Source organism: Molothrus ater, chromosome 10, assembly GCF_012460135.2.
Source record: "Molothrus ater isolate BHLD 08-10-18 breed brown headed cowbird chromosome 10, BPBGC_Mater_1.1, whole genome shotgun sequence".
NCBI lineage: Eukaryota > Metazoa > Chordata > Aves > Passeriformes > Icteridae > Molothrus > Molothrus ater.
The window spans coordinates 10,022,150-10,079,857 of record NC_050487.2 but is presented as its reverse complement, the minus strand read 5'-3'; the positions used below and the strand labels follow the sequence as shown (position 1 = coordinate 10,079,857).

Genomic DNA, 57,708 nt, shown 5'->3' with positions numbered 1-57,708 from the left:
GCTCCCGGGGCCCTGCCCGGCCCACAGCAATCACCGCCCCGTTACCGTCACAGAGCGTTTGTCACCAAAGGCGGGTGACAGCCGTACCTTTCGTGCCCCGCTGACACCCAGCGCACACACCAGCTCTGCCCAGCAGAGCTAAAACCTTCCAAGGGCACCAGTAGCTGACCCTTCCTGATTATCAGAGAGCCCAGGAGCAGCTGCTGCTTCATGGCATAACTCAATTTTTCAACTCCAGACAGGAAAATACAATGAAAGAGGCGTTATGTTTGTGAGGTACTTTTTAAAAAGAAAAAAGCAGGCTCAGAGCTTTCCCTACTTTGGATTTATGATTACAATTGTAGTGGTTCCACCACATAAGCATGCATTGATCTAGGCTTGCAATTTGCTAATTCAGCTCTTCACAGATACTAACAGCACTGTTTTACATAGGCAAGTGGTCAGAAATGTGATCTCCTACTAAATAAATTTTGTCTAACATTGAGAATGATACAGTAGTTGCCTTAAGATCTTACATTTGCTCTTATATTTAGCTGCCTTGAAATATGAGCTGTGCCCCAAGCACATCTTACCAGGCAATCCTCATCATTGTGTATGTGGAGTCCTCAATTTTACCTCTTCTTTAACATTTTATAAATTATCAAAAGGATTTAATCTTTAAAATAAAAACAAACAAGAAAATCCCAAAGCAATTATTGTCTGAAAACTTGTTCATCAATCACAGTAGAAATATGGCTCCTCTCCTGTGATTCCCCATATGTAATTTTATGTTGAGATCAGTTTTGTGACTGTGTTTGTTCCATTGAATATATGACTGTTGTTAATAAATTCAGTGGTCACAGACAAGTCACTTGAGTCATTCTGAGTGTCAGGAAATCCTCCAGAAAAGCTCTGGTGGGGATTTCTAGTGTAGTATCACATGATAAATTACCATTAGAGGGTCACGACTGCCCTTTCCCCCTTGTCTTCCGTCCCAGCCCAAAAAGAATTGTATCAGGCTGTATCCCTTCCCCTCTCAGGACGTTCTTTCCATTTTTTGCATTGTGTACAGGTTTTTGCACAAGTAACTTTCTTTGATAGTTTGAAGATTTTCAGATCAGGGATTTAAAAGGCCATCCTTAAGCATGTTGCATACAACACAGTTCTGCTGGTTTGTCTTATTTTAATGCTGAACTCTTGATAATAATTTTAGGTGGTGCCTTTTTCTTTCTGCACACTCTGATTGTACCAAGCACCACACAGCCACTCACTCTGCACATCCCACCTCACCATGGGATGGGAGGAGAATCAAGAAAATGAAATAGAACTCATGTTGAGGTAACAATGGTTTTATAATTGAAACAAAATAGTAACAATAATGATACTACTACTACTAAATGTAATAAAAAGGAGGAGAGAAGGATGTAAAACCCAGGTAAGACAAATGATGACAATACAATTGCTGCCCAATGCCAAGCTGGTCCCTGATCCACCATCAGCCTCCTCTTTGCAGGTAATTTCCCCAGTCCATATACTGGCATGATGGTCTATGGCATGGAATTGCCAGTTCAGGGCACCTGTCCCAGCCATGCTTCCTCCCACCTTTCTGTGCTTCTCCTCACTGAAATGTCCTTGACTTAGAGTAAACACTACTGAGAACAATCTAACCATCAGCCTGTTTGCAATATAAAATATCAGTTAGCAATGTAAATTCTCCTACTGAATCCAGAACAGCCCTGAAACAGCTGATGAGAAGAAAAACCCCAGCTTACCACAGCATCCTATGTAGGAAGAAAGCTGGTATGCACAGACCCAGCTTGGGTATTTACATTCAAGTCCTAAACTTGAAGTGTGGTCCAGGTCAGAGGGAGCGAGTATCTTTCTTAAGACAAACTCTACCCCCTATGTTTTAATCAGATAGCCCTTTTTTTTGGTATGCCCAGGTAGTGGACAAGAGCATTAGTACTGGAAAAGGGGAAAAAGAAGCCAACATGGAAATGGGTCCTTTATTTAGTCAAAATATCTTTATTTGGCTGTATTAAGCAGAATACAGCCTCCATTATTTGCTCTTTATTCCCAATTTCTCATGTGTCCATTCTTTCAGTACAATATATTAACAGCTTGCACCTCATCAGCGCTTTCCAGTTAAGGCTCCCAAAGCATTTACAGACAGCAGTTAACTAATCCTCACAACAACCATTAGCAGTAGGGAAGGAAAATGATCTGCAGCTGCAGTGAGAAGTTAACATCAACTTCTCCCAAGTTTTTCTTTGATTTCCAGTGTCTAGCTTGTATTATGCCAGGCTTGACAAACATGTGTCCCTGCAGTTGTACTTCATGCTTTTGAAAGAGAGTCATTTTGAGCACTCAAAATCTAGAGCTATTTATCAACATCTTTCTTCAGTAACTTTTGAAGGCCACAAAAAAAGTGAGCAGCAGAATCCAAAACTAGGAACAAGGCATAACTTCCAGTTATATGCTATACTAAGAGACATAATTCTCTGTAACTTACCTTTGGACTTCAAAGCCACAATTCATTCCCTTCTCCTTACACGTTATTCTCTACTGGACACATTTCCAGCAGACTTCAGCCTCAGGTACTCACATTTGCATTTTACCAGCTAGTTTTATGTGGAAGTCTCCACAGTCATCAATTGTATGTTTGGATGACTGCAATGAGCATTAATGAAAAAAAAAAACCAAAAAACACCAGCACCCCAACAACCTACCAAGCAACAGGGGTGGTCTTTGAGTTTTTAAAGCAAACTTCAGAGTTTATGGAAAAGTCTAGTATGTGATTGTTTTAAGGAAGATAATCTCAACCCCAGGCTTGATTCAAATGAAAGACTAAATATTAATTTGACATTAATACCTTCTTACCAGTAGTGCATCTGCAAAGAGATTCTTCATTAAACCTTGTAAATTCACAATTGTACCTTGCAAACAGAATTACTATGACTGTTCAAGCAAACAATAATTTTAAAATATCCATTCAGTTCATATAAATGGTATCTTCATGTTAGCTCCATCATAAGAAACAGGCATGGAACACAGACAAAACCTTTTCTTAGTTAGGTTAACACTGAAAATTCAAACAGTCTGACAAACATGTTGCAAGTACTTGAACAGAAACAATATAAAATTTCACTGGCTTAAAAAAACATCTAAATGAGAAATCCATTATTTCACTGAATCACTAAACCCTACATTTAAAATGGTGCATTTACAGAACTACTCAGATGAATTAGGCTTCTTCACTAAATACTGAAATTCTGATAAATTGTGCAAGTATTAAAAAATATTAACATTTTAAATGTCAACATTACAATTTTAAATAGCCTTGCAAGTGCAATGTTATAAATATTAAAAAAAAACCTCAGAGCTACAATTTAATATAATTTATATGAGCAAATGAAAGTGCTTTTCAAGTATTTATGTTCATTTATAGTTGGATTCTCTTGTATGTAAGTCAGTGCTTAGATGGTACAATTTAAATATCAGTCTTTTTAGAAATTCTGGATGCATACATTTATCTGGATGGAATAAATGGTTTCATTTGCAGATATGTGTGCTAAATATTTAAATACAGAATACAATTTGTGATAAATATTTAAATATGAAATACTGTAAAATTGAAGTATTATAGATTTTGTTAGGAATCACATCCTGATGGGTGTGTAATAACCTGACAATGCCATGGGAGCCCTTGAGCCATACAGTATCTGTCATTTCTAACAAAATCCCAAATTACATGGTAAATAGTTTTTTCTTCAGGAGAGACAAAAGCATGTGACCATAATAGAGGCCCAATCCTGCCAAATTTGAAGAACTCAAAGATCGCATGATCAATGTCCAAGGCCATGGAATCTAAAGAAAACTTCCCAACACTTTCTTCAGTCAGCTCTTCGCCACAGTCACTCTGGAGCACACAGCCAGTGCTGTCACCACTGTCCTGCCTGCCCAGTGCCTGCTGTCACTCCCTCTCTGGCCAGTCAAGCACCATTATCATCACAGTGATACAAAAACCTTTGTATTCCTGTTTGCCAGCCAGAGGAAGGGTGAGGTACGTGGGGAGATACTTGTTTATTAGACAAGAAAACCAAACCAAAACAACTCTTAATGAATCATTATATAGTTAAAAGTGCACTGAAAATATTTCCTATTGAACCCTATCTCTCGTAAGTGCCAGACTGGCATCTTAAATGATATCCACTTGAAACACTGAACATACGTAAGCTGATACAGGAGCATTTAGATTGTCTTGCTGTTTGAAAAGCACATTAACACAAGGCAGCATTGACATCTTTCATTAAGGATCTGGTGATGCTGTAGTTTTATGGTGAAGATGCAGCTCAGAAATGACAAGGTTCAGCAGATGCCCCTGCAGATGCCATTATAAGATTCCTCCAACAAAGTGCTTTGTCATTTGCCATAGACAAAAGTCAAACTGTTGCCCTACCTCGCCACAGTGCTGCACTGGCAATTTATAATTTTCTTTCCAGATGCAGCAGGACTTCAATAAATTATAGCTCTTCAGAGTTAGGCAATTCTTTGTAATAAATCAGTTTCATGTTCTGTGAAGAGTGGCCACTGTTTAGATTGGTCTCTTCATGCAGACCTGACAACGACTGATGATATTCTCTAGTTGTCCTGCTTTCAAAGTCTGTGGCACAGGTCTCCTAGAAGAAAAACCCAAACATTCAACTTTTTTCTTTAAAAAACAGGGAAAGACAATGTGACTTTGGATATAGAATTACTGACAAGAACCTTGAAATTCTTGGCTCAAACATCTATGTGCTACAAAATGACTCTGCACCTAACAAACAAGGGTGCCTAACCTGAAGGGAATTACAAAGGAAGCCCCCACAGTTTTTGCAGGCATTTGTGTCCTTGGGCATTGGGATGAAGGGAAGTACAGTTTACCTGAACATTCTTCTTGGATTTAAGGATGCCAACCAGAAACTGTAGGAATTTGTGTAGTAGTTGCATGTCCCTCTGCCATGGCACTCTATGAATGGGACGGCCCGAAATTCTTCCAGACAAGATCCAGGAGATGCCAATGCTTGGCCAGAAGCTTCTGAGCCAGCACTTGTGTACTACAACCACCAAAACATTTTGATGAGAACTTGTCCATCAGCTTTTAGTAAACTGCAAGCAAAAAAGCCCCCCCCCCCGCTTTCTAAAACATACCATTGTTCTGTGGTATATCTTGGACAAAATAAAATGAATGCAGATTCATTTGATGAAACTTACAATGAAGGACAGAAGCCTTCTGAAAATTCAAGCAGTTATGGCATTTCTTAAGTTATTAAAATCCATATAAAATTCAAGCAGTTATGGCATTTCCCTGCAAAGGCCTTTTTCAGGTGGATGAAATACATGAAACTAACCAGTACAAAGCCTAGAGAGCTGGCTTCTGTCCAGTTGAGTACAACAGTAAGTACATTACAAATAAACAAAACTGGTGGGGGTGTGTTTTCATATTTTTTATTGCACTGATCACTTCTCCCAACACAAAAAGCAGAAAAAGCATTTTCCTTATCTGATGTTGGTAAATGCTTGTAGAAGTAGCTCTATAATAATTTGCAATGGTTTAAAATTGGCTAGAAAATACCATCTAACTTTGCTGATATTGGGAATAAGTAAATTGTTTTAACCAAATGCTAAAAAGTTCTCTCACTTTTTTCCAAGTTTATTATTATTACTTCTTAGGGCTAAATTGCAGGAGAAACAAAAACTTCACCCGAGACCTAAAAGGACTTTACATTATGGAAAAAAGAGGGGTTTAAAATTCTTCTACCTTCATTTTTCAATCCCTATGACATCCCACAAACATGGGTAACACAGATGCAATGCTACATCCCCTATTATAAATACACTGTTAGTCCCACAAGCAGTTCTCAATTTGCACTTCCATTATGAACTTTCTTCACTCATATCTAATTATGGCATCAAAATTGCTGAGGCAGTCTGCTGTAGACGTTGTTCTGCATTTATTTTTATTTTAGCTTTCAGTGCACTTCAGGCTCAAATCTGATTTTTAAAAGAAATTTCTGGCATAGAATTTGGTCACTTATTTCTATGTTTTTGTGTTCCAAACCATTTTAACCACTCTACTCCCAAACCTGTTTCCTAGATCTTAGCATAACATGTGAAAGTGAATGCATGCAGTTATTTTTGACAGACTAAAGTCCTTTAGTACTTCTCTCATCTTTTCTGCTTTTCCTCCTGCCACCTATTTTTGTGAACAGATCAGAATAGCAGTTTCTATGCTTTTGGAATTGAATAAGAATTAATAGACTTATTTTCTACTTCTTGGCAGAGGCAAAAAAAATTAAAAGGATTTAACAGTTATTAAGAAACAAATAAGCTATGAACAGCTGAAAACACCAATGAAAATGAGAGGACATAAAATGAATAATTCAAGTTGTTATATCCTTACCATAACAAAAGAAAAACCCTTCCAGAGAGACATCCAGCCATCTGGACATGCAGGAACCACAGTTGTTTGGCTATGAACTGCTATTACCATTGCAGCTCCTTCACAGACAACACACCTGTGAAGGAAAGCACACACATTCAGTGCAGACATGAGAGAAAACATGAAAGCAGAGCAAACTTATGCCTTCTAGGATGGTAGCTACCTCATGGCATAGCATACCTTGCTATAAATGCTACTACTCACACAGGTTTTGTGTGTTTAATGAGGAGTAAGTAAATTAAACCCTTATACCTTACCTTGCAATTGCTTTGCAATCTCTGCTAGTAACACCAGACTAAAACTGTTCTAAGATGGGAAGCAATTCCAGAACATTTGAACTTAATTTTGCCTTTAACGAAGTAACGAGCAGTAAGTTACCTTTTTCACATGCTCACTATTTTATGTTGTTCTGGTTTAGTTCAAAGTTCTGTACTTCTGTACCTTTATTTGTGATTAGAAAAAATAATCTTTATTTCCTAAATGAGGAAACTGAAGCTGAGCTACTGGATTGCAACAACAGGGTAGGGCAGGACAGAAGATAAGAGTGCAATGCCTGCTTTCCCGCCTTGGATTTTGCTGCTCTAGGTCTTTCATGCTTTTAGAACTTTTCTCTTACGTGGTTCTCCATCCTTCTCAGCTATTCCAAGCAACTAGAAAGGGCCAAGCTTGCAGAACAGTGTTTCATAGCTGAGAACCTTCAGCTCAGTTTACAATGTTCTTCACCAGCTACAGTAAATACATCATCCATAACTGAAAACAGAACTTGATTTGTGCTATAATTCTATATTAAAAAGTTGTCTTTATTTAATTTTAGTCTGTCTGTAATATCCATAATGATAGGGTCTAAAGAAAACAATCCCTGCAATCAGTAGGACAGTGTGCCATTTTCTTATGCTGGCTCTGCAGCAATAGGCCCTGTGGTGGGACCCTAGCTTTATTCCAACTTTTGTTGAGAGTATCACTGAGTATTTGACATAATTAGGTGAGTAATCAAAAACCAGGCAGATGAAGTCAGTGCTTGTACTGGCTGAGACAGGCAGGTCTTGCCTAAGATTTGCCACTTAAAACAATTTGTGATGCCTCTATGGTTCCAGGGCAGAAGAGCTAAAATTCTTATCCTTTTACCTGCTTATCTGGGGCTCTAGTGCCCTGCCAGAAATGGGTGCCATGTCTGGTGGCATCACCACTGCAGTGGACAGCCAGTAGGAGTAGTCATTGCGAGAAGCAAAGCTACAAACATCATTGGGGCTGCAGAACAAGAATGGCATTGTGCTGAACCTCTGCAAGCAGCTACCAGCTGTTCCTGGAAGGCAAAAGAGGAGAGGTTTGTGGCAGGACATTAAATTTAGTGCAGTGACCAGAAAAGACACACGATGGCACCCAATCCACTATAGGGACAATTAAAACAGTTGTTAACTATAAGAAGAGTCTGTTCAGTAAAATTATCTGAAAGAAAAATGCTTCTGGCTTATACAAAAATATCTATATAATAAACCAGGGCTAAGAACAAAATCTGTCAAAATAATACAATCTTCTTGAATGGTATCAGCCCTTGACACAGTAGCGGGGATTCAGCTACTTAAACAAGTTTCTGGTGACATTATTCACAGCCTAAAGTATCCCACTTAGGCTCCAAAACCCACAAGATTCTCCTTCACATCCTGTGGTGTTACTGTCAGCCCTGTGCAAATGTTGTGAAGGTTTATACTAGACATCTGTCCATAAGTAACTGAATTCCTCCTCAAAAAACTCTAGGGATATCAACGAGGGAATATAGGAGTGCAGGAAAGAAACCATGATTCCTGAATTGACTCCAGGCCCCTCTGGAGAGAGATGGTTGAAACCAATGTTTATCTCAGACACTTACTGTAAATTTGGTTTCAGGACAACTTAGCATTACTGCACTCTAAGAAAAAAAGTCTAAATTTTTTTACCAATACAGTACCAAGATCTTGTCCATGTGCTCGTTCATTTCCTTGTACAAAAAGCAGAGAATAGCCAACATAGATCTGGGATGTCCCATGTGGGCAGGAAGGAATCTTTGTTGTCTGACTATGCCGGGTAAAGATGAATCCTTTTCTTGTTGGACCAGCAGTGATAGTACCTGGTGATCCAGGTAACCCCTGCAGACCTGGAAAGCCAATCAATCCAGGTTGTCCTGTGAATAAGAAATAAATATGTCTGCAAGTATTATAATTTTGTTTAAATTTTCATTTCTTTTAAATTTGTGAAACTGCTTGAAAACTAACCAAAAAAAATGCCAATAACAAGATACAACTTAAAAACTGGGAGTATTTCCAGATGGTAGTTCCAGATGTAGGAATTCCTTCAGACTTAGCTCCAGCAGCTCCATGGTATAGTGAGGTATTTTAAAGTACCAATGCCATTTTTACCAAAAAAAGCTTCAAATACAAATATTTTGTGATGCCTAAATAAAAATATTTCATTCTATTTTAATGTAATATAAAGGCACCCTGGTACCTACAGATTTCAAGTGACTAAATAGAAGTGATTAATAACAGAAGAGCATATGTCCCTAAAGTTACTGTAAATGTTCTGTAAATTACAGAATCTCAATACATGTAAGAGGAAGGACTTACAGAAATCAGCAGTACAATTTATCTGTAAATTCAGTTAGTACCAGTCAAACAGAGATTCTGCTTTCCTGTACCTCTCTGGCCTGGAAATCCCCTGTCTCCTTTTGGACCAGGCAATCCTGGATGTCCTGGGTGACCAAAACGTCCTGGTAGACCTTTTACTCCTTTGGGTCCTAAATTGCAATCAAGAAAAAATTCCCCAGAGGCATATGGTGAAGATTTTAGACTTCTGTGCAGAAGTTTTTTCCACCAAACCAAAATGGTGGAAAAGCATTCTAAGCAGCACACACAGACACATGCATAGAGATAAAAATATAAATCACCTTGTAGTCCAGGAATCCCTTGAATTCCTTGATCACCTGGTGTTCCTGGGACTCCTGGCAGTCCTGCAGGACCCTTGCTTCCTGGGATAGAGAATATTTTTCCAGGGAATCCAGGTGGGCCTAGCAGCAAAAATATAATGAATATCTATTGCTTTACAATGAGAGAAAGCAAACAAACTAAAAAACAAACCAAATAAATCAACCTAAGTCAGCTGCTATTGGAAGGAGAAGGGTTGGTTACCTTGCTGGCCCTTTGGTCCCCTTGGCCCTTCTGCACCTTGTGGTCCTGGGGGTCCTTGATTACCCTTTTCTCCTAAAAGAGAAGATTGAAGATAAATCTGTCTGGTTTAAAATGTCAACACAACTGTCAAAGTTTCAGAGGCTTGTTGAAGAGTCCTGCATAATCCATGCTAAGTTCCCAAAGGGTAACACAGCCTATAGACTGTTTTAAAATGTGAAAGTGAGTTTCTTCACCTCTGCTGCAACTGTATCATTTATAGATCAAGTGCATTTAATTTATAAGATGATACTGTCATCCCTATCTATATGAAGGTTGGTCCATAAACCTAGTTTAAATTCTCAACTTTAGATTATATCCTTTCTATCTTACATGGTTTTGTCACTGGATTTGCAGCCTTCAAGTGGAGTTCAGCTCCCTTTAACCCTACTTTCAGTTATGCTGAAGGCTTTAAGAGAGTTGCAGTGTTTTTGTTGAGAAATTTGATAAGTGATTCTTTTCACTGAGCACAATATGAGGTTACATTCAGACCATGCTCCACAGTTCTGCTTGAAACAAAAGAATTAATTAGAAGTATTTTTAATACCACATTGGGATATTTGACATGTGTGAAATGAAAGTTTTTGGTTAAAGAAAGTAAGATTACTCTGTGTGGTGACTTTGCCAACTAGAACAAATTTAAAATGCACAATAGTTAGCATGGATCACTAAGAGGTAGGTTAGACAGGGACTGTAAATCATGCAATTGAAAATGAGAATACTGGAGTAATGCAGGCCTACATCATATTTAAATCACTAGAAAATTGTCTAAATTAAAAAGATTTTTAGCTAGCTACTGATTCAATTTACCCTCAAGAATATGAAATTGATGAAGCCAATACATTTAGCAGTTCATCTGCTGATGAACTGTAAGTGAGATTTTAATTGGAACTATTCTCACAGCAAACAACAGATCCAGTGCTGTAAGTATGATTAAATGTGCCTGAGTTCTATAGCTAAGAGACTGTCAAAAAGTCACATTTTCTAGCAGCGGTGGAATATTTCCAATTGGCAGACTCAGTGCCAAAGTCCTTACAGCTCATCGCTCACTCAGGACAAACTTGTTTTGAATTTGCCTGAAATGGAGGTTGTTGATGTGTCAGCCCTTCCTCACCCTAGCCTAAGTTAGGACCCAGCCAGAGCATGTACCTCAGTGAAAACTCTTAGTGAATGCTTTTATTTAGACCTGACTTAACCCTGACTTTCATGGCAAAACCTTGTGTCTCTAGAACCCCTCATACATAAATACAATTATAACTCAACATGTAAATGATTGTATTTGGCACACAGGAGTGTACATAAAAAAATACATTAATACCTTTTACACCTGGGAATCCAAGAAATCCAGGGTCCCCTCTAGCACCAGGATAGCCTGATCGACCTTCTATTCCCTGCAAAACAGAGAACATCAGTGATAAACAGGAGCAGCATCTTCATACAAGCAAATATACTTTATTTTTGTTCAGAATATTCAAGGCATTATGTTCACAGAATATGCTGTAACTAGAACTATCTGCTCCACTTTTAAGCATGTTAGAAATTGTCATATTATTGTTCAGATTATCCTGTAATACAGACCAGCCAAGGAAATGACATGCCAGGAATTAGAAAAACAATTCTTATTGACCCACTTAAGTCCATAAAACTGGCTTCTCATATCCATTTTATTTCCTTTATAACAAGGTGTTTTTGTGAAAATGGGTGGGAGGGGACACTTGTTTGGGCTTGTTGTTTATTTAGAGATTTTGGAGGGTTTTTTAATGGGTATTATTATCTTTTCATTGTAAGAGCAGACTACCAGTGCAGTAAGAAAGAAGCACTGTTCCTTTCACTGACTTTGGGACCAGGAGGGCCAATGTCACCAGCTGGGCCCCTTGGCCCTGGAATTCCATCCGCCCCTCGGACACCTTTGCTTCCTTTCACGCTGAGAGTGGAAAGGCCAGGAAGGCCTGGAAAACCAGGAGCACCTGTACAGAAACATCAGAGTAAGGGAAAACTGCTGCCAACAGCTTTTCACCTAGACTACACACAACACAGTGCAACATCCAATGGCTCCATAATGATACTCATGTTTATCACCTCAGTGATTTCCAAGGAAATATATACACTTTAAAAAAAAAATCAAATTTTTCCTAGCCTGCTAATTTAGTCTAAGATCAGAATTTATAGTACTCTTTAACACTACAGGCTTTTGAATATCCTCCAGTTGTAGTTAAGTCTGGAATCACAGAATCATTTACATTGGAAAAGACCTTTAAGATCATTAAGTCCAATTGAAAACCTAACACTAAGCCGTGTTGTCACTTAGCATGAGTGGCATTTAGGGACATGGTTTAGTGACAACATGGCTTAGGTTTAGGTGTTAGGCTATCTCACTTTGTTAAAGTTAGATCTCAGCTGCCTCACAAACCACGTGGGAGGAAAGCAAGATAATGCAATCTGGTGAACTCAAAAGCTTAGAGTTATTTTAATTTAAATGTCACTGCATAGATCATGTTGTTTGCAATGGTAATATTGCATTAGCTACTAAAGGACTTGTTTAATTATGAAACTCTCTTGGGGGAATACCCCTTTCAATCTTGAATTCTGGATAGGCTGACTTCTACTTTGAATTATCAGTATATCCTTTCAGACAAATAAGGAGTTCCAACAACACACCTGGTCTTCCACGTGCACCAGGAGTACCTCTGTTCCCTTTCTGACCAATGATTGCCACGCCTGTGGTGCCTTGAAATCCAGGTAACCCCACTAAGCCAGGAGGTCCAATGGGTCCTTGATCTCCCTGACGACCTTTCACACCTGGAGGCCCAGGAAAACCAGGCAGTCCCATGTCCCCTTTGATTCCTGCAAAGTGTGGATATCACATGTGGAGAAGGCTGTCAAGACACTGAGGTGAGGTGACAACTCCAAAAATGCATTTCCTATATGGCAAAGGTGGAATTCAGCCCTTGTCTTTAGTACAGAGAAGTCCCCAAAGCCAGCTTGCTACCCTAAAGCAAAATAGTTCTGAGAAGACAGGACTCACAGCAAGGTACACACAATTTTTTCTTAAAATAAAAAACCCCACAAATAAAATAAAAAAAAAAACTCACTCCATTTCAGAGATTGCTCATCCCAAGGAATAAACTTGAGAGGAGGATAAACAGACCAGAGAAGGGAATATTTATTGATGAATAAGTAGAAAAATGCTTCTTTGTTCGGAACTAAGAAATCCTTTTAAACTGGATCAATATGAATGCAAAAAAATAAGAGACTATTCCATAAGGATATTGTTCTGAAGTCAATCTTGGAGTGCTTTTAATTTTACTTTTTTAAAGTAAAGAAAATCAGTGGATTTCTACCAGCACTAGAAATACAATGTCAAACCTAAAAAATGGGAAGAGTCCCTCTTCTGTTTATCGATATCAAAGGGAAGATCAACAAAATTAAAATGCAACTACTGCAGCTTTCTCAAAATGTGCTTATTATTCAGAAAGATCTTGTTTTGATAAGAACCTACTCTGGTAATCCAATTATATATCACAATAACATTTCAAAAGCTCTAGAATGTGTATATCACTTTCACAAGACCACAGAAGTCAGCTTCCTTATTTGCCTTTTACAACAATCTAAACTTTGCAAGCAACAACCCTTGACATTTAATATATAGGATCAAACCATTGATCTAAAGCACAGAATCACTCTTGATTTCCTCTGACACTTAGTGCCATTTCTAGCACCTGAAAGCAGGAGGGGACTTGATGATGTTTCTGGGATTTCAAAATTAAGCTGTTGCTTTTCAAAAAGGCAACTCACCTCTACGCCCAGGAATACCTGGAAAACCAGGGATCCCTCTCCCTGGTGGTCCTGTAAAATATTAGGTCACATTACACTCAAAGTCTGAAATAATTTTTTGAAAACATCAGTTTTCAAATATTTCATACATTTTTTCAGAGATCATGGAATCAAAAGGTAGAGTTCAGATGTATGTAAAGTAAAATGTATTATATCCACTTCTTCTATACAAAACCACAAATTAAATTTTTACTTTAATTTTAACTCTTATTGGTCAATCTTATTTGAGGTACATTCTACAAGAAGAAGCTATTTCTTTCTTTTCAGAGAAAAAAACAGAAAAACCCCTGCACTTAATTTAGTTCAGAAAAATAGAAAAAAAATGTAAACCTATAAAAGAAAATACATTAACAGTGATTACTTCAACATGAGAATACTTTCTAAATACTGTGGATGCCTTCTAAGTATCTTCTTGATACCAGGATGCAAAGAAAATTTTTTCACTGCAAAATTCTGTCAGAATTCAGTGTAGGACTAAATCTATCTGAACACTGATAACATCAGGAGTGACTTCTAAATGAAAGGTTTCACAACCCAAGGTGTAGGTCATGGAAGCTTTCACTATTCATGCAGGAAAACACTGTGATCCCTTTCATTTTATATTCACATAAAACAGAAGATTGCTTTGAAAGGATTTTGGTTCTTTTAAACTCTGAGATTAAACCCATAAAAGCTGTTAATCAGCAGTACTTTGACTCTTGCAGACATGAACATTTTTAGGTGACATTACAACACATGTAGAATAGAGCATTTGTAATGCACTTGGGTTGTTGACAGCATGTACAAAAATTATATAGAAAACCACTTACAACCTTCTACTTCTAAACTTAGCTTTGGCTCCACATAAGCTCCTTAGTAATCCTTCCAAATCATCCTTGTCACTATAATTACAGAAAAAAACCCAATTGTAAAAGAGAATGAAAATATTTCACTGCTGTTACCTGGTTCTCCCTTTACTCCTGGGGGACCAGGCATACCATCCTGACCTTGAGAACCCCTTTCACCAACAAGTCCAGGTTTTCCAGGGACTCCAACGGCACCTGTGAATTACAATGGACCACAATATCATTTTTACTTCTGTAACTTTGCAGTGAGAAGATTTGACTCCCCTTTATTAAAATTTAATTAGCTCAGCTACTTCAAAGATAGGGGTAGCTGTGTTGGTCTAGAGCAGCATATAGCTTGTATGGAGCTCACTGGACTTCAGTGGATTTAACACCCCCACTATTTTCACAGACATAATAAAGTCTTCAATGCATGCCTCTCTGTTGCTACATACACACACTGCCCCTGAGGTATATTTTAATTCTGTTTTAGCTCTGTTGCTTTAGCAGACAGCTACAGCTCTTTGTTACTCCAGTTAGTTTTCTTCTCTTCATCTACCTATATCTTAGTTTATTAGTGTTTTTTAGGAGGTAGAACCTAAAGAACCTAAGCCTTTCTTATAATTGTGTGGCTATCACACCTTGAGACCCTTGGATATGTACTCAATTTTAAAAAGGCTAAAACCTTTCCAGTAGTGAAGCAAAATTAAAACTTTTTGCCTCAGCTGAACAGTTAATATTGAAATGGGCTGTTAAAAGGAGGCAAACAAAGACTCAAACTGAAATGAAATCCCAAACCCAGGGCAGTGATTTAGGAGAGAAGCTATATACCATACCAGGAGGGCCTGGGACTCCCTGCTGTCCTTGGCGGCCCTGGCATCCTTTAACACCAGGATCTCCAGGGGGTCCATACTGCCCTGTAAGAAGAAAGAGTGTGGCAGAGGGGAAGTGGCATCACCTCTAGATCCAGACTCAGTTTAGAGCTTTGCTGTTGTTTCTGCTTTGGCCAGCTGCAAAAGTTCTCCAGGTGACCCCAGCTGGCCTGGCTGCTGTGACCACAGAGGAGCTGTTGAGGTTTGCAGCAGGCAGTGTAAGTCACTGTGCCACCCCCAGGCACCCGTGCAGTTGAGGAATTATCTTCTACAGCGTGTCACCAGCTCAGCAGCCTCCAAAAGCACCCCATACCTGGGATTCCTGCACCTCCAGTTTCCCCTCTGATCCCATGTGGTCCTGGTACTCCGGTAAGCCCCGGATGGCCCTCAGAGCCCTTTTCTCCTTTGCTGCCAAAAGCTCCCGGGGGACCTGGATCTCCCTAACAAACAGTTGCACACACACAGGTAAAGAATCACAGTGTAGAATAGAAAAATCACGTGAAATTTTAAGGCTTAAGCTCATGTAATCACATTTCATTAGTATTTTCAGACAAAAACCAAAGCAGACTAAATACAAGGTTAAGATCTATTTTAACCTTTATAAACCAAGTTGGTTTTAGATTTTTCCCGAGCACAGATTTCCCTTCAGTTTTATTCTACCAGCTGTTCTTTTGATCCAAACATTCATTCCTTAGGTAGTATGCAGCTATACAAAATACTGAATTGCATTTTTTTCCTTGAATTCCTACTGACTTTTTTCACAGAAGTTTCACTGGGGCTACCCAGCTCATACTGAAAATAAACGAATCATTTAGACAAATTACAGGATTTATACAGGAATTTATAGCCTCAGCCACACATTTCAGATAATCTCATAGGTAAAAAGACTTCCAGTTATTCAACAACCAGAACATGTGGAGTTAAACTATCCAACTAAACTAACTTAAAAATACTGCTTTGTTCTTAGCAATGTATATATGACCAAACAGCATACACTGGATATAATACACATTACTAAGGAAAAAAAAAATCTTGTGCAAGGATATTACCAGACTATCCAAACTAAACAGTACAAGTTTATAATATAAACTTTTGCATTTGCTAAGATGAGTTTTTAATGTACTTTTTAACATCCTTATTCTTAATGAGTTAGAACTTTTACAGAAAGCAAGTTACTTCAAGATATTTCATCTTTATAAATAAGAAATTCTTGCACAAATGAAGTGAAATACAATGGAAAAAACTCCTGAGTAATGACAATAGAATTTTCATATTTCTTACCACTAATAAATCAACTATTTCTGCAAACTCTGCAGCTCTTGCTTACATGTTCTGTTTCTATAGTCAAAGGCTCTGCCTAACAGGAAAGTTTTTCCCCTGCCTTTATACCTTTGGACCAGGTTCTCCTGGAGGCCCAGCAGATGGGTACCCAGGATCTCCTTTGTCACCTGGAAAGCCACCATAGCCTGGTGGACCAGGGTCACCTGATGGTCCTGGAAAGCCTGGAGATCCTTTCTGGCCTTTTGGACCTGGAAAAATACCAATACTGATACCATTCTTAAAAGGATCATAATTGCATTTCACACTCCTTGTTTTGTGAGCTATTGCTTATATATACAGATATTAATTCTTCATTAAAGTAATTTAAACTGTGATTTTATTTCTAAAAGGAGGTTCTTCAATGTAACAATATATAAATTAAAGAATTTGGATAGAGAGGGAGAATTGCATTCTGCCAGTCAAGCAAATACTGGGGTGAAGATAAGTCTATGGATACTAAAGAATAAATCCCAGTATAAGAATTGTGTGGTGTGCTGACAGTAACAGCTCAGACCTGTGCAAATGCTTCTAGAGAGCTATATGAGTTTGTAATATGTCTTGAAAGAAAATGACCTGGAATTCCCATGTCCCCTTTGTCTCCAAGTGCACCAGGGAATCCTTGTCCTCCAGGAATCCCTGGAAGACCCATAAATCCCTTGGCTCCTGCAAGATGAAGAAATAAATGTCATGTTAGAACTGTTATGGATACAAAATTCTCTACCACACACCTTCTTTTAGTGTATTACTATTTTATAGATAATCAACATGGAGCCTTTTGCCCCAGACATAGATAAAATTATCATTATTGTTTTCATAAAGCCAAGGAAATTACAAATACCTTATGTATCAATGTTAAAATTAAGGTTTGTGACCACAGCACTAAGGGGCAGCCACTGCAATATATTTTAGCTGAATTTGATCAAGATCATGAATTTGTATTTATGTACTGGACTCTCCTTTCATTGCACTGCAGTTCAGTTTAGTTTTGTGCATGGAACAATCACATTATTACTTACTCATGACAGATTTCTCATGACTAGGATATAGTAAAAACTGAGCGTGACCTAAGCAATTTTCCCCTCACTCACTTAGCTTGAGATTCATTTAGCTAAATTAGCACTCAGTTTAATGACTAGAATATCCAGATTATCTAGAATGTTCTGTGAACATTCTTTCTAAATGCCAGTCTGCCAATGCCTGACATTTTTAAAGCTGCTTTTCACTAGAAAACTGTTAACTTTTGAAATACAAGTCAAATATATAAGTTTTGAAAAGGGAAATATAATTAATCTGAAATTCAAAAAAACCCCTAAAATATTTTCGTGTAAAATTGTAACATTTTAGAATTAATTTTTTAATAATATTGCAAATTCAGACTTCTTTTTCCTTTTTAGAAATATTAATTTTTATTCATTCGTTTCCTTGGCTTTTTGACTTTTTTTGTTATTCAGGATTTAATATTATTTTCTATTTGTCATCCTAAACAATGGTATATACTTGAAAGAAAACAAAGAATGATTTGGTGATAGCTGCTATGACTTTCAAACTGCAGCTTTTGAAATTGCCCAGTTTCAGAATTCTCAGGAAAGCCTGAGAGTTAATAGAGAATGTAGTGCTGCTTCTGGAGCCAAGCTGGTGTGCACTGGAGCAGCAGTGCCTCCCTGGCCACATGGCACAGGGATTTTCAATTTACATATTCCATACCTGGTAGACCAGGCATTCCTTCAGACCCATCAACACCTGGTGGACCTTGCACACCAACGTCTCCTTTTTCTCCTCTCACACCCATTTGGCCTTGAACTCCTGAAATGAAGATTCATTTAAAAGATATTACAAAACATCATCTTAGAATATACCTTTTGTACAAAGTTTAACATTCTATAACTCTTTAAGCTAACGAAACAGAAGTGGAACATGGGATTTTCACTCTGAACACACATAAGCAAAATACAATCTCAAATTCAACACCTTCTGTATTTTTCATGTGGAGGCAATAGGAAGTTCCTGAAAGCTTCCATAGGAAAATACCAATAGAAAAAGCCAGATAGCATTAGTTAAGCATCTACAGCTCATATAGAGAGTCTACATTAATATTGCAAAGGAGTTTTTCTGGCAGTCAGGTACTTCTGAGCAGATTTCATGTCTTTGCAATCCAGCCTCTGGTTGGTAGGTGCAGCCATTTCTGTGCTCACAGGATAATATAAATGTAAAAACATAAATGTATAGCATATATGTATAGAAGCCTCCTGGTACTACTGATATATTATTTAGCATTAAAATAAGAGCTTTTTAAATGAATTAAGAATTACTAAAATTGAACTGAATATTCAATGTAATATCTAACTATTCCATAAATAAGAAGGCAGTTCTAGTGTTTAGCAATAATTATTTCAAAACAATGTGAGTACTCTCAGCAGTAGTGTCAGTTTATTCCATATTTTAGAGTCCACTGAAACTGCCAAACAGATGACAACCCTGGCTAGTTTTAATGACAGAACAATGAATATGCTGTACCTTTTAAACCTCGTTCTCCTTTGTCCCCAATACCAACCAAGGTCTCAGATGGTCCAGGAAAACCTTTATCACCTGGTTCACCTTTTTCTCCAAGAAATCCTTTTCTTCCCTTTATTCCTGGGAAGCCAGGAGAACCTGCAAGAAAATAGAGTGAAACATTCAGGAGACCTGACTAGATGATATAATAAAGCAAAGCAGATAATGCCAATCTTCAAGAGCAATTGTATTTTACCTATGTAAATATACATTGCAAAACAACCTAAACTAGCTTCTTAACTGCTCCAATCATCAATAAAACACCTACAAGTACAGATTACTTGTAGCAAGTAATGCTTGTCTTTCCAGCAAGACATAGAAATTATTTCTTATAGTGAATAAACACAATCTTGTGCCTGTTAAATAAATGTAATAATGGTATCCACACAGTGGGGGAAAAAACAGCAAAAAGGCTCTCTGCTCTTTATTGAGCAAATCACCAGCCACTTAAAAAATGAAAAAGTTGGCAAGTCAAAACTGCTAAAAAATATGATATTATTCAGTCTGCAGACAGCACATATACAGAAAACAGATTTACCAAGACTCAAAGAAATTCCAGTACAACATCTGTACTCAGGAGTGATAATACACACAAAAATGGATCACAAGAGTAACTTGAGCATTGAAATTCCTGTATTCTAAGTGACAAGGAAGGCAGATAAAGTGCTCACTCACCTTGGATACCAGGGTTGCCTGGTCTTCCAACCATGCCAGGGGGTCCAGGAATTCCTAACAGTCCCATTACACCTGGATCTCCCCTTGCACCTGTGGAGTTGAAGCAATAGGAACATATTTGTTAGGATTAAATTAGTTAAATAGAACATTGCTTTAGAAAACTACACACACCTGTCATTTCAGTGTTTAATTGCTTATTTTATTTTTTCTCCATTTCTGTAACTGTCCAAGTCAGTTTTCCCATCTTTAACTACAGGATCAGGACTTATAACCCCCAAATTACCTAAGTTAGTAGCTGCAACAGCTCCTATCAATGAATTAAATAACTAACAGTAAGGATAATGCATCTGAGATACCCACACAGGGATGAGATAGCAGTCATGAGATGTGTGGGAATGACATTCCTTTCAGGCTCAGGAGTCAAAGACCAGCTGGGAAATAACAACTCCCTCAAATGCCACCAGAAGTCTATGTTTGCATAACTGAGTCAAGTCCTACATGTTTATCAAAAGCTTTACAGATTCTCAATATAAAAAGGCATGTACCATCTCCTTCCCACAGTGTAATGATTTGATATTAAAGAAAAATCTTTGTTAGAAATAAGAAAGATTATATGACTGATATATTTTATTCTTCAAAACAAATTTCTACAGATTTCTGAAAGAAAAAACCAAACCAACCCTACAGGGACCACTTAGCTTACTTAAAGTTAGCTCTGGTTAGTGACAGAGCTTGATCTGACTCAACTCTATCTGACTCTAGATATGAGCTTATAAGAAAAAGAAGCTAGCATTACAAAGTATTTGAAAAGGGATGCTAAACACTTTGCAATTCCATTGTGCTGGGGGAGTTGCTTTGATTATTAAATATTTCATGTCCTACTGCAAGGACATTCCTTTACAAAAACTAGATAAAACACTGTTCTCAGAAGACTATTATAAAAAATTCCACACTGTCAAGAGAGCTTCAAGATATGCTCATCCTTTAAGGAAGAATGATTTATTAGTTTTTCATAAAAATCTCAAAGATAAATTAAAGGTGTTGATGGAAAAATATTGCAGCATCTTCAGTCTGGAAAAACATGACCTTTTTTGCAAAACACCTTTCTGCAAAGACTCAATTGCTAATCAAAACAAATACTTGGGGAAACCTTACCTGGCAAACCAGAGATTCCCGGCCTTCCAGATTGTCCCTTGGGACCAGGTAATCCTGTTTTTCCTTGAAGACCTATTAATCCAGGTTCCCCAGGCTTTCCATAGGTTCCTGGGATACTCAAGCCAGGAGCACCTAGGTTTCCTTTTGAACCTTGTAAACCTCTTCCTCCTAAGAAAAGTACAGGACAGTGTAGTATGGTAGATCTGTCTGAATAACAAACCTTCATCTCTATCTTTACATCATAAGCATGAAACTCTCCTTGAACTCTGCCTGTTTGAGGCTAAACGTGAGATCTGTAAGGCAACAAATACATTCAGAAAATCTTGTAAGGGCTGTAGGGTGGGATTTTTGAAAAGAATTTTAAAAAACTGAGAGTAGACAAATCTGTTCTTTCCCAGAAAAAGAAGAAAAACTCAAATATGAAAACCCCATCAACTTTGCATTCATTCCTTATAAAATTTTATTTTTTAAAATCCTTTTGAGATCATATATAGGAGAAGGAATGTGTTATATATCTCAGTTTTGTTTTTTTTAAAAGAAAAACATATGCAGTACAGGCAGGTACTTTTGGGCACCCTAAATTCTTTTCCTACCTAGTTGAGCTCTTCCTTTCACTTATTTCTTTATCAATCCCATTGCACCACAGGATCTAAGTTCAGTCCCACAGGGGAGATGTGTCTGAAATATCTATCCCTTTTCCTAGGAATTTGGAACAGTTTGTGATTACTTATACTGTCCAATGGCATCTGGATCTTAATCCCTCTTCATCAGTGCATGTGCTTCCTCCCATCTACAGAAAGAGCATCTTTTAAATGAATTCATATTTTCTTGCATAGTATTCCATAACCAATATCCAGAAACAACTTCAGCTCCCTAGGGCCATTGGAAGGCAGAAACAAAGCCCAGACTCACCCAGTCAAATGGCATTTTTGGGTCAGAAAGTCCTACCTGGTGGGCCTATAGCTCCCTGGCCACCTGGCAAACCTGGCAGGCCAATAAGACATTCAGCAGGTCTCCCTGGAAAACCCGGGTCTCCAGGAGCTCCAGGTGAGCCACGATCTCCTAAAAGACATGAGAGTGGGTTCACAGCCAAATTAAGTTTTAGGCTTTCAGTGAACCTTGTTTGACTTGATTTTCCTTAAAATAACATGCTGTGCTCCCTGAGCTTCTCTGGCAATATTACCTCTTAGGCCATCATCACCATTATGCCCAGGATGCCCTGGTAGGCCTGGGAGTCCTGGAAGTCCAACTTCACCTTTTGAGCCAGGACTGCCGAGACCTCCTGGTGAACCCATTCTTCCTGGCTCTCCAGGAATAATCATGCCTGGCTCACCCTGCAACACAGAGAGAAATATAAACATTGAGATGCCTTCTGCAGCTGTGAATGGCTTTGAACATCTATCTGATAGTGGGGGTGAAGTTTGTGCAAATATAACTATTCCTTTATTTTTATATAATAAAAATTATATTTATATCAAATTATTTATTTGAATGATCAAGGTTGGCACCCAGATATGCCTCAGGACACTCAATCAGTTGTTGGGGTTTTTTCAAATCATTCTTCTGAACATTGTTGCCCATGAAGACTGCTTTTATCACAAATGTCCCAAGCGCATTCCCTGACTGGAAACTTTGAATTAGTAGGTTTTTTCAGCTGACTGAACTGCTGGTTGTTTTGAGTACCAGCAAATCAATATGTTCATAAAGCAGATCCGTAGATATGAGCTTATACCAATCACTAATGATATACTTAGACCACAGAGGCCACTTCACATCCAGATGTTCTGTTGCATCAAGTACAGATTAAAAAAAAAAAAAAATTCACAACCTCAACTGCCTTCCTTTGTCATGTCAGAAAAACACACAAAAGAATGACATACTGGTACAAACAGACAAAGAAATGCCATATGTTCAAATAATTTAGATGTGAATATTTTGTTCAAAACTTGAATTCTAATTACAGATTAGTCAAGAATCAGTAGATTAGCTTCTGTTAATCAGCAAGAATGGGTGCAGTATTACCTCCAACCTTCTTTCTTCATGCTTCAATTTAACAGAGCATTTGTTTAAATGAGATACATACTTGCTTGTCAATTACCTCCATCAAATATATGCTTAATTGGATTTCTGAACAGGCATCTTTTCTGCAGCTGTGGCCTTAATTTTTTTGCTTTAAGCAATGCAATATCCTCCTTGTGGTCTGAAAGCTGAAGTAGGAAAACATCCCAAACACTTGGAATTCTGAAATCTTGTATTTGGATCAAAAATTTTGGCTTGAGCCTCTTTTTATAGAAAGAATTTAATTTCATAGTTTGTGCATGATTAGTCAAAACTGAAGGAATTCCCCTATTCCTTACAATTGCTAATTTATTTCCTCAGTATAAAATTGAATGAATGGGACCTATGGAAAAGCTTGTGCTGTATTTCTAACCAAACCTTTTGTCCTGGTTGTCCTAGGTTTCCAGCTCGGCCCGGATCTCCAATCTTTCCTTCACAACCTGGTGGCCCTCTGCCTCCTGCAAGTCCTTTATCTCCTGCAAAAGGAATTAAATGGCAGTACAGATGCTTTATTTTACAAAAGAGTCCTTGCATGTGTGCAGTTATGAGCCTCTGACACTAATGCAGCTTACATGAGCTGAAGGGAGGATCTTGATTTCAGCGCTAATGTGACACATGACATCTTGTTCCTTACATAGTCACTCAAAATTGACTGAAACACTGCTTGTTAATTCACTGACTTGAAGCATGTCACCATTTTTTTTTCCAAGTGAAGGCATTCTGATGTTAGTTCCCTGCTTTTCTCTTTAGCAAGCAGCTTGGTACAAGTTTAAGTATCTGAGCTTTTTTTGTTAACTCATGTCCTTACAGGATTATGAGAATTTCCCAGTATTTCTAAGGTTCAAGGAGAGTTATAACTATCCATGAGGAATGGCTAAATTTAAAGTATTGAAAATGCTTTATATTACCTGCATATTAGGCCAGATATTGCATTGTACATAACCAAAATTGATTAAAAATAAAGTATTTTGGAACTTATACACCTCTGTCTCTGTAACACATATCCAGGTAAAGAGAATCCATTTGAATAAAGTATAGCACTCAGATGAGATAGCTGCACCTGTTTGGACAATATTCCAGCAAGCATCAATGTCTTTAAAAGTATTTCCCTACTGTCAGCTTTAATACTTCATACTCTGAAATACCTCAAAATATTTCAAACTTGCCATTTCTAAGACTTAAGGCAGTAAATTACAAGACTGCTAAAAAGACATATCTGTTTGTTAATTGATTTTCTTTTTTTAACTTGCTAATTATTTTAAAGTGTACTTAAAAAAAAAAAAAAATTAAGATCGAAAAGAGTATTTTACCTTTCGGACCTGGGTTCCCAGGAAACCCAAGCCCTGGAAAGCCTGTGTCACCTGTTGGTCCTGAATGTCCTGGATCACCTGGCTGACCTCTTGCTCCAACCCTACCTGCCCAAAGAAAAGATAATTCACAGTTTATTTATTACCAGAGAACATCAACTTGTGTGTGTTATGTGTGTTATAATTTACCATTATTAATAAGGACACAGCTGTAGATTATATTAGAATTTAGACACTATTTCTCCACTGCAGGTTTTCACAGTTCAAGTGCTCATTGCATTCACAGTGTCAAAGCATTTGAGTCTGTGAGTTAAGTTTTAATGCAATCTGGCCAAATTCCAGACTTCTAGAGACAGCTACATGCAGACATGAATCTTCCACTCTTGAAAGGTTCCAAACACACTTTATAGGGGTGAAACTTGAAACAGAAGCAACTATAAAAACAAACTACCATAAAACTGTAAAAAAACTTCCTGTGCTGTTCAGGACAGTTTTAAGGACTATTGTTCTACAAAACCCAAGCAAAGATGCCTTACAGTTAACCAGTCTCTGGTTTTAATTGTTTCACTGATTTAGTGCTGCACTCACCAGGCACTCCTGGGGGTCCAGGTAAACCATGTGGTCCTTGAGGTCCTGGCAATGCAGGTAATGGAGCTGCCCTACTGGTCTCTCCTTTCAGACCTTCAGCAAATACATTATAAAATATTACAAATGCATATAGTTTGGTAATCCCAAGCATTTAAAAATATGAGTGATCCATCTACTCAGCTAAAAATGTAGTTGCCTACAGTTGCCATATTTCTGAAACTCCAATGGATTTTTGAAAAGCCTTCACATGCTGACTTCATTAAGTAAAATCTTTTTATTGACACCTGCAGGCTTCCTCTCAGCCCTCCTGCAGTCTAGGGGAGATGCAGAAAAAGAAGCACAAAGCCACCAGGAAAGCGATACAACTGACAAGTGCTTAAATATTCAACTCCATGTCATAAAGGCTCAATGGGCATTATCTTTAAGCAAACTCAGCCACTCAGCTGAGTTCTTCCACTGGTAAGTTTTCAGCACTCAAAAATTATTATGCCCTTCACATTTAACCTGCTGACTTAGATTACACTAATGGTGAGGACTGTCTGGATACATCATTAGTTATTGTTTCCTCAGAGAGGTCAGTCAAGCACTAGAACACATTGCCTACAGATAAAGTGCTGTCTCTGCCCTTTGAGGTTTTCAAGGACTAACTGGATAATGCCTTCAGTAAATTGGTCTGATCTCAGAGCTGTCCCTTTGCTGAGGTGAAGTTCAGACTGAACAAAGTCCTTCAAACCTAAATTATCTTATCATCCCAAGACTTTTCTACCATCTTCAGTGGAGCCCAAAGTGGGGACAGTGTTCTAGAAGTCCCATGGCAAGGAGCGGTTTCCCATGATTCACATTCAAAGCAGCCTTGGGTGAGGGCTGGTTCCAAGGAAGAAACTGTGGAGCAAGCCATGTCTTGGCAGTTTTGTGTTCCCCTTGGGATGCCTTTCACAGCTGCAGTGTGCCTGGAGCTCTGGACTTTGTGGTTTTTGGAATGCTAACCCTAGGTATAAGCCTAATCCTAGGTAAGGGAGTAAAAGGCATATGGTGGTGAGGCTGGTGGCAAGTTGAAATGGGGAGGGAGCCATGTTGTGGCTGGTCTTTGCTCCCCTTGGTATGTGTTTTTAGCTGCAGTGTCTGGAGCTCTGGGTTTTTGTAGCTGTGTTCCCAAATTAGTAAATAATTTCTTTGATTTCAATCTATCTCTCCAATTTTAATCTAGTACTCCCTAACATAGGTAAAATGCAGTAAAATAGCAAAGTTACTAACCTGCTTCTCCAGGTAATCCAGGTGGTCCAGGTATTCCTTTAGAGCCTTTAAAACCTCTTACTCCTTGTGGTCCATAACCTGCCAGTCCAGGAAGCCCCATTTCTCCAGGAAGCCCAATTCCACCAGGCAATCCAGGTAGTCCTCTATCTCCTTTTGATCCAGCCAATCCCTAATGGTTAGACATGTATACCAAGAATTACTTGCTTTCCACACCAGCTTTCTTAACAAAATTCCTATTTTTCTGACTATAATCTTGTATTATTTTACTAACAGTGTCACTCTGATAATTTCAGAAAAAAAAATCCTCTCATTTACTTGTGATTAAACGAATATAATTTTGAATATCAATGGTTACAAGAGAGATGGCTAATAAGAGTGAAATACTACAAATAAATACAATTGCCTGACTTTTTTCCAATCACTGTGTTGTTGCACCGTACACTTTTCTTCTGTTCTAAAACACATTTAGCAAAAATCCAAACCCACATCAGCTCTGCTTCTCCTTGAATTCTGTGGATTCACATTTAGAGACATTTATATCTGAATCATGTTAACAGTTTCTCAGCCAACATAACACAACAATAATTATTAGGGTTTTTTCTGCTGAACTCTTTCCTAACAATTCTAGTTTTATGGTCAGTTCTCACTGAGGATTAATCCATAAAGACTGAACAGGAAATACTTGAATTATTAAGCATTATAAGTAGTCAGGAAAATGCTTTTTAGAAAGATTTTATCCATCATTGAAATCCAACAAAATGCTCAAATATCAATATCCAAACTAAAATCTCACTAGACTGCTGAGGTTTTTCAGCAATTTGTACCTATACCGGCCTCATCTCTCTCTGGTATTACATCAGAATATTTCCTCTCATTCTTTCATATATTGGTATTTTTCATATATTGGTATATTTATATTGGTTGTTAGAGTTGAGGACAGTACCCTCAGTCAGGTAGGGGATATTCAGCTGGAATAAACAGATTGTCATACAAAATAAAATACAGACTTAGGTTTCCATGACTTCCATATTAATTGCAAAAAGTGCATACCCACCTCTTCACCTTTAGAACCTTTGGATCCTTTAGAGCCAGGTCTTCCCAGAAATCCACTTGAACCTCTTCTTCCTTTTTCTCCCCTGGCTCCTGGATCTCCTTGCTCACCTTTTGGCCCTTCCGGATGTACATATCTTGGTTCACCTTTTGATCCTTTACGACCTTGATCTCCTCTAAAACCTGGAGGGCCCTAGGATGGAGTTGTCAAAAGAATTTCAGTGCTAGATGTATGACATCTGTTTTCAAGTTTTCTTTTTTTTTCTAGAATTAAATACCTCAGAGGGGTTCTCCCAATTCTAGTTTTTATGCTCTGTGATAGCATACTTCAATAAATAGGGTTTTGGGGGTTCTTGTCTTTTCTTTTTCTCCTGCTTTTACTTCTTTTGACAAGACTACCATTTCATTTATGCTACTACAAACAGGAATAATGTAGTATAATTGAATGAGTAAAACCACAGCACAAAAAGGACTTTAGTGCTGCACTCACTAGAGATTTCTCTTCCACATTGGAATATTTCCCCAGGGACACTCTGAATGTCATAGTTGCCTCTGCTCATAGTTAACTTCCCTCTCTTCCTTCTCTCCCCCACAGGTTACAAAGTGGGTACACTATCCCAGCTGAAAGCACACTGGGCTCAAGTGATCTTGGGCTCATGAGCTCTGAGGGGGTTTCTGGCAAAGCATGCTAGCAGACTCATTCTGCATCTGTACAGCAACCACCACAATGAATACTTGTGCATGATTTTTTTTCTTGGACAGCACTGGCTGTACTTTCCCATAAATAATTACTACTATAGGCACAAGTTAGCACAACCAAATGACGTGTGCGGCAGCAAGTGGCAGACTTCCCTCTTCATAACCCTTCCCTGAAGGGAGTGTCTTTTGCACCCCTGAAGAGGGTATGATGAGAAGCAAGTTTCTCTGCACAGCTGGGGCTTTAGCAACTCCTGAGTATGCAGAAAACAAGAGAAGTAAGAAGTCTGACAAAGATGACAGCACACAAAAATCCATATATGCTTTACAGCCACTGCCATGACTATTGAATTACATAAAGGAATAGAAAGTAACTATAGACTACCCATACCAGACAGAACAAGCAGCCTCAGCACCATGAAATGCAGCACAGGTTAATTACACAGGTATTTATTTACCTGCCTCACTGCCTGGGCTAACTTGCTGCACTGAGCAACCAGGCTCATATAAAGCTGTGTGAGCCATACATCACATTCTCAGCCTTGCCTCCCATGCTGACACATTCATTACTACAGGAAAAAAACCTGTTGAGATCACCCAGTATGACACTGCACATAGCACTAGCCATGAGGTTTCTCTGAAATAATTATTGTGGGATCTGAATGTTAATCTGAAAAGCCAGTCTTACTTGAGCCCCTGGAAGCCCTGGTGTTCCTGGAGAACCTGGAGAACCTTTCGGACCTGTTGTTCCTTCTCTACCTGCAAAAGAATCAGTATATTTTGTAAAGAAAAATGAAAACAAGGACATGGATTTTGACAAGCTCCAATAACTGCACCCACTATTCAATGTTTCTATTGTTACATTGACTACTCATCATAGACTGAACTGGCTTGAGGCTGCACCTAAAGCCTATCAGCACTTTGAGTTCCCATCTTTTAGGGCTTGTGCTCATGTCAGCAGAGCGAGCTGCCCCAGGATCTCACACTCACCACCACCTCAGGGTTAGTTCAAGGACTGCAGGCTGCAGACATGCCCACACCTGATTCTCATGTTAAAAACAAAATCATTTGTACTCCTACTATCCTGTTAGGAACAAGATAATTTACCAGGCATGCCATCCTGACCACGAGGCCCAGGAGAACCAGGAAGACCAGGCATTCCCGGAATGTAGCTACAATCAGTACACACACGAGCATCATCACCTAGAATGAAAATAAATCATTAGTTGCTCCACAGCAAATAATTTTCAAGGTTAACTTATGTGCTACTTACTTTGTTATAGCTAACACTTCTTGGCCAGGAGTGGTAGAATCATGGCCTTAATTTTGTTGGAAGATCACTTCTAACACAGTACTAAATTACCTGTGGTCAGAAAGTCAATCAGAACTGACCGCAATTAATTCAAGGGACAAACATTTGGTTTAAATTTCTTGATTTTTTCAAGTCAAATTTTAGCAAACAATTTGGATATAGTCACTTTACTCATAAGCCAGATTCTAAGAGTATGGAAAGGACATATGCTTCCAAGTAACAGAGCTCTGCAACACTCAGGGTCATTCTAATGACAAGCAAAGGGCAAAGAGATTCAGCAGCTCCTGTGGGTGGAAGTTGCAGCATCTTTCAGAGATGAAATGTCAGCAAGAACATAACAAAGCTCTACCAGTCTGTAGTAACTGCTTCCAGTGAAGACAGTTCTGTACAACTGTGCAGCACTGGCACATCACTGCTCTTTCAGTTGATGTAAGGGGAGGAAGACATCTCACTATCCCTAATGAATGATCTTAAAACTCTGAAGTCAGAAAATTATTTGAAAGGTAAATTAAATTTTAAAAAAATCTAATGAGAATCCATGAGGATTACTAGATTGTACCTACTTCTACTTCTGAGTGACAGTTATCTGAAACTGACCTCTCATGCCAGTATCTCCTGGAGGTCCTGGAGGTCCTGTACACCCTGGCTCTCCAGGAAGTCCTGGCAGGCCAGTTCCAAATGTTACTCTACCTGTTAATGAAATGAGCATGGCACCATTACATCACAGATTATTCAAGACAATTCTCTACTTGCTAAGGGAGAAAAAAGTTGCAGAGATGAGCTCGAAACAGTATTCTGATCCCTATGGGTCCCTTCCAACTTGAGATACTCAACAATTCATTTAAAAGAGAGAGCTACCTGGAAAAAACACCTGCAATTAGAAGTACCTGGTTCTCCTGGAGGACCTGGCAATCCAACAGAACCAGGCCTGCCAGTAATACCAGGCAGTCCTGGAGGGCCTACTATACACAAGCCAGTCTGTCCTCTCTCTCCTTTTGTTCCTTTTGGCCCAGGAAATCCTGGGGGACCTCTCATACCAGGTCTTGACACACCTAACCAAAGGGGAAAAAATAAAAAAAACAGAGTTAAAGAAGAAATGGCAGTTTAAAGCAAAGTACTCTATAGAATGAGTGACAGACAAACACACCAAGTTCGTGTTACAAATATTTTTTATCTTGAAATATATTAATTCAAGTGAGAATCTACAAACATTTTAAAATTATCTTTACCTGACTACTTGACCCACCAAAGCTCTTGGATGACAATTTTTTAGCACTTAGAAATATTTTTAAAGTCACCTGAAATTAACATTTGACAAAGCTGATTCAGTGTAACAGAGAGGAATAACAATGTATTTTATTATTGCAAATACCTGGTCTTCCAGCAGCTCCAGGAGGACCCTGTGGCCCTGCAAAAGCAAGGTATTAAAAACTTGAGTTAAACCACTCTATCCTTTACAAAGTCACTGTTCAATAGCATTGAATACAAACTTTTATCCTTTGCATTTTAAGCTTAAAATTTAAAATAAGAATCTGGTTTTGCTTGAGTAGGCATCTACCACTCATGCAACTATTGCATACTGGCAATTATTTTTAAGGGTAAATAATGTTAAAAATCAGTCTCAGGATACATTTCAAGTCAGCAATTACATGTGAGTCTAGGAAATATTCTTGTAAAGGCAGAAGGGCTGCTGAAGATGTAGTCTGCAATAAGCTCTTTGAGTAGACTGTTTTTACTAGAAAATTGTAATCTTGATATCCCACTCACCAGGCATGCCACGTTGACCTTTTGGTCCTGGAGGTCCAGGGGGTCCCTCATCCCCTTTTTCACCAACCACATAATCATAATACTCCGTCTCAAGAGAAAGGTGGCAAGAAAAGAAAGAGTTGCAGGAATTAAGAGAGAAGCACAGTACCTCAAACTGAACACTTGATTAAAGCAATGTTTTGATCTCATTCTAATTTTGATGTTCTGACACCACAAGATCTTACTGATTACAACCAACCAGAAACAAAATCAAAATTGTTATTACCAGCAGTGTTTTTTTAGTACTCTGTCAATATCACAAACACTTCAGCTTTTTATAAAGCTATTTCTCCTGAACAATTTAGGCAGAAGGTTTCTATTAGGTGCACATGGGGCCTTTAGGAAAGCCAGCAGGGAGACAGCATGACTAGACAGGGAAACAGTACTCCTACCAACTTGCTTTCTTGAAAAAGTGTTCTAAGGATTTTAACTTTAAGGCCCCCTGTTCTGGAAGTGGTTAGAAATTAGAGCATCACAGGACATCCATTATTGCCTCATGCAAACAATTTGGATTTTTCTTATTATAAGGTTTTAGAAAAATGATATATGAAGGTAATTTATACTTACTTGACCACAAGCTCCAGGTGGACCAGGGTTTCCTTTCATCCCCTTCATCAGAGAACAGAGATAGGGTTTTTTTATTAAAAACAATATATGGAATAACATTTACCCACTGTTACTTCAGTACATTGCTCAAAACTTTAAAGAAAAACAACTGTTCCTGACCAGTCTGTCACCACCCTGTCTCTGTTCCTTACAAAGCTATTCAGCTGCATACACCAAAACCTACAGGACTCATCAGCAGACAGATGGACACCAGTTCAAACACATGGTTTGTTACAGCTGATCCATTCCCTATTCCATGATACCCTTACTTGTCATCCCTTAGGCCAAGTGAGACATATTATATACACAGTGATAAATAATAACCTCCAAACATACCCTAACTATTGCATCCTCAAAAGCAATAACAAAACAATTGGACAATACCTTGGCTCCTTGCCTTCCAGCCAGTCCTGGCTTGCCCTGTTCACCCTTTTGTCCCTGCAGGTGATAGTACACAATTTTATAAGGATATAATCTTATCATTTTATAATCTTTTAGCACTGACAACAGGAAGATGTAAAATGTAAAGCTTTCATCTTTCATGGTGATGGCAAAGTGAGTGCAATTTGCTCAGGAGAAGAAACTGCAGTGAAAGACCCAGTTTGAGGTACAGCTCCACGTCTGTAGGAAAAGCTGCAAGTGCCCCATCCAAACCTGCATTTATTACAGCACACTAACAGTCCCAAGGGAAGCTGCTCTGCATGGCACAAGTGTAGGAGTCTCTGATCTGTTCTCCCTTTGCAAATTATTTCTGAAGGGGAAAAACTGAGCACAATGCAAGACTCCCACTCTATACCCTCCCCCCAGAACTCGCTCAGTCTGTGGGATGGTGCTGACCTCAAGAGGTATCAGCAGCACCAGGAGGGACAACAGTGCAGACTAAGGCTCTCTGCAAGTGAATAAAGGCAAGGGAGAGGGACTTCTTGGAGACTCGTGCAGTTGAATGAACTACTAGTGAGTAAAGCTGAAATGGGAACAGAGCAATGCCACAATTTTCTTTTTGTTAGCTGAGGCAGTAGAGCTTTGTGGTCTGTCATTCAGTATTCTTTGTCAGACTGGAATGTGTTTAGACTTCCTGTGAAGGTCATTTTAGCATGACAAAGATGATGTTATAGTAAGATACATGTGCAATGGACTATTCTGGCAGTAAGAATTTTGATAAGATATTTAAAAGGTCACTGCAACTCTTATGATGTTGTGAAAGTAGAGCTGAAGTAAAAAAGAACGGATACTTTACCAATTGAATACAGTATTTCAAACACATTTGAACAATTCTAACTTTTAAATTACTACACAAATTAGACTATATTGCTTCTAAAATGGCATATTTTAAGAATTATATGTTGACAAAATTACAGTCTAATAGCTATCAGTCATCTTGTTCCAGGCCAACACAGCCACGACCCTGACAATAACTTTTCTTTGTAAAACAATGTCTTTGATCTTAGTGATTAAAAACTATTCATTTCTCTTCTCAATTTATGTTAAAGGGAAGGTATAACTCTTGCAAAAATTTCAATGTGACTAACCAGAAAAAACTTGGTAAAATTTTGGTTAACTTGGAGTGTGTTTCAAACTCATTAGACAGTCAGCAGCAAGCAACAGGTCTTTTTATTTGACATAGAAGCAACGACATCTATGAACAGAGCCTCTTTCTCCTGCACATAAATCTGTGAGGACATGGTGTGCTCCAAGGCCAGCTGCATGAAGGACATGTTTCAGTGTATGCAAATCCACATTTTGAAACACATTCCACAATGAGAGAAAAGCTGTGACAGGAAGACAGAATTGTTATAAATAGATGACTATCGCTTAGAAAACATTTAGAAAACTTCCTTCATTACCGGTAAGCCAGGTGGACCTGGGGGACCTTCTTTTCCAGGCTTCCCCTACAAAGGAAAAATGTAAAATAAACAATTTAAAGTGAGGATATTACATTCAAAGAGCATAGCAACTCGATACTGTGCACATAACTGTAAAAAGCCATTAAGGTTATTTTAAAGTGTTCATTGATCATAACTAAAGTTCATAAAACTCTACAAAACAGGTTCTCCTGTGGAGGATTATTTGTGCCAGACTCCAGCAGTACAAAGTGCCAGGCAAGTACAGAAAGCTTGGTGCAAAATCAGGTTCTTGCAGAAACAAGGCAAATGATAAAAGAAATAGAGCAGCAGGCAGCCCTTCCCCCATGGTGAGCTTGAAAGGACACTGAAGGAAAACTCTCTGAACCCCATTTCCTATATGGGACAACTTGAGGAGAAATTACTTAATGAAAAGGAATAGGGACTTCAAAGGTATCTGAAGCAGGGCAGTAGATGGAAAAGTGAAAACAGAAGGAGGCAGCATGCCAGAGGTATCTGCTGCTTTCCATGGCCCATTTGGGAGTGTCTGCTGGGGTCCTGTATCTTGTGTGGCAACAAGAAACAATTGCTTGAGCAATTCATAACAAAATAAGGAGACAAAGGGAAGGGAGGCAAAATACTACATGGCAGGACAAGGCTTTTGCAAGCAGAAGAATGTGAAAGAAACACAGAAGATGGAGGATTAATAACACATATTGGATAGCAAGAACTTCTAGAACTTTACACTAGTAACACAAATGGAAATTTTCATTGTGTATAGGAATAATAAAAATAACACTCAAGTTTCTCTCTAACACCATCATTGTTATAGCACCATACAACTGAAGAAAGAACAATCCTTAGGTAGTACCAGGGTCTTGTCTTGCTATCTTTTCTTGTGGAAGAAAATGTATTGCAACCACAAAAAGTAGGAGAAAAGTTTCAAAAAAGTTGTGGACTGAATGAAATATTTAATTTGAAAATTATTTTTCTTATTATTGCTTTCATAATGTATTCAAAATCTGTATTCAGAAACTGTTGCAAAGCATTTTGATTTTTTTTTTTACTATTTTAGGGCTCTCCCCTGATTATTTATCATTAAGTTGATATGAATTAGTAGTTTTAGTTACTAAGACCCTGTTTTTGTCATTGATTATTTTTTATCTCAAAGTTTGAAAAGCATTTGAATGAAGGTAATAGCTTTCCTTTAACTATCTTCCAAAAAAAGATAAAATCAGGTAAATTGTATTTAATATGAATGTTTTTTAAATAAATATTTTTTCATATACTATGCTGTTAAGGAAGTAACTCTTAGGCAACTTCCTTCATATCTCCACACAGCTGCTGTTTGAACAATACTAATTTAAGTCTGCTGCCTTAAGTAAACATGGTGCTTTCTCTTCTACTTATACCTTTGTATTACAAAGCCAGTACATGTCTAGCAGAGCACTCTTTTACTAAGTTTTAACAGCAGAACCTTTATACCAAAAAAAAAAAAAGAAGCAGACTCACAATTAACTGACCCTCAGTCCAAGTACTCCTGTAAGTACAGTCACTTGACTTCCAGCTCTTGTCTAGTTTACTGCAGGAAAGAGCTTTTGAATCTAAGCAAATTTGCTCTGAGTAGCAGCAAGACAAAAACTGGACAGCAACAGTAGTTCAAAACTGTTTTCCACAAAGGACTAACACAAATGTATTCAATGTTTGCACACACCTGTGCTCCTGGCTCTCCTCGGTCACCCTTTTCGCTTTGGGAATCACCAACCGGCCCCTGGAACAAAACTACACTGAGGATACTCATGTTCTGAAATTCACATTTTCTAAGTTAAATAGATATTTTATAATTTTTATACAGTTGGAATGCTATTAATAGGTATTTTATTCTATTCATTAGTTCTATTCTTGTCACTAAAGGTGGAAATAATTAGTGTAAATACTGCCCTGTAAAGAATAGCATTTACTAGGTGATGCTGCCTGAACATCTGGATTTAAGGGATTTACTTTTGTTCACTTACTGTAAACCCCATTGGCCCTGGGAGTCCTCTTGATCCTTTTTCTCCTTTTTCTCCTTTCAAGTCCTATTACACAGAAAAGAAGAGCTTACTGTGGTGCCTTGGATTTTTCCATGCTTACCATTTCAGTCTGGTTCTACAAATAGGAAATCCTTCTGTCACCAGCAAGATTCTTTGAGCAGAGATGGTTCTACTCAAATGAATAAGCAGAAACTTCATATGAATGCTCCTCCCTAAGTCTGTGATGTTTGAAAAAGAAACTGTTTCTGCACATTTCAGAATAGAGCTAGGAAAAACAACCTACCTGTGATTGCATGCAAAAGAACTACAGTAAATATTCCCACAAATGGCAACAAGAAACAAACTCAAATAAACCTTAGTTGCTTCACTGGAGCTAGAGTTACTTCCAGACATAGTTGTAGTGGCTACCTACAGCATCCTTGTCTCTGTGGGTGCAAGATTAGATTATACTACAGTGTAGCACCACTGGGCCACATCCTAAAGTCACTGTCAAGCCAAATTTCATTGTTTAACTATTACCTCCTTAGATTCATGTGCCAAACTATTTATGGAAGGAGTTTTGAGAAGTTTCTAAACAATAATGCCCAATGTTGCTGAAAACTTGCCATTACCTCATGATAAGCCACCACAGCTGTGACTGGAAAGTGCTCCAGGTGCTCTGTATTTGATCTAAACAGGGAGAGCTGGTGTGCCTAAAAGCTGAACCTTGCTTCTGAATCTTTCTTTTCCCTCCTCAATTCAGTCTTGATGTAAACCTCACTTTTATTTCAGCATATAATGGAGAGGGACTTTGGCTGACTCCATAGATTAGATGCAAATTCCATAAGAAAAATGGAATCAAGAACACATAGAAGACTTGTCCTGTTAATATTTGAATACTTATAATTCTGTCAGCTACTGCTGTTTAATTTCTATATAAGGCCACAATGCAAAAATTTTAATTCATAAAGCAATATTTAAAGCTGAATCAGACTATTTCCTTCCATATGTCATTCAACACTTTTCATGATTACTCAGGTTTCAGTGAAAATAACGAGAAAACAACTACAAAATGTACATGAACATGTTGTAAGCTTTTGTGAAACTCTGGTGGCTCAGAGTCTGACAGTCTCAGTGCCAAGGCCCAGAGGTCAGTGCAGCTGTGGCTTTGATAGCCATTCAGAACATCCATGTAGATTTGGTGAAGCAGAAGTGATTTACCCTTCATGTACTCAGATTTCCAGCAGATGGGGTACTGGTAAGCAAGAGGCATTTCACTGGCATGTGCAGATGTGCACATAGGCTCAGCCAAGCTGGCTCCACACAGACACTCTGAATTTAGAATCTAACTAAACAAGTCTGAAAAACGTTAGGATGGGTAAAAGGAAATGTTATCAGAGCAGTGAAGATGAAAATGTCCTCTCAAAGTAGAACCTAGTCAGATGTCTTATCTGAATGTGATGTTTAACAATTTCACTACCGTCATGTTGTCTGGTCCAGTTAACGTCACAATAACAGTTCCTGGGGGCCCAGGGGGTCCAGTTAACCCAGTGTCACCCTTGAAAGAAAAAGAAAAATAGAGCAAATCACAAGCAGTGTGTTTTTGTTATTTCAAATTACTACTACTATACTTTTGATATCATGAAAATTCTTCTGTCATTATACTCAGCCAAACATTCCGTTAACTCTTACCTTTGTTTGCCATTTTCATTCCAGTAAAAAAAGACATGTGGAAGACTTAACCTTTCCCTAGCTGATTAATACAAAAAATGAATATGCTGATATTTCTTAAAGCTCCTGGAAACAAATTAAATTTTTAATCCTATTTATTTGGTACAAAACTATTTTGAATCAAGCAAAAATATCTCCTTGACTACAATATTTGTCTCTATTTATGTCAATCAGTAAATTACGTGAACTGTCTTTGGTGACATCCCCCAGACTGCAGTCTGGGTATTCCAGGGAGATCACAGATTCATGGAGCTAACAGACAAAACAAGCTTCCATGTGTCCTTCACAGACAACCTAAGTAGTGAAGTGCACCTTTTAGTTAAGAATCTTTGAGAACTGGCAAAGTCCTCAGTGTGATCTTTCTTGTGGATCTCATCAAAACAATATCCCCAATTTTCAGTGATTTTAAGCCAGGAAGGCTTTTGCATAAATTTGCAGCAGAACAGTAAAGAATGTGTCACTCCTTCATAAGGAAGTAAGATGTCCCATGGTTACATGAGCTACTGCTAATGAATAACCAGGTTTACAGGCTTTTTTTTTCCCCCCCAGGAAACTCCTAGCACATTCCTGATGGTGATTACAATGTTAAAACTGAGTCTGTGCAGGTCAGTTAGCATAATTGTGACATGTCCTAATCTCTTGCAAGAATATTCAGATTAACTGTAGTAGTCCTGCAACTGCAGGCTGGCTGCTGAGAGACAATGCAGGCATTTGTAATAATTCCTGGCTTAATGTCAATTACATGGAATACAAAGTAAGTACATGAAAGACAAGTTATCCAATTTTTATTCAAAACCTGGGGGTTTTGCTTGCATCACAAGGGCTGACACTGAAAATACACTGGACAGAACTTGTGAGATTACAAATGCTACATATTTACCCCTGTTTATCTGCTTAGATAAGCATTTAGGAACACTACACAAAGTACATATATTAATTTAATGCTATGTGCTAATAAATATTAATTACTGGCTTCTCTTCAGTGTCTAATCTTTTGTCTAGACATTTATCTCATTGGCTCTTATGTGAAAACATTTTGACCTTAGGGAACATTGCCATGTTTTCATTTTTCAACAAAAGACTCCCACATATATACTGAAAATTTGCATTTTACAGGACTTCCCCAAGCATTTCACCATAGCAAATCAGAAAATGCAGAAAACAGAAACAAAACTTATAAAATGTTTAAAGCTTCTTATGAAATTACCTTCCTTCCTTTGGCTCCTATTACTTTCAGTCCCATAAGACCCTGAAAAAAAATCCCCAAATGTTATTTTTTTAAATTTTACAAACACTTAAACATGGGTTGATTCATGTTACACATAACAGAAGTTTTCATTTTTTTACCAATCTGAGACTACCTTAGGTCCAGGAGGTCCTGGTTTTCCTGGCATGCCCTACAAAACACACAAAAAAATCCTCAGCTAAAAACTTACAATCTTCTAAGTCTCTGATATAGGTGTTTTGAAGTATCCAACTTCCACAGAACTTCTATCCCATTTTTACTCCCCTCCACCTTTACAACTGCAAGCCATTGTCAGCGGGTGACAGATTGTTTACACAGTATAGTTGCAAACATATGCATCTCTCAATGTTATGCATATTAGTGTTTAAAGCGAATTAATAGATAGTTATTTGAAAATTAAAATTTATGCCTACATGGACAAGGTATGCTTCTGAAAATATAGAAATTATCATGCATAAAAATAATCAAAAGAAACTGAAAAAAAATCAGATGTGTGCAGAAAAACACAGTTTTTACATACACCTGTCTAGATCTCAAATAAGTCTGGGAGAATCAAGTACTTGTATCTGTGTAATTCCGTAGGGTTTAGGGACAATCACAGGTTAAAGTAACAAGTGAAACAAATTCATACTAATGGTCCTGGAGGGCCCTGTGGTCCAAGTTCCCCAGGATATCCTTGAGCACCCTGGGCACCCTGCATATTAAAAAAGAAACAGGAATCAATCTCATGGCAAGATTATGAGCAAAATACAACACCAAATTCAATGAAGTGAATGAGAAACAGAGGAGCAGCTCTGCTTCTGAATTTCCTTCTCCTGTCTCAGGGAAACACAGAAGTATAATTCTTCCTCACTGTTTCATTATTTGGCATATGTTTTGAAACACGAGAAAACATCTGTTCTAAAACTAAACTACTCAAGTGAGGATGTAAGCAAGTCCTCTAAGAAATGTGGACTCATAATCCATATGGCCTATTAATGCCTCTAATAAGCTTTCAATCCTTCAAATATTCTATGCAATAAATCCTATACTTTAAAGTTTTTTCAAAGAAATGGAAAATAGAAAATAAAAATATTTATTTTAATTTAATGCTCTCTGTTTATTCCAATAGTTAGAAGAAATGTCATTTCCCCTGAAAATGTTCATTCTTGAAATATGGACCAGTCTTTGCTTTGTTAGTACTCTAGAAGTTGAGCTGGTCTATCCTGTTCAGTCTTCAATGGGAATTTTAGCAGTTGGACTTGATGGCCATTATAGGTCCCTCCCAGCTGAGCTATTCTATTCTATATGCGTAGGGGTAAACTCATAGATCTGTGACCAGTTTTCCTCCCTACCTGAAGTACTGTTTTACTGCAATCTGACTGGCCTGCAAACTGACTGATTTTGGTTTAGAAATCAATGACACAATTGTAAAAAACACTGTTTCTATATTAAGTAAATACACTTAAGTCATGTAAAATACCAAACAATTGTAATATATACTCATGTTATATAGAAAGTGCTTATACATATAACTGTATATTTTTATACGTATCTATCTCAGCACCCATTATTTTGAGTTACCTGGAGACCAGGCATTCCTGGTAATCCAGGATCACCTTTTGCACCATACTCTTGGCTATATCCCTCTGCAGGGTACCCCTGGACAATTAGATAAAAAGAAACATAAAAAGTTATGCTGCAGAACTCTGTAGTGCAACAAATCTTCTAATACAGTTTGTAGGGAAATAAGCAACATCAGAAGTGCATAATGATGGAAACTGTCTACTATGGATAGTTCTACTATTAAAAAAGATACACACAAATTGTTGATAACCAATAAATATTTCATGTCACATCTTGCAAAAAACTGACCTTCTCTCCTTTGATACCAGCAACTCCCTAGGAAGAAGAACAATCAAATTGAAACAGAAAAATAAAAGTGCTGAAATAACACACTTTAAACAGTGTCTAAGCTTTGTGCTCTTCAGATGATTTATTTTCATGAAGAAGGTACATAGTCAGGTTCATGTTTACTGGGCCAGACTTCAATTTAAGAAGAATGACTATTTTTAAACAATATGCCCTATCTCACAGGTACAACTCTATAACTGAAGGCAGAACAGCTTTGACACCTGAAATTAATAAATGAATAAACAAAATCAGCAAAGCTGGTAAAATAAAGATCATATTTATAAGTTAGTAGATTTGAAGCCACTAGAACTTAAAAAGACAGCATTTCTTTTCCATTTGTTTAAAAGTTTCTCTTTCAAACACATTTCTACAGTGAAAAAAAACCCAAATCCTGGGATCAGAGCAGTGTACCCAGAGTGAGAAGTTCTGGGTTTGATTCCTGGTTCTTAACAACTTAATTAAGCCATTATTTCCTCAAAGATACTTAGGCATGAACTGAAACTGCAATCTATTAAATATATCTTGAACACTTTTAGGGGTAAATTTTCATGAGTATCCCATGAGAACTAACTCCAGTCAATGAATTTCATGCAGTCACTAGCTAAGAAGTTGAGGCCCAACATGTAGACAATAAGGTATTACTTTTAACTTTGTTCTCTTTATCACACAGTTTTCATACTAATAAAATGGGGATACCTATATAGTTCAACTGTTGTCAGCATGAGCTACCATGAGGCTTTATTCTCCTTCAGGGACTGGCTTTGTGTGGTGGGAATGCACACAATCATGAATTTCACACTTACTGGAAGGCCTGGAGCACCTCTTCGACCTGGAGGACCTGGAAATCCTTGGTCACCCTGAAAGTAGTAAGAGTAACTGTTAATGCATTTTATGGTTTATTATTTGGCCTGATTTTGTCAAATGATCACAGAAGTTTTCTATGCTATCACAACTAAGTGCACTGTGAGTTCATGACCACTGTATTTTGCTAGAAGAGGATTTTTCTTGCATTTTATGCAGCTTGACTTCTACCCTAGACTGTTCAGATTAGTTCACAGTTTCACTAGAAATCAGTGATTTTCTGTAATAGGGATTATTCTGACTCCTTTCAGAATGCTCATAGAGCAAAGAAAACCTGGTAAATCTGTTACTTAACACTGAGCCTTTTCACTTAATTACTTTCAGGATTTATGAATTGCCAACTGCAAGCTAGATACTGGCAAAATAAAAATGGATTAGCTATCTTCTTTATAACCCATTGCAACAAAAGGAGACATTGGACAAAAGTGATTAGGTCTCCTGGATTTAATGAAAAAAGTATTATCTGTCAAAATATCAAATGTTATTCTTATCTTTTAGCCAAGGCCATTAGAATGTATTATTGAAGTATTTATTTTGCACAAAAAAGTAGCACTTTTCCTTTCTCTGGTCCCATGACACAAGTTTTTCTAGCTGATAAAGTCACAAAGCAAAACAAATCAAAGTTGTAGATTGGGGGAAATTTAGATCACTTTTTCTCCATTCCCATGCACAGCCAAATGCAATCTCCAGAACACTCAGCTTGGTTTGTACCTTTGTGCCATTGCATCCTGGAACACCTGGGAGCCCAGGAGGACCAACAGTTCCTGGTTCACCCTAAAAGAAGCACGAAAATTGACACAAGCTTTGTTTTTGTACGTTCATATTGCCTTTCAGAAACACTGAAAGAGTTTATGTTGGAGCAATGTTTCACAAGACTTGACAGATTACAATGTGCTCTTAAATCATTACAATGACTAAGAATTGCTGATGCCAAGATTTTTATCTCTAGGCCAATTGACAGAGACAATGCTGATGTTGAGACTAGAGTGAGCACATTGAGCTGAGGGTAATTGTGCACAAAAGACTGAAGTAAGAGAGAAATGGTTAAATCAGTTTCATTTCTACTTACGGGAAGGCCTGGAGGACCTGAAAATCCAGGTATTCCTGGGACTCCCTAATGATATTAAACCAGAGAAGTAATATTATGAATATTAAAGAAAAGCTCATTAGGCAATTTTTCTTTGATTACAGTCATATTAAGAATGAATGCAAGTATGATTCTATTAAAAGATCATTACTTCCTTAGCTCTTCTGACTGTGAACCGAGCATAATGGTTACACACAGGTAACACACACTGGTTTTGTCCACAAGGAAAAATCCCAAACAACTCTTTGTGGTATTCTAGTCTGAATTTTTCACTGCATAGCCAAATATTAAATACATACAGCAACAACCTTGGAGGTACGGTGCAGCAAAAAAGGGCAAGAGTTCTAGAAATAAATAATACTAGTATATACACTGTGTCATAAATTTTAACCATACGTTGAAATCAGACATAATGTATTGCTTTTATTTTCACAAATTATTGAACCAAGTTGGCAACTACCATGACATCTAATACATGAAAGTTTGTTTAAAATACAAACACTTACTCGGATACCTTTGGGTCCAACTAAGCCTGTAAGCCCTGGAGAACCCTAGATCAAAAATGGAAACTCATGTTTTTTGGTACATTTCAATTGAGAAAGAGCACATAAATGTCAACAGGACATGCAATATTTTCAATATCAATACCAATATGTGCACACAAAGTCAGCTATATAAATAAATAAAGCCATTCCATACTGCAGGCAACCAGGTATTTCCTAAACAGGCCAAGATCTATCTTAAAAAACATGTTTCCCTTCAAATTTTCTTAAATATATTTTTCATATTTGCCTCATTAGTAGCTTGTTTGCTTTCTTTTCTGCAACAAATGTCAAGATGTTAATTGATACAAAGACAAAAATTGAGGTATGCTGCAAAAATCTGTCTAGGCCTATGTTCATTGTCTCTGGCAGTTTAGTCCAGCTGCTTTAGCACTGGCCAATGGACAACTGACAACAAAGCCCATGGTCATATCAGCTCTACTCTGATGCAGTAAAAATGACCCTTGCAGCTGATGACCAAACAACATCTCTACCAAATGGGAAGCTCTAAAACAGGTTTTGGTGTGGTTTTGTAAAACAGAATAGTCTACACAGCCATAGCTAACTTTGACTGTCAAGCACAGTAGTTTCTCTGTGTGTATCTCTGTCTCACATACATACCTACCTTTGGTCCCTGTGGCCCTGGAGGCCCTTCTGGACCAGGAAAGCCTCTTTGACCAGGTGGACCTGGAACACCAGGAAAGCCTTTTTCACCCTGTAAACATTAAAATAATTAAACTCTTCAAATATCCATGAATTCTCCTTTTGATAGCTTATTTCTGAGGCATTCATTACTTTCAGTACCCCTTGGCTTTCTGCTGCTGTGGCAGATCCACTGCCCTTGTTAACACTGACCTGTTTTTGTGGTCCATCTCTGGGCTGCCTTGGCCCCACAGCACCACATGCTTGTAAGTATGGCTGAATTGTCAGAGCACAAGATAGTACTCAGGATTTTGTAGAGTATAGAAGTTAGCTGACAGCATTAAAAGTTTACGAAAGCAGCTGATATGTATTCCTTATTAATATTTCTGTATTATGTTTAGCAACAAAAATTGAGAGACTTAATGGCTGCTTGTCACAGCATGTGCCACAGCACACACTGCAGTTGAGACAGCCACAATACACCAGAAAGCTCAACCCATACAGCGCAACACCACACCATTTCAGAAGGCTGCAAGAGTCAGCCCTCCTTGTTCTTTAGCCCAGCCTTTTATCCCCTCCTGTTGATGCCCTGCACCTGTGTGCCCTCTGCTCCCTTTGGTGGTTGGGCAGTGCCCCTGGGCACTCCATGGCTCATTGCTGTCAGTGCTGCTCACAGCTGTGCCCGTTGGGGATGAGGCTTGGCCAGCCCCATCCCAATCACCACAAACTGTGTGCCTACAGTTTCTGCTGTAAACCAAATCAGTTCCAAACCATCAATTTCTCTTCATGAAAACCAAGGAAGAAAACAGTGGGAGTCAAATACAACAAAACCATTCAGACAGACTAAAACCCCCTTTCTTTACATGACAAATATCTTAAATTTTTCTGAATCTAATCAAATTACTTTTTCACTTTTTTTTTTTTAAGATCAAATTCAAATAAATAAACTAAAGGAAACACAATTGAAGGTATGGAAACAGAATACAGAAGACCAAGCTAGAGTGAAAGGGGCATTTTCAGTTTTTTAGTTAAATATAGAAGATGCAAGTCTTAATTTGGTTTAAATGATATGTTTCAAGCCTGGAAGCTCATGGAAAAGGTGTTTCAGCCCTTCAGACAGCAGCAATTGAGTATGCTCTTTTTTACATCAGTGAAGAGCTGCTGGTTCAAGACATCACAGCATGACATGGGAGAGACAGAATGGGATTATCAGTTCTCTCAGAGCCAATTTTCCTATTGCTTTATACAAAATTATACAAAGAAAGCATGTGAAATTTTGCTGCGACAAAGTTTGATTGTTCTATTTGATGTACAAGACAGAAGCCAAGAGATGTCTCTGGGAAGCCAAAATATTCTGGCTTTTCCCTGTACCAATTCTCACTCTTCAAAATCCCACAAACTCACCAGATTTTAAATAGCTTCTGAATGAAATAAAAATTTTAAAAATAGTAATTACATATATTTGTCTCTCTCAAGACAGAATGTAATCCAATAATACTTTGACACATATAAAATAAGAATTGCATTATAAAGAGTGTGTGAGATCTATATAAGAAATCGGCATAGCTTATTATAAAAAAGTTTATTTCTATTTTATGTTCTGTAGCAGCATCCCAAGGTAGGAGGATGACTGCTATCCCAGGATGAGCCGCTGGGGGGGGTTCGGCGCCAGCTCCCAGGAAAACCCAACTCCACCTGCCTGCCCGTGCCAAGAGCCACGCGGTGCTGCTGAATCCAGAGCTCTCCTGACAGCTTCACTGCCCTCTCTACAGAAAAGGCAATTTTAGCTACACTTTCTTCTTAGCAGATCGACAAGATTTGAAGATTTTCAGGTTGGAGAATTCTAAACACTGAATAATGACCAAAACATGTTGATTAATGCAATTATCCTGATTTTCTGCATGTAAAACTTCATCAGTCTAAACAATTATTTACTCTTAGCCACAAATTGTTCAGTTATTTTCCATGGAACTGATAAAGACAAGTTGTGGGTGTCCATTTTATTAATATTTCTCTTTTAGTGGGCAGCTTATTTTTTTCTAGGTTTTCAACTGGTTTCAATTTCACTGTTTAGGACAAAGTCAGGTTAGACCAACTAGTAATATGAAAAATAAACAGGGAGATTTTACTAAAAATATTAGTATTCTCCTTTCCCACTTATTAATATATATTTTAATAATGAGCATATTTACTTCCAGATAAATTTTCTCCAACTTCATAAAAGGCAGATGGGACGAATCAGTGGGACTAACCATAGTCCTAGATCTTTATAGATGTCTGAAATCTGTTGATAAGGTTAAGTATGGCAACTTCTGTGTTCATGGCTCACCTAATTTGCAACCATGACTTCTTCAATAATGCCCCTTTCATTTGTGAATCAGTTGTTCTTCCAACTGCGAGCAGGAGTTCCAAAGAATTTTTGGCATTTGTGTAATTTAGGTTTTTCTAAAAGCCACTCAGAGCCTCTGCCAAGCTGCTATTGGCAACAGGCAGAGCCGTGGATCTGTTACTGCTGATGGATTTGCTGCTCCTTCAGTGTTGGCAAGGTGTTTGTGATTAGGACCCAGAAACTCATGCCCTGCTTGATATACAAGAAGTTTATCTGTTCGATGCCAGTATGTGCAGCTTTCCTTCAGGAACTGGCAAAGGGGGGTGGGCAGGGTCCAGAGATGGAAAGAGGGAAGCACTGAGCATGAGACTCCTGATGGCGTTATGAAATTTATAACAGGAGAGCAGCTGCCAAGGTAATGGCATTTGTTAGGGGTTAGTGAAAGAGACCTGGTGTTTTTGGGCAGTTGTTCTGCTGGTGTCCAAACATCATACAGTGCTGTAAACATAATAATGCAGAAAAAAATTCAGTTGAAAAGGCTTGGTTGAACAGTTTCCCCAAAGTTAACAGAACTTTGTAAGGTAATCATTCTCTGTAGACTCTACTGGCAAAATACCATCATGCACTAAATTCACTCACTGTATCAACTGAAGTAATGTACCAACAATTTCCGAGTATTTAAGGTAATATTCAAAAAGGAAAATATATCTGTTCTTACCTTACTACCTTTTGTGCTATCACAAAAGCAGGGACTTTTACCTTTGCATACACAGTTCTGAAAAACAAAAATACAAACGTTATAATACAATTCTTTTTCTCATTGAGTTGTTTGGAGAGAGGCAAGTAAGATCTCAGTGGTTTTAGTAAGTAATTATTTCACAAATAATAAAACTTGTAAAAAAATGTTTGTGAAGAGGCAATTCACAACAGTGGCAAAGAGCTCATTATTCTTCTGTATTGTCTGTTGAGACAAATAAGAGCATTAGTGAGATCTTGCAGACAGAATTCACTACCCCCTACAATTTCTCACATTACAACAGTCACAGTGTTTCAAATTTGTAACTTTTATGTTTCTTTTATGATGGAGGAATAATGCTGCAAGTAGTTGCTGCTCTGTATGGACTTGACAATTCCTTACAGTTGCTGCTTGTCTTTTAGGTGGTCGAACTTAGGGAAGATGATGCCATCCATCAATTTAAAAACAGCTACAGGGAGCAGTCCTCCAGTGAACAGATACTTAAACATTAATTTACAAAATAAGCAGAAATTAAAATCAGTTGTCTATTGAAAGGCAAATCCTCAAGAAATTATTGTGTCTGCCTCTGATTTATAGACAGATGAATAGGTGGCTACTTGATATTTCAAGCTAGATTTCTAAAGAATTGCAAACATTAAACAGTTAATTCTTTGTCATACTTAAAGAAGACTCACTCTTACTGTGATCTGACAGCTAGAATTCAAGTGGTACTGCATCAGAAATTTGGAAAACAAAGGTATCACGTGAAACAGAAACCATCTAACTATGCTACCTTTACTATTATATTAATCAATATGATTATATCACCAGGAATACAAGAATAAGAACTAGTGCAGAATCAACAACAAACAGTATCCTGATTTCTTCTTGGTGAGATCAGTCAGTCTGGCACTGGATAATCTAAATTCATCAAGTCAGTTATATGACAGATATTTTAAGACTTTAAGCATCAATACAAGAGAATAAAGTGATGTATATCTCAAAATAAATTTGGGTTCGTTTATAATAGAACTGATTTTCTTGTTCCTTATTCAATGACAGTACCTTGCATACCAAACCATTCTCTTCAAAAGTGATTATTGGTAGAGGTCTGCTAAGCAATACAAAAAGGGCAGTTGCTCAAGGTAAGATGTATACACAGATATGTACTATTATAATTCTATAGACCTTCATGGAGTTGTACCTTATTCCTGCCTGTGAAAGCAAAGTAGAAGCAGATCTTTCCAACATCTGTATGCAAAGCACAGTTTTCAGGACATGTAGAGAAATCCAAAAATGAAGCTACTCTCCCATAAGAGGTATAATCTGCAGAAGATTTGACGTGTACAGATACAGAACAAACCCTTTTATCTTATAATCAAAGATGATCCAATGTGAAGAGAAATGCATGAACATGTAGAAAATTATGACACTATACAATTAATCTAAGTTAATAAACTATTGAAAGAAAGAGAGCCTTTGCTCTTCAAGAAGTCAGAATGCTTAGAGTATGTTTAATTTGCCATTAGGAAGCTTTCAGATCTATTTAGGTCTTTTTGTGTACACATATCACTCTAAACTAAACTGAAAAGACCAATGATTTAACATTACACAGTCAGTTAGCTGGATAATACTAAATGTTTTGGCATATGATTTTTTATGTAAGATTAGATTACGCCTTCTGTACAGGAGCTTTGAACCAAAAAATCATTGCTCACTTATACTGCAGGATGCTTTCACATCCTTCCAAGATGCCTGCAGCTTCTTTATCAAAGGATCATACAAACCCAATATGATGTTTCCAGGTTATAAAATAAGGAAACTGAATATTAGGTATTAACAGTTTATTGAAAATTCTCACAATAACGTCTATATAAATAAGTGTATTAACCAAAGCCACAGGTTTACTGCATATTTTTTGGTTTTGTGATTTTCATTATAATAATTTACATTTCTTTCAAATATTTAGATGAAGAATATTTTTGATCTAAAATCTAGGTCAAAGGATACAGCCAGATCATTATATGAATATCAAATCAATTCACCAATGAACCAAAATTAAAACCCCACAGCACTTGGAGTAATTTACAGAGGAGCTCTTCTCCAAAGTGTTTTTAGTGATAGTTACAGTGTTATATTAAACAGATACATGATTCCAGTGGTACACGCTGAGGCACATTTACTGCACTGGTTAATGTTTGGTTCAGTGGGTGCATCCTTATCCATAACACTGAATTGCCCTTCCTACACTATGGGGTTGGATTCTATGGGGCTCTGACCTCTTCCTGTTCCTGATTCAGAGAGTAACTTAACCAACTGCTTCGAAAGTATTCCAGTCCTCTCCTTCACATAATTCCTCAAAGAAGTGACACAGAAAGAAGAAAGAAATAACATATTACAGATTATAGTGTCACCCATGCAAAGGTTAATGTAGATTGAGCATGGCTCTGCTACTCCAGCCACTGCAGTGGTGGCAACTTAATTTGGAGAGAATCTTACACAGTTCTCAGCACCTTGCCAGTAGCACTGGTTACTTGCAGAATGTCAGAGAGTGTATTTAGAGATGTTATCAAACATGAATATGCCAAAGGATGTGACAAAGTCTTAATGTAAGGAGAAGAGCAAGCAATGCCAGTCTTCCTATTCTGTCCCTAGCACAGGCTCTGAGTGCTGCCACTCACACTGGTGGGGCAGCACAGTCCTACCAGGAATGGTTTAAAGGCAGGAAGGTGGAGTACAGAGGAACAGAGCCAAAGTGAGGATGGTCCCATATTTCTCCACTGATCTATTTTTTGATGATATATACAATGACAGAACTGACAGAGTCTTTGTTTTTCCAGATCCAGAGAAGATCAGGGTAGCTCAGCTACAATTTCAAAATACATATTTGTATTAAAAATACTGCATCTAGGACAGAGAGGCAGCAAAATGTGTTGCTGCAGGAAACAAGCACCATATCCTTTAAGTATATTTCAGACCAAGAGAACACAGGATATTGAGATGAAAGCTGAGATGAAATTAATTTTAATGTGTAGGAATATAGTAAAGTGGCTGAAGTGGGGCTTAAGTTTGCACTTTTGGCCTGACTGGTCTTTAATTTCATGGGTGAACTCCACTGATGCCTGAAGTAAATCCTGGTTAACATAAATGAAAGATGACTGTGCAACATGAGGTATTTTAAAATGAATTAAAAGGAGTGCAGGGGATAGCCATTAATTACTGTGGACAGTAAAAATAGCCCAGGTGTCTCTCAAGTGGGTGATGAAGCTGTTGCTTTCCTTCACTGGTTGTTCTAACTGCTGATCAGACTTATTTTTAAAAGTGCATAACTAATTTTTCATTTAAACTTGATACTTATTAGCATCTCACCTACTCTGCCATTAGGTCTTTATCTCCTGACTTAAGGAATCATTGAATTAGAACTCTATCACTATGTGGAACAAGACTTACTGGAAAATATCTATTTTTCTGTGATGCCACTCTTTTATACTTTTCCATCTTTCTGCTCATTAATGATATCCTGAGCAGCCTGAAAATATGCACATCATCACAGTAGTCCTAAGTGGAAGCTAATTTCAAGTTTTCTGTAATTTCTCTTAAATGCCAATACTTATTAAAAATTATGTATCAGTGAGACAGCTCCTTTAAGTCTTGATGGTGAATTTTCAAGAGCTGCTGACACATGGAGATTTTTGAATTCTTCCTGGGCTGTCTCAGTGCAGAGCAATCACTTTACACATCCCAGCTGCGTCTATAAATCACAACTGAGCACATAGAATAAGCCTGCTCCAACAGTTGATGTTAATATAGTGCTTAAAACGTCAAAAGGCCCATTTCAGTCATTCTCTACTACCTGTTTTCTATTGCAGCTAATAAAGGTGGGAATAATACATTGTGATTAGAAGAAGTGGAAAGTTTTGCTCTGCCATTAATTCACACTGCAGATTTGTGTTGGAGTAGGTATGCTGCACATATGTTAAATGTCGTACTTTCCGAAGAACATGATGGTGGTAGCTAGAGTTTCTAGCTTGGATACAGTTACAGTTTTGAAAATTTATCCTAACCTGCACAAGAGGATCTGAGGGCAAAGCTTTACAGAAAAAAAACTTTTTTCCCACTGTGAGAAAAGCTGTATAAAGAAAATCTTTTTCTTCTGATGCACCTGTATTAAGACACTTATCTAGATTAGCGCAGTCAGGAATTCTAGCTAGACAAGGTGGATACGTGACCATGGCAGCATATTCCTCATGTTGCACAACTGCAAATCACCATGGAGCATGCAAGGTCCTGGAGAATGAGGTCCCCTCACTCCAAAACATTGCTGTCAAAACAAAATACCAGTCTCACAATTAGAATCTGTATACTAAAAGTTTTTCATGCATTCTAAGCATCAAACATGAATTCATTAAAATTATCAAAGACCACGAAGAACTTTGTGTTTTTTTAGTGATTGCTGGACCAGTACAACAAAACCAAATTATTAAGCCTTCAATAAGTATAGACAACGTAGAGCAGAAATAGGAGATGATGAGATGAAGGAAAATATGTCAGTTCCCAAACCCTGAAACATTGTGTAGTCATTTGTGAACTGGAAGGCAGCCAGACATTCCTACCTTAGAAGACTCCTGTTAACAGCCATGTATGCTATCACAATTCACAGCATTTTGCTTACCAGTTGAATACCTAGCACAGGATGAAAATTATTTCATTTGGACTTTCCATTATAAAGAAATACACCTGTAACTTAACTAATAGCACCCAACACAGAGAGCCTGGATCTAAAAGACACAGCAGGAGACAACTGCTCTGCTGCAGGCAGTGCAGCTGTTGAATAAGCTCCAATAAGCACCTGTAATGGGAACCCTGCTCAGGGAATAGCTATTGAATCAAAATGCCTTGTTGGTGACACAGGCCTTGTATTACTGGTTATGAGCTGCTTTCAGTGTGAGGTGCAGGAGAGAAGTCCTAAACATTTGTGGTCATAGGAAAACATAACACTTCACAGAAGCAGGACTTTGTGTTTAATTTACAGATACACGAGTCATGGTCACATGATGTCAACATACATTTTTATCTGAACTTGGTAAGAATCTCCTTACTTTAAATCCTTAATTTTAAACTGGTATGAGCTCTTTTAGGAGAGATTTGCTCATTCACATAATATAAAGATATATTTATAATGGTGTTTCAAACCAACTAAGCTAAATGACATGTAGAGAGAAATGGAAGAACCTCTGTATGTGAACATTTAAACAACTTTCTATTATGCCAAGGGGAACAGGTGTATGAGCCCCTTTTTTCACTTCAGAGATTGAAAGCACTTTGAAAAAAATCTCTTACTTTTGATAGCAAAACCCTGTTGGTTAAGAACTTTGCATAACAAGAGTTTTGTAGTGTTAGACAAATCTCTCATAAGTATCCACACTCACCACAATAAAAAAACAGTAACATAAACCTTAGGTTAAACAGTATAAGTCAGATGAAAACAAAATTTTCAGTGAATTTCTAATATCTCTTGCTTCTTTTTTTTTTTTTGTTGATATACTTACTGTACAGCCTATCTTTTTTTTTTTTTCTGTGAATAAGCCTGTTTGTACAAAAGTTCCAAGAAACCACTGTAACATAGTTGTTACTACAGGAAAACACACCACTGTGTCATTGGGAGTGTGTTCCACATGCAACTCCCATGGTGCCAACCATACTCTTCTTCAAGCAGATACAGCACAATTAATTCTACTGAGCTTCTCCCTTCTCTCCAGCTCATTATCAGTGAGGAAGTGTGAGAAGAGTAGGGCTTAGCAATCTTCACTTTGCCCATGTCTTCATCATTGCCTTAGGATAAAACAGATAAAAAGTTTTAATGCAGAACAAACCAAACACACTGAGTTTTCACAAACTCAAATGATTTGTGAGCTCTGTAGCAATGGCCACTAAGGCCTATTTTGTAGACATTGCATAAAATTAGTCAGTATCTATACAAGTAGAGCTGGTATGTTGTGTGCAGTTCTGAAAAGCTCTATGTGGAGGCTCTCAAATCTCCTGTTTTGGAGAGGGTGTGTGTGTGTGTAAATTACTTTTGGTCTATAAAGAGAAGATACAGAATTTCTCTCTCTTTAGACAAAGAGAATGATGCTTTTCCTTCTAAACCATGGAATATATTTACATTTATGTTTATAATGACCAATACCTTACTCTACAAATCATCTCACTAGGGTTGAAGTTGCTGTGATAAGGACTACCAGAACCAAACTGTTCCTGATATATTCAGATGTGTAAAATCTACAAAGATGGAGCTAAAAACTCCATCTGTGGGGTTGGTTTCTTCTCCTGAACTTGAAGAGGACATGGGGACAACAGAAATAAATATTTTCTTTTCCCCAAGGAAAAAAAGACTAAGCAATTCAGGCCACACAATTTTGTTTTGTGTAGCAAACTCTTAAGGGTGTTTAATCAGCTTATTCATCCGTGTTCTTCCTTCCTAACAATCACCTTAAAAGAGCAATCTAATAACAAAGAATACACACCATTTAACTAGTGAATTTTTGCTTACCTACCAAATATCGTTATCATTAATTTACACATTTTGTATTTCTTCCCAGCTGTTGAGTGTGGGAATGATATTCACTAAAATTTTCATCTCCTCAGGCCTGTATATTTGTATATTCATAAAATTCCTGGTGTGCATCTTCTGTTTAGTGATGCAAGTAGCAATGAAAGCAACAGTAGCTTGTTCAGAGAAGGCTTATTGCACATGCTTTGGTTTTTCCTTATTTGAAAGGCTCTGTGATTTCACAGATTAAAAAAAATTAAAGGTCACTTATTCCTGCAGCTTCCTCCAAAACAGCCTGTGGAAAAATGCAGCACAAAGCCCTAGCTAAAATGGCTTCACTAAGCCAGGCAAAATGGAAAACCTGTAAACCTGTGAGACTTGTACCCAAAATGGGTAAGACAAATAATGAAAATGGAACTAAAAATATATTAGGTGTGACAAAATGGAGCTTTTTCAGTGTGACTGTGAGAGACTGAGGCTGCAAACAGTTGAAAAAAAAGTCTTTTTTTGGATTTCACCTTCCTCCTAGGCTCCTGTAATCCATGCCAACATACTTCTAGTGTTACTTTGTTAGGCAGTAAGGTGAGAATGTGACAGTAAAACAGATGACCGGACATCCCATACTAGTCACACTTAATAGCAAAGTATTTTGTTTCAAAGATCTGTTATGTCAAGTCAGCTCTAGGTATTGCAGAAGAGACTGCTAGCACAGATCATAAATAAAATGGTTCTATCTCTATGAAATGCAAGGCAGTGAAGAAAGAACCTGCCTACTCTAAGAATTTTAATGGAATTATTCAGCCAGCAAAATAACTTGAATTATAGACTTTTGCTTAAATGTGGATTTGTCTTGTAGGTTTTCTAGAAAAGGCATCAAGTGTCAACAGTTCAATTTTTACAGGTGTTTACTAAGGGCATCTAAGCAGGTTCATCTTTCAGTTGTAAGATGCAGCACACACACAGGAACACTTCACATTTCTTGGCCATCAGAGCAACATGCTGCAAAGGAGCAGAAATCCATCCATTTTGATGCACAAACACTAGGGTAACTCTGCTAATCTATGCTGCCTCTCTTGGCCTGGTAGAAAAAGCCTTGCTCTGCAGTGCTGTGACACTGGGCTGTTTCTCTGTGGAGGTGATGGCTGAATTACAAAAAAAGTAGAGGCAACCAGGAGCAGAAAAGTCTAGCAGAAGTTGGACCCAATTCTCAGACTAACACCCTCCTTGACTTTGGAGCTGGGATCACATTAACCAAATCAAAGAGGGCACTTCACAAAGGACTTGTTTTTCTAACATGCTCTGTGAACTCTCTTGTATATTCAGGTGCACATTTCCCTTCTCAGCTGCTTGTGCAACAAAGAACCTGGGTGCTTCCAAAGGCTATCAGACAAGGAACATTCTCACCAGGACACTTGGTGCCTCCAACACTTTGATTCCTGGTCAAAAAAAGCCTGCATGCCATTCCCACCAGCCTTGGAGATGGCCATGGGCTGAAGTAGAACATCATTTTTCCCTTCCAGAGCCATGTATTAAGATCTACTTGTGACAGCAATATAGATTACATATAATTAGGGAAAAAAATACTGCTATTAGGAAGCAAAGAAGATTCATTTTAAGTACTTGCATGCAAATTATAACATTTGTAAGAAATTAAATTAGTTGTGAAATATGAACACTTGCATTAGTCACAGACAATATGCGTGAGGAAGAGGATGCAAAACAGATCTTCACAAGTCTTACAGTCACCAAGGTTGTTATGTCCCCTCCTTTGCCACCAGCACATGACAAAAAAAATGAAATGTCATGATGGAGGCAAGAACATAACAAGGTGCACCTAATTTAATCCTGTGAGCTAACAAACATTGCAACAGTATTTACAATACAAATGAAAAAGTGGTAGTAAGATGAGGTGCAGCTAACTTGCAAGCAAGTAATCTTGCTGAAATAGAAACTCTCTCTATCTTGTTCTGAAAAAATACTAACATGATGGCATCATAGAAATGATCAATGCCACAATATCGATTGAGTAATAATAAACTTGACCAAGGTATTTTTGCTATTAGGAAAAACTGAAACAACGTGTCATTTGAAACATCAAGATTTCAGGGAATATTTTAGCTTAGTACTTAATTTGAAGATATAAGAGAAGTACATAAATTATATCAAAAGACAGGACACTCTGAAGGGAATTAATTGAATTGTACATTTACACCAAGACACTATCACTTCCAGGTGCTGTTAGACAAAATGAAGCAATGAAAAAGCAAATCCATTTTTTTCTGAAAGAAAAAAAGATGAAGAATAGGAAGAATCTTGTACCCTGTGAAAACATATTGATGATGATGATTCTAAAATATATAAATAAACAGCAGAAAAATCCAAATAATTATAACACCACTCTTTGAAGTCAAGGAAGAAGAAAGAAGCTGATCAAAGAAGCTGAAAGGCCTTTGACATGGGAAGATGCTACTTCTGCTGAGTTTTCAGAAGATGTGATTAGAGCATGCCAGTGGCCAAGAATGCAGACAATAATACTCCCTAGCAGGTGCCAGAAAGTTCAGCCTCCTAAGGGCAGAGAAGTCTGGACTCTGTGAAAAGCAGCAAAACTAAAATTTGCTGTATAAACAGCAGCAGTCACAAATGACTCATTTTCTTTCCTGTCTTCAGGAATAAACTACACCTAAAATTTTCTATGTTGAAACATTTTTAAATTGATGCAATCAGCAGAAGTATTGCTTGCTGGTCAAACATCAATTTATTTTCATATGAAAGTGTAGCATGATTTTAGAACATTAACTATACTAACTAACTATTTCTTTGCAACGAACAGTTTATCCAAGATGCAATGATTTATTCATCAATTACCTCATGTCAATTACAGTAGCCACTAATATTTAATTAGGAGTTTGGATAAAACTACCAGAAGAGAGGCTTAGAAAAAGTGTGTGTGTGTTGTGGGAGAGGGGGGGCATTCCTGGAACACAGCCTGTGCTTGCTAAAAGCCATCCAGAAGCCCACATGATGAGATCCACCTCTTCAGAGCAACAAAGGCAATGGATGGCAGGTATCAGCAGAGGAAGAGGAGAAAGGAACAAAAACCAGCAAACTGGGCAGAAGAGAGAGACAGGTCTTGAGTTGCTAATTTTCCACATCTTCCACATCCAGATCTGGATGGAGCCTGAAACAACTCTGCAGAAAACATACTTTTCAAATAGATCTGTTAACTCTGTTCTACATAAGAACTAAGAGGTATTTTAATGCCATTACAAATAAAACAATTAAATCTTTGTTAAATGACTGAACTTGACTGCCAGTGGAGTTAGAGTGCCATGAAAAAACCCAACATATTGGATGAGGAGCTTATGCTGTTTCCAGACACTCTACCCAGAATGGGTGAGTGAAAAACCTGCAGGAGTTTAGAAGAAACATTATTACTAATTAGACTACTTCAGATAATTGTAGTAGAATGTGGCTCTGCTTTAGCAACAGCAAAGTACAAGATCACATTTCTTCCTTCTAAAGGTGAACTTCAAAATATTTTGAGAGGCAGTAAAGATTTCCATGTACGGTGTTAGAGCTTTAGTCATACCTACTCATACAAGAAAAAATTAAGATTGTTGACTATTACGGGAGAAAGAACCTGAAATTTAATAAAACTGTCACTTTCGCGTGCTTTAGGTTTATCAGAAATTTTAAAACTGTCAGTTTCATGTGTTTGATGTCTGCTAGAAATTCACCGAAACCGGCAGTTTTCTATTTGGTAACTGCCAGAAGTATTGAGAACTACACCGAGCCGTGTCCCCTCACAGCTGCCTGCTCTTCTCCCAGCCGGAATGTACAATCCAAATTTATAACCAGACACTGGAGAAAGGCACAGAAAAGACTACAATATGATCTAGGAGAATTTACTGACCAAACGGTGATGGACACTTGTCATTAAGCGTGAAAGACAAGTCTGTCAAATGATTTTGTCATGAAGGAGGCACAGGTGGTCCAGACAGTAAATGCCGATCCGGGGGTGTTTGCCTCGGGGCCATCCTCTCCCTCGGGGCTCCGTCCTGGCCGCCCACTCCCTCACGGGATCCCTCGTGCCCGCAGCCGGGCCTCCGCAGCCGCTTCCCGGGCTGGGGACGGGACGGAGCCCCCATCCCACCCCGTTCGTCCCCTCAGCTGGAAGGGCGGGAGCTCCTGAGGCCAGCGGGGACGCGGTGCCCCGTGCACGGCCTTCTCTCCCGTCCTCATCCCCGCCCGGCAGAGGTGTCCTGGTAGCGGTGCCCCGCAGCTGGGCGAGATGCGCCTCACCTCACTTCACCTCGCCTCCTCTCGCCCTGCGCGGCCGTGCATACGCGGTACATCATTTAAAACACCCGCATTCACCTTTCTTTCCCCACCAGCGGCCAACGCTGCGCGGTGGCAGCGGGGAGCGCGGGGCCGAGCCCGCTGTGTCCCAGGGCCCGCCGCAGCCTCCGCGGGACCCGGCGCCGCCGCCCCGTCCCGGCGCTCACTCACCTCCGCCGCGGCGCGGCCCGGCCAGAGCAGGACGAGCAGCAGCACCGGCGCCAGGCGGCCGGGGCAGCCCCCGCCGGCCATCCCCCCCTCGGCGCTGCCTGCGCGGCGTCCCGGGGCGCTTCCACTCTGCCCCCTCCTGCCCTCCCGTGGTTTTGGCCGGAGGGT

At 38.2% G+C, this 57,708-nt stretch overlaps 1 protein-coding gene across 1 annotated transcript; it reads right to left on the bottom strand.

Annotated features, from left to right (window-relative positions):
• Positions 1-1,984: 1,984 nt before the first annotated feature.
• On the bottom strand, positions 1,985-57,276 carry COL4A3 (collagen type IV alpha 3 chain). The gene is made up of 51 exons (XM_036388946.1): positions 57,113-57,276; positions 46,508-46,523; positions 43,403-43,492; positions 42,218-42,262; positions 41,860-41,922; positions 41,091-41,144; positions 40,249-40,275; positions 39,958-40,035; positions 39,026-39,088; positions 38,510-38,545; positions 38,356-38,397; positions 36,898-36,975; positions 35,421-35,483; positions 35,120-35,176; positions 33,409-33,453; positions 31,949-32,002; positions 31,526-31,567; positions 30,920-31,007; positions 30,525-30,560; positions 30,040-30,204; positions 29,750-29,842; positions 28,948-29,043; positions 28,529-28,599; positions 27,149-27,337; positions 26,095-26,263; positions 24,841-24,933; positions 24,256-24,360; positions 23,324-23,421; positions 22,071-22,221; positions 21,836-21,949; positions 20,888-21,055; positions 19,733-19,822; positions 19,022-19,156; positions 18,212-18,310; positions 17,081-17,170; positions 16,577-16,716; positions 15,501-15,627; positions 15,152-15,232; positions 14,433-14,531; positions 13,453-13,503; positions 12,316-12,501; positions 11,494-11,624; positions 10,976-11,048; positions 9,622-9,693; positions 9,381-9,500; positions 9,132-9,230; positions 8,406-8,618; positions 7,586-7,763; positions 6,422-6,536; positions 4,903-5,075; positions 1,985-4,658 (listed from the first exon to the last, which is right to left on the bottom strand). Exons 1-51 carry the CDS (start codon positions 57,274-57,276, stop codon positions 4,574-4,576), a joined length of 5,010 nt encoding a protein of 1,669 aa, XP_036244839.1. The 3' UTR covers positions 1,985-4,573.
• Between the last annotated feature and the right edge of the window lie 432 nt (positions 57,277-57,708).

Excerpts from the sequence above, each read along its gene's own strand:
- COL4A3 (XM_036388946.1), bottom strand. The coding sequence starts at position 57,276 with ATGAGGACGGGAGAGAAGGCCGTGCACGGGGCACCGCGTCCCCGCTGG. Across the intron at positions 31,008-31,525 it reads CACCTGGAGCTTGTGGTCAA|ACGGAGTATTATGATTATGT; the intron begins GTAAGTATAAAT and ends CTTTCTCTTGAG. Across the intron at positions 11,625-12,315 it reads TGGTGCACGTGGAAGACCAG|GTGCTCCTGGTTTTCCAGGC; the intron begins GTGTGTTGTTGG and ends GTTTCTGTACAG.